The sequence below is a fragment of the Pinus tabuliformis genome, chromosome 8 (genome assembly GCF_031772625.1).
Source record: "Pinus tabuliformis cultivar Carrire ecotype Pingquan chromosome 8, CPIR1, whole genome shotgun sequence".
NCBI lineage: Eukaryota > Viridiplantae > Streptophyta > Pinopsida > Pinales > Pinaceae > Pinus > Pinus tabuliformis.
Window position 1 is genome coordinate 84,150,456 of NC_142294.1, and position 72,089 is coordinate 84,222,544.

Here is a 72,089-nt window from a genome sequence, read left to right on the forward strand (position 1 = left end):
CCATAAGGAGTGAAGTCATCCATATAGATTTCCACTGCATCATGGACCAGCTCCGAGAAGATGCTCAAGACAGCTCTCTGAAAGGTAGCAGGAGCATTGCATAGCCCAAAGGGAAGAACTCGGTAGGCAAAGGTACCCCAAGGGCAAGTGAAGGTGGTCTTATCTTGGTCTTCCGGGCTGATTTGAATCTGGTTGTACCCGCTAAACCCATCCAGGAAAGAGAAGAACTTCTTTCCTTCTAGTCCATCCAACACCTGATCTATGAAAGGTAGAGGGAAATGGTATTTCTTGGTAGCTTTGTTCAGTTCTCGGTAGTCCACACAGATTCTCCACTTCCCATTCTTCTTGGGAACCAACACCAGAGGGGACACCCATTCACTATCTCGGATGGGGTAAATGAATCCAGCATCCAACAGTTTTTGCAGTTCTTCCTTGACAATGTCCTTAAGGGCTGGATTCATTCTCCTCTGAGGTTGCCTAACCGATTTAAAACCCTCTTTGATGTATATGTGATGGGTACAGACCGAGGGATGGACTCCTTTCATCTCCTTATAGCTCCAAGCAAAAGCATCTAGGTGACTGGCCAACAGGTTACACAGCTCCTTTTCTTGGGAAGAAGATAGGGAGGAGCTGATCTTTAACGTTCTCTCAGGGCCGAACTCCACATTCTTGACTCTGGGAATGACAGGGTTGGTCGTACAAAGATCCACTAGGGTGCTGGCTTGGGCATCCTCCACCAATTTCTCTAAGGATAGTGCACTGGAAGGTGGATTCTGGATCAAGGTCTCAATCAAGTCATCCTCGGTTGGGGGGTCTCTTCTGGTGGTATCTAGGGTGCACAAAGGTGTTGAGTACACTTCATCCTCATCTCCTTCCTCTAACCAAAGTGGTAAGTCATGCTCTAAGGAAGGTTGGGCAGGAGGATATAGGACTAGCTGCTTGGACATAGGACCATTTTTGATGGTCATATTTCCTGCACGACAACTTATGTAAGCATCTGCAGTGGCTAACCAAGGCCTTCCCAAAATAAGAGGATATCCAGTAAGCTTTGCCTTGGGTTGCAGAACCAAGAAATCTGCAGGGTATTCCCAAGAGTCGACAGAGACCAAGACATCCTCCACAATCCCTTCGGGAGTCACAGTGGAGCGATTTGCAAGTTGCAGAACTGTCGAGGTCTTCCTCAAGGAACCCTGAAGATTGAGCTTGAGCATGGTGTCCCTGGTCATCACATTAATGGCAGCCCCCAAATCAATCAAAGTGTGAGGTATGATGATGCCATTGATGTGGACATCTACTACAGGACTCCCAGGATCTAGATACTTTGGGCAGATGACTTGTCCTAACATAAGGTCAGACAGTTGTCCTAAGACATTGATGGTTGAAGAATCTCTCTTTCACCTGCCTGGGTGTTTGAAACACTTTTCCTTAACCAGTTTGTTGTATATTGGCACATCCTTGATGGCTTAGAGAAGTGGTATTTTTACACACAACTGCTTGAGCTCACCCAGAAGCTCATCCTCCTCTGGGTTGGGTTGTGTGGTGGTTGTTAGTCTCTCAGGAAAGGGTGGAATAGCCTTTGGTTCATTTTCCTGTTTATCTTCCTCATCCTCTGGGGGAGGAGGTTGGCGATCTGGAAGAGTCTTGCCAGATCGAAGATTGATCTCCTGGATCTCCACAGCATAAGTAGGACATGATGTTTCCCCAGCGTATACCTGCTGGGCCTGTCTATTGTTGGGGTTCGGGTTTGGTTGAGCAGGTATTTGGGGTTGCCTTGGAGGAGCAGGAGGTAATGGTTGAGGTTGAACTGGTGGTGGAGACAAAATGGCAGGAGGAGTGTTGTATTGGGGCCTCCACCCCGACTGAGGTGCATTCCACTGAGGCTATGGCTGGGCCTGTGAGTGATAAGAATGAGTAGTGGGTGGAGTAGGGTACTGAGGTGGATAAGACCATGGAGGAGGCATAGACCGGGAAGGATGAGCAGGGGGACCCCAAGAAGGCATAGGAGTCGATTGGTTGGGGTTGTAATAAGCTTGAGGTGCCCCTTGCATCCCCTGCTGGTAAGTTCTAGGTCCTTGTGGCCTCCTTTGGTTGAGGTAATAGAGAGGTTCAGTGGGAGCTTCTGTCCCTTGGTACATGGCTTTAAATCCAGGTAAGGTTGGACATTGGTTTGTGGGATGGTCCCCCTCACAAACGAAACACACTTCAACCGAATGCAATGGACATTCGTTCTTAGGGTTCCTCCTGGTACATCTAGGGCAAAAGATAGCCAAGGCTCTCTCAGCCTCTTCCTTCTTTTGCTGGATCCTGAATGTGTCCAGCTGCATGGCAATGGTCTGTCTCACCTCACTCTTAAGATCTTCCAATTGATTTGCAAACTCATGTTTGGAGAAAGGGGCACCAGTTGAGAGGAGGTTTCCTCTACCTCGTTTCCGAGCTGCCCTGGACTGGTTTCTAAACATAGCCTTGATGTCCTCATAAGGCAGTTGGTAAATGTCCCCCCCAGCTAACATGTGAAGGGTATCTAAGAGGTCTTCAGGGACTCCTCGGAGCAGGACCAACTTGAGGGATTCAGGGTCAAGTGTGCACCTGGCCCGCTTATAGCTAAGTTGGAACCTCTCCTCATAATCCTCTAAGGACTCATCATTTCCCATGGTCATCCGAAAGATTTCTCCCTTGGTTTCCTTGGACCTACAGTAATCCATGTACTTGGTATTGAAAGCTTGTTGCATCTGAGCCCAAGTGGTGATACTATTCCCAGGTAAACCCATGAACCAGCGTAATGCTGCATCCTTAAGAGTGGAAGGGAAGAGTTTCGGCTTCTGCTCATCTTCAGTATAGTCATAGGTTCTACAAAGGACAGCAAACTCAAACAGGAAGGTATCAGGATCTTCAGTAGTCAGTCCATGGAAGTGAGGTAAGGCGGAGGGGCTAATGTTCTTCATTTTCATCTCTCCATTGGTCTCTCGGATGGGGAAGGCACCTTCTATTCTCTCATCTTCTCTTCTATTGTCAGCCATAGCTTCAGATGGGATGGTCTCTAATTCTTCTTCTACTATAGGATCTTCGTATATCTCAGGAGGTTCACCTATAGGTTCTTTTGGATCACTGTCACCGAAGAAGAGAGAAGGGTGAGAAGGGTAAGAACTTGCCTGTTTTATCTCGATTCCTACGAGGCATGAAATGGAAAGACTTTTTTGATTGCTTTTGTTTTTCTGCGGTACCTGCAAAACTGAAACAGATTGATCTACAACTAACTATAAAGATGCAGAATTAAACTGAAGGCAGGAAAGAACTAATCTACTTTGCTCAAATGAAATTGCAGGAATGGAAATGCTAGTCTACGCTTGCAGAATTGAAACACTAATCTACGCTTGCAGAAATGAAATGCTAATCTATGAAAGCAGGAAATGCTAATCTATGAAAGCAGGAAATGTCTATGCTACTTTTGCAGAATGGAAATGAAATAAACTACTTAGCAGAAGGCAAGAGTAAGAAAATAGAAGAAAAGCAACAATTACTAATACTCTGACGCTTCCCTGACAACGGCGCCAAAAAGATGGTGGGCTCCAGTATTGTAGCAATAATGCTACAACTCCTGGAGCTTCCTATCTCTAATTTTATCAACCCGGTAGTTCGTACAAACTTGGAAGCGACGGTGCTGTATGCACAAGTACTAGCTCTTGTCGCAGCTGTCACTTGGTCAGCTGGCACAAGTCCGCTAGGGCTCAAGCCAACTTCTATATGTTCTCAGAAGAAGCTTTCTAAATGATGGACGAAGGCTATCTCAAAGGAAATTAATCTACTTTGCAAAAATGAACTGAAAGCCAACCAAAACATGGAAACCCTAGTAAACCCTAATCTGACTAGTTTAACCTCTATGATGCAATAGTGAGAGTGCAAATGTCTAAGAATGATGCCATTACTTCTAGTGATGTGAAATGCATGAACTCAAACTACTTCCATTGAAAAGAACATTGTTTTTGTATTTTTTCTTAAGTGGATGGAGTGATTATGATTTTGTTTCTTATTAGGGTTTGGCTGTGCAGAGGTGGTTCGAAGGAAAGAAAGCTTGGGAAAGGTCAGGAGGGCTAGGAGAGGTTCCAGAGGATCCAAAACATCATTCCATAGAAGTCCACAACGTTCAGGTGCTCGGCAACCGAGGTTACAGGTTTCTACAGGATGTCTGCAGGGGATCCTACAGGAAGCTTGGGATTTCTACAGGAAGTCTGCTAACTTCTACAGGATGTGCTGTAGTGGGAGTTTTGGGTGATGGAGGAGTGGAGGAGTGGTATGAGTGGATGGGTAAGGTGAAGGAGGAGTTTGTGGTGGCTCAGGGACAGAGATCTGAGGTGAGGAAAGAGTGAGTACAGTTGGTTGGTGAATAGAAGGGTGGAAGCAAGGAAAAGTTAAAAAGATGGAGCTACGTGAGAAGTAGAAGGGTTGGAAGGCTAACGAGCTGAACAGAGGTCGAGCAGGTGGCTTTAGGCGTGGTTGAGAAGAAGAAGAACACGATAACGTGATGCTATGCAGTGTAAAAGAAACAAATCCTCTATATCTTGCACAAAACCGAGAATTCCATCAACCTATTCTAACTGTGTTATTAAACCAATGAACAGCAATGTAAAGTGTGGAGAAAAATCGTGCATGGTGTTGGAACGAAGCAGTAGTGCTCAAGAGCAAAATGCATGGATGGATCTACAATTGCAATGACTGTGTGGCAGCTTGCATGAAAGCATAAGACTGCGTTTTTGGTGGTTGGTACAGCCCACACCCCCAATCTCTAGACAGAGATGGCAGCGAGTGCACTATCAACCTTTTTTGGAGCTCTAATGAATTACAATCCTCCTACTCTAATCTAAGCAACTGAAAGCACTTGAACTGTAAACTAATCCTACTCAATCACATACAATAAATCAAATCAGCAGACTGTAAATTCTAAATGCATGTCAAAATAGAGGAAATAAAGTGCTGCAAGGAAACAAGTAACAATACAAATAAGAGGAGGTCTATTGCTCTCAGGTTGGGCCCTAACCTGAGAGCTATAGCTCCCTTAGAAACTCAGAATTGGATCAAAAGCTGCCTGTCTTTATTGAATAATCATGAGTCTAATGACATGCCAAAACTGGCTTACAAAGAGCAAAAACCGAGCTGTAGCTCGTGCTTAGAAATTGCAACAGTAGTTCAAAAGTTCAAAAAGCTCCTATCAAAGGCTACGGCCTTAATATTTATACAAGATGAGGATCAAGCTGGCTTCCTCAATTAATGGAGCTCGGCTGTCCAACTAAGAGTTAAACTGCTGTAAACTGTTGTCCCTGTAGAACATGTTGGCTGCCTTTAAGCTCGGTGGGGAGAGTTGTTGGAGCTCGGAGTTAGGGTGGAGATCACGAGGGAGGTTATTTAAGGCTGTAGAAAACCTCCCTATAAACCTGCAATGCCACCTTTGCTGTCTCCCTGTCTCCTTCTGCGTGGTCTTTGCTCCCTTTAATGCCAAAAAACCTGAAATCATCATGTATTAGCCACATAGATATAATGCCTGCCCTTCTTCCTACAAATAACACGAATATACCAAGAAATGAATGCATAAGTGATAAAAGATGAAGGGTTGAGCAAGGTAAGTAGGCCAAATGAGCCCAATTTGTTACCAAAAATTGGGGCTCACCAGGTTGTTCATTCTCACATTCAAAGGGCACATATGAGACTGGTGTAACACATTGCCTAATGACTCCATTCACTCTTTCGAACAAACTTTCATAGAGGTATGAAGTGTTTCGATCTCTATGATCGTAAAGCTATTAATAAGAAAAATTTAAAATTGCGAAAAGCACCTCATGAATCTGTTCAGGATTTTCACGATCATTTCATTCATTACTGCTTTGAATTTCTTGAAGATGAAGTAGAATGGTCTTTCTTGGTAAACACTTTTTTGTACCTTATTCACATTTTTTAAAATCCACACGAGTTATAATCTTTCGAACCTCTCCCAACGTACCTCGGTGTTATAGATTCTAAATCTACGATGGACAAGTTTGTTGTTCCAAGTGACCCTTCATCCCCTTCTCATAAAATAGCTCTAGTTATGCTAGTCGAGGAGGGGGCAGTTGAGAATTCACCTATTGATCTACTCTCTATCTCCTCCTAGCCCACTTACTCAGAATTTCAGTGCATATTTGGATTGTGGCTCTGATGGTTGTGATTAAGTTTTATCTCCTCATCCTCCATCCTTTAGTCCCTCTGATCCTTTGGATTTCGATGTGTTGTGTTCACCTATCTTGAATCTCTCATTTTATGGTCATGAGGATCAATTCTGGATGGAGTTGGTGTTGAACATCCAACCTGTGATATCATTTTTTATGAGTATGTGTGGGAGTCTCAAAAAATTTCCATGGTGAAGGATAACCTCCTTCTATTTGCCCCTCTTCCACATCATCCTAAAATCCTCCACGATTCTGCCATTTCTTTTTTATCTTGTGAAAATTCATTTTCTAATGTTATTACTTTCGATCATTCACAGAACACATGGAATGCCATTTTTTCATTTGAAAGCGAAGAGGACAAATATGTTTTCCCTTATCATCCCAATTTCTCATCTTACCTTTCGAAGAACATAGAGGGTGAAATTTCTCGTTTTCCATCATCCCCACTTTATGTTTCGTCAAATCACAAGGATGCCCCTGTTCATGATATTCAACTTTATAATCATGGATGTCGTGATCCTTTCGTTGATTCATTCCATCACGATTATGATTCTTCCATGATTGATATGTATACGCCATCAGTATTTGATGATCCATCTTCTGATTAATTAGAACCTCCCCAGGATGTCGAGGCACTTCAGCCTAAGCTGATGGTTATGTCAGGTTCTCGTAGTCATGAGGTTAGTCCCACATCTGATAAAAATGTATTGAATATTTATAGGCTCCTCATCACTCTATTTTTCACATTGAAAATAAATATATCTTACAATCTTTGCATCCTTCATTTGTATCACACGATCCTATCGCTCAATAATTGGAGGATTCGTACCTAGCAAGCACTGTTGGAAAATGGAATTTTTCTTCTTTCTTCATGTTTTCTCATTTGACAAGTTCAAAAGCTTGTACCTACGTGCCTTTGACTCGCAATGTATTTGGACAACTTGGTATATCCGTAGAGTGTCTTTCATGCACTTTCTATTTTTACTTTTCTGTGGGTTCATTCAAAATTCGGACGTTCTAGTTTGTATTGTCTTATATTTCTTGTTTTTTGGTTTTCTTCTATATCCTTTGTGACGTACATGATCTCACCTACATAGGCCATCCAATGCGCAAATGACTTCATTCGAAGTATCACTTTACATAAGTTGGCCTCTGTTATGATTAGGTTAGGAGTAGGAGTAGTTGTTTGCTTTTCTTGTTTGTTTTCTTGATTTTCTTTCATTTTCCTTTACCCTACTTTATGGATTCTAGACGAGCTCGATGAAATCCAAGAGAAAGTTGTACTGCTATCAATTATTAGTTATCTCTCTATTACCTCTCTTTATGTGCATCTTGCATTTCTTCTTGTCAATGATACCCTAATGGAAAATATGTTCCTTTCGGAGAGAGTAATGGTGAAATCAGGATGCTTGCACTTTTAACTAGTACCAACTACTTTGATTGGTCTTCTATTTCTATTAACCCTTGTTGACTAAGTCGAATAGAGTACGAAGTGGGGGAAAACGTTAAAAAGTATGTCAGAGGTATATATAAATATCCTTCTCTAAAGGGATAACCTATTCTCCTCTCGATAAGTTGAGATCCCTATTCTGTCTCATGAAATAAATAACTTCCTATGCATAGTTCTTTGAAAAAATAAAATGAAAAATGAAAAAATGAAATAAAGCACGAAAGAAGAGAAAGGCTTCCTATATAGAGAGGTGAGGCAAGTAACTCCATTGAGGTATTATCTAGGTTTGCGGGCAAGAGAGAAATTCTTGTGTTCTTGAAGTCACTCTGTCGGGGTATTGTCCAGGCCTACTGACAGCGGAGAAACACCAGAGATGAAACTAAGACTTTGACAATATATTTAACTTGTGCATCTATATACACCTTGTCCCCAATGGAAACAACTTACTCTAACTTGGCTTGGTATGTTTGTTGCTGATGAAGAGAATGGTAGGGACTACATATTTAACTCAAGCTAAGTGAGGGAGCTATGATTATCAATGAACTTAACAATACTTCTGGAAGAGTTAGACTTGCTTTGCATGAGACAAGGTCCATATAGAGAGTTGGAGTTCTACGAGTGTGTCGCCAATGTTGTAGTGGCTACAAAAACCCTCCAATTTTTTTCCTATGCTTCAATTTTCTAGCCTCCCTTCTTATCCATAGTAGCTCATCTTGCACTGATCCAAGTATTCATGCTTCGATTGAGACTTATCTTTTCTTTTTGCATGTGTTTTCTTACATAGTTGATTCTTCTAGGTCATAAGTTGATCTCCCAACTTGGTCTCACACCAGTTCTGCGCTTGCCTCCAGAAATTGCACAATCCTTGAGGGAAACCAACCTTGATGATCGAAATTGTGTAGTCCTAATTTCCAGTGAGCCTTGAGCTCAGAAAATGCGTAGTCATGGGAGGTAGCCCAGCACTGAGCCAAGAAATTGTGCAATCCTCACTGAGTTGAGAAACTGTGCAATGCACTGAGTCAGAGAGTTGCATAGTTCCCTAGAACTGGGCAGTCTTTCCTGGCAGTGTATAGGAAAAGTTTCCCAGGGAAAAAAAGAAAGCAAAAAAGCAAAAAAGCATCCTTGAAAAATAGAGATGAACTTTTAGTATCCCGAAGGAGGCACTTGCGCTACGTTTAAAAAAATTCGCCAAGTGTTTCTTTTTCCATGGTTTTAGGCATGCTCATCATAAACCCTAATTTGTCAAAATCTATTTAATCGATGCTTCTACATCTCATTTGCACACTCAATATTGGAGCTCTACAATTCCCAAGGAGATCAAGGAACCTTTGGTGCAATCATCGTTGCTTTTCTAAGTGATTTTTGTTTTTGTTTTATTTTGCTGCTTTTTCTATCACTTTTTTTCGTTTGGCTTGTGTGAGTGTTTTTTCACTTGTTTCTCTTCATGGTTGCTGGATATTTGACATTTTTTAAATTGTAGAAGTTTTGTTTCAAGTTTTATATTTCCTTTGTCAAGTGTCGCATTAGTTTTCTTGTTTTGCACCAATAGTCGTCGTTACGGTGACTCTCCTCACTTACTTCATTTTCCTTATGTTTGATTAATTAATGCACTTGATTCACATGCATTTACTTCCATTTAATCATATATACACTCAGCTTCATACTATCTCTCAGAAATTCTTGTTTTCCACACTTCCCTTGGGAAGATCTGGGTTTCCCTTGGCTGGTTTTCACTTTGTACAACTGGCATTGTGCAATCCGGAGGCTCAAGCCACAAGGTTAGCCTCCGGAATTATGTACTGCACAATCCAAGTCATATAAAATTATGCATTGCACAGTTCTAGGATCCAACCTCTCAGCTTGGCCACTCAGAATGCGCAATGTGTAGTCTCTCCCAAGCTTCTGCCCAGGCTGAACTATGCATTGCATAGTTATTTTCAGCTGTTAGGCTTGCACCTAGGGTTCTGGGACTGTGCAATGTGCAATTCCCACAAGTGTCCAATCCCCCCTCATAAGAAAAATTGCACAATATTTTCCATCTAGTGCCCGGTTTGTTGCTTGAACTTGCCTAGTAAGCTATTTTGCTTAAAACTGACATTTTCTTGCCATGAGTGTCCTTTCTGTCCCACAAGTACAAAAATTGTTGCATCTCTCTAGAAATCACTGTTACCATGGCATCTAAGAGAGTTGCATCGAAGGAAACCATTGAGAGCAGCATTAGGGAAGCAGTTGAATAAACGTCAGTTCATTTGCCAGTGTATGCAGATACTGAGTTATTTATAGAGAGGGGATCATCACTGAAATGGAAACATATTAAAGACACTTTTTCAAAGGACTTTGAGGTAGATTTAGAGGACCGATAGGTTTATCTCAGCATCTAGAAGTTAGGAATATATAAGGTTGCATGCAGGTATCCTGCCTTCCCATGAGTATATATCATCAACTAGATTGTCTCACACATGGATGTGAATACCATGAAATTGAGAATTTCCAGTGGTTAGAAGCTTGCCACCTTCTGGGAAGAAGACTTTCAATAGATGTATCACTTTCCTGAGGCAGTAAAGCACATGGACTCACTCTTCTATGCCACCCACAACTATGTGAACACAAGAGACATTGTCAAATGTTCAGTGAAAGAGCTATTGAAGTTTCAATAGACATCCACCCATGTGTACAAGAAAAATTACCTCAGGAAGGCTTATCAGCTCTTGGTCATATTTGCTTGCAGAATCCATTTTCAAGAGAGCACTAAAACCTTTCATGAAGGGTTGGAAGTATTATTGGACTAGCTGGTGAATGATGGGAGGTCGTTCAACTGGTCAAGTCTGTTGGCTCAATAATTGAAGACCCATGTAGCATAGGCTCAGAATCCGACCAAGAGTGAGCGAGCAAGGTTTTATATGTCTACATATGTATTGGATGCAATCTGTGCACAACAGTAGTTCCCTGGAATGAATTGGACATGGACACCCTGAGAGACTACCATGAACATCTATTGCAAGTTTCTTTCAGAATGGAGTTATCAATGATTAATGGAATGCCTAACTGATCACTTTATCATCTCATTATACAAGCTTATCTTTGAAAAAGATCCACCTTGCATGTCATGATAAGCAATGGAGGCGATAACAGACATCGCAGATTGGTATGCCTCACCAGGTGGTACCTTCATTAGAATGTTTGGTGGAGATAATAATTTGCATGTCTTACCAAGGTATGCCACTCACAAACTAATCATGTAAGAAGTATCAAACCATCTCACTACAGGGTTGTTAGCAGCGCTGCATAGGAAGAATAAAGCACCATGGCCCACTCTTCCATTGCATATTGGATTATATAAGATAAAGAACTTGAAAGTTTCAGATGTCAACGCTGAGTAGACAGTGAGATTTGAATTTGACACTAAGGAATTTAATCCGTATGATCTCCGTGGTATTTGCAAGGACCACTATACGAAAGTTTACTTTTTGTGGATTAATGGGGCATTTCATTGGCCAAAGGAGGATCCTTGGAGGTACTACTACAAGGCCTCTAGACTCAATGAGTTGGTCAGTTTAGCAAGGATCTCAAAGGGCGTTCCACATATAGTAGTAGCTCTTGAAGCAGCAATAGCAGAAGGCAACAATCCCATGCAAGACAAGGGAAAGAGGATTATTGCTGATAGTCCAGATGGAGAACAAGGCTGCAAAATGAAGGAATATCCTCTTATCAAGAAAATAGATTTGGCAGTTGAAGAAAAGAGGAAGCAAAGGATGCAAAGAGCAGTGCAGAGGAAGAGAGAAAAGAAGAGGTTCCAAGAAGAATAATTGAAGCTGCAGGGGACATAGAAGAAGATGAAGAAAGAGAAAGAGTTAAGGAGGAGGGAACAAGAAGAGAAGCATAAATAGGAAGAAGAACAAAGGCAAGGCACGATGACAGAGGAAACAACACTGATATAGGTTGAGGAACAAGAATAGGAATAACTTGCAAGTGAGGAGGAAGATGAAAAAATGCAATATTGAGAGTTTGATCAACAGATTAAGAAATTGATCAAAGTAATAGACATGGAGTTGGAACAAGAGATGCAACATGAAGATGTTGACTTGATGTTGAGAACACCACAAATCATCCCTTAGCCTCTACCACCTCTAGCAGCAGATCCAGCCCCGATTGAGAAAGGAGATATTGTCCTCCTTGATGATGATCCCGTGATGGATGTGTACAATCTATCATTTGATGAGTTCCAAAAGAGGTTTGTACAAGTGCGGAGGAAGAAATTATTGGATGATCACGCATCACCTACTTTCATTAAATAAAGGGTGATAGTTCTGGACACTAGGAAGCATCCAAATTCCATTGCAAAAGACAACTTGTCATATGCAGGAGAAACAAGATAAAATGTTAAGTATTTGACAACTGAGAATGAGCAACTAGCACAGAACTTGCACACTACTAGGCAAGATGAAAGACAACACAAAGCAGTAGTGCAGAATGAAGTTTTCACACTAGGATAGATGAGAGTAGCGATACTCGCTGAAGTATCGAAACTTGGAGAAACCATGCGAAAGCTCTATGATAGTTTTGTCACCGTACATAAAGCAGGTGTCTATTTGCATGGATTACAACAGCAGAGAAAAGATTTTGTTAATACTCTCAAAAACGTATAGGCTTCCATTGCTTATGCGCAAGAATGGACAATGCGGTTCAAAGGGGCTCTGCTCGACTTGGTGAAGAAAATGAAGCCATAGGCAGAGTTGGAGAAAGTGAAAGTTCAAATGTTGCTTCAGAACAACAAGTGACTCGCCTCATTCATTGGCAGCATACATGTCTCATATGTGTAGTTGTATAATAGTTTGGATGTCTTTGTGAAAACAAACCATATCCCATCAATCGGTTCCCTCACCAAAGCTAAAATGAAGAACCAAGTTCAGTAGGACTTCGAAGAGTAATTGGAGCATCTAAGACAAAATGCCACTAGGGAAGACTTGGAGTTGAACAAAGAAAACATGCAGAAGTTCAATAGTGGTCCTTTCAAAGTCAAAACAATGTTTCTCGTGCTCCAAAATGAGTTGAACACAATTTCCTACATAATGTACCCGAATGCCATGGAGGCTAGAGTCTGCTTCCAACAAGACAATGTTAAGTAGTTTGGGGACACCATCACATAGTACCAAGCTTGACACCAATATATGATTGAGAAGTAGCAAGTGGAGGTTGCTGAGCTAGACTTCTCCCAAAATCTAGCATCATAGTGTTTTGTCTTGTTAAGTTGTCAAGTTGTCTCTACCCTATTTTGTCTTATATGTGTACAAGTGTAAAATGCAATATTATTTGTAACTATGTTGTAAGTCAACTTCCAAGTGTCAATATTGGAATACAAAAATTCATCATGTAATGTAATGTGTTATTTTTTAAAGAAGTTGAAGAGTCATGAAGGTAGTCCAAAGGTCACAAAGGGGATTTGAAGAGTCGTCCCCTCTTGTTATAAATAGAACCTCATAACTCATGTTACAGGATTTTGGGAGACAAGCTTTTTGCTAGGCTTAGGCTTAGAAATAGCTTCAGAGTATTATGAAGATCCTTGGCTTCTCCATAGCATAGAGTGAGTATACTTCTTTGGAGGAACATGTGTACTTGACTGTAATGTTCCACTATTGGGGCCAGTGGTTGTTTATGGTGTATGTATGGATGGAACTTTTACTTATATTAATAAAATCAGAACCAACACGCTTTCATGCATTGTTGTTAATATAGTAGGACTATTCTTGTTGTATTGGTAATGTATATTATTTAACTTACGCATATGCTTATGAACTATTTTGTTTGCATTTGTATGAATCTTTTTGAATGAGTATTGTTGTATTAACTCATAAAAATTTAACTTGTGGACTATTCTACATCTGAGCTTGTGATTTCATTTCTCTCATGTATTCCTTTCAAGCTACATACTATTGTAGGCTTCTAAGGGGTGCACTTCCTTTTCCCTTCATGTGTTGGAACCTTTATCCATCACACTTGATTCTCCATAGGATCACACACTTTCTCTCACCCAAATTTATCATACTTCCCTCTACGCACTTTCACAGTCAAGGCATAACATTACCACCCACTATTGGGACTCCTACTCCAAATGACGTGAGGTCTAGTTGGGACTTCATATCAGTGAGATCCCCTGAATTTTGGCAGGTTCAACACCGTCAACAGACTCTAACTATACAAGGGAAGAGGAACTCATTTGTAAGGTTTTGATTTTCATGATAAGGGGTCGTAATATTCTACAAGCTTTGTAAATTTTGAGGCTTAATGACATGTATTTTGTTATGAAAGACTATTGAATAATTTTTTGGTGATTCCAAGCACTGATATGTGGAGTATGTGTTTTTTTCTTCATTTATCATTTTCATATATGTTTCTTTCCTATTAGAAATCATGTAATTTTAGCTACTCAAACCCAATCTTGTATGACAGATTTATCTATGTCTTGTTATGGTGGATGGTACGTGTAGATGTAATATTTGATGGGTTGTGTTATATTCTTTCCACAACTAGCCGACGTAGTTTACGAGGGGGTTATAGGGGGGGCACAGCCCCCCTTCGTTGCACCGACTATGCAGCGAGGGGGCCATAGGGGGGGGGGTGGAAGTTAGCCCCCGTCTACGAGGTCCAGGATAGCACCCCAAGGAAAAATATTTTTGGACCCTATATTAGGCTGGGCAAACCTATCTATGGTTTAATTCATGGTTTTGAACATGGTTTTGGACGCGATGATTTTCGATCCATGGTATTGGATGCTTCAACATGTATAAATATGTATTGTAACATTGAAAGGAATATAATAAAAAATCAAGCTGGTAGTCCTGGTTTTGGGATCCAGGGGAAAATCTTTGTGTATATGTGTTTTATGTGTTATGCTCTCTCATTGTTTATTTTTTGTGTTTTAGAATTCATATGCAGGTAATTTATGTATAGGCTTGAAACCTACATTTCGTATCAGAGTTGTTTTGGCTTCAAGGGGATGCCTTTGTCACTGAGGGGTTTCGCTCGGGCCTGTGGTAGACCCTGTTCAGTGGGAGATCTTTGGGATTGATTCTGGTGGTGAAAGAAGATGGCGAGTAGTGGAAAGATAGAGATCGAGAAATTTAATGGTCAAAGTTTTGAGTTGTGGAAACTCAAGATGGAGGATCTGTTGGTGGATAAAGATCAATGGATCGTTGTAGATCCGGGTACTAAACCAACTGGAGTGTCTGATGAAGAATGAAATAAGTTGGATCAGAAGGCAAAGAGCACAATATGATTGTGTGTCTTAGATTCAGTATTGCTGAATGTATTAGGGGAAGCTAAGGCTTTGTGGGACAAATTAGGGATTTTGTACCAATCTAAGTCTCTGGTGAATAAATTGTTCCTACGGAAAAAGCTGTATAACCTAAGGATGAAAGATGGAGACTCGGTGACAAAACATTTGAATTCATTTAATACTATGGTAAGTTAGTTATTATCTATTGATATTAAAATTTTAGATGAAGATAAGTGCAGCAATTTTTTGTGTTATCTACCAGATTCGTGGGATAGTCTGGTTATTGCAATAGGTAGCAATGCAACTGCCTTGCAATTTGATGAAATAGTCTCATCCTTGGTGACAGAGGAGATGAGATGGAAAAATATGGAGAGACAAAATGGTGATGCCTTGTCTGTACGAGGACGGTCCCAGAACAGAAACAAAAATAAGTCATCGAGTGGGAGATCTAAATCTCTAGGAAAACCTGTAAAGGTGGTTTGCTGGAAATGCGGAAAGGAAGGGCACTACAAAAGGGACTGTAAATCTAAAGCTCCTGAAAAAGGAAAGGGATCTGATGATGCTCCTTCTATAGAGGCAAAAACCACCTCTGATGAAGGTGGGGATGGGTACTTGGCTTCTTCAAGTACACATGTAGATCATGAGGCATGGTTGATAGACTCAGGTGCATCCTTTCACTTCAATCCCCATAGAGAGTGGTTTTGTGAGTATGAGAAATACGATGGTGGTGATGTCTTTTTAGGGGATGATAGGAAAGCTAGAATCATTGGTTGTAGAAAAGTAAAGTTGAAGTTGCAAGGTGGAAGGGTTAGAACACTTCCGGGTATTTTGCATATTCCTGCATTGGCTAGAAATCTGTTTTCTGTAAGAAAGTTGGATGTTGCAGGTGTAAAAATAGTGTTCGAGAAGGATACCTGCAAGATGGTTCAGGGAGCACAGGTATTGATGCGGGGAGTTCAGATTGGAACTCTGTACAAGCTACAAGATATTACTGTTCTTGATGGGTGCAACAGTTTTGTGGTTCCTGAAAGTGGAGCAGAAAATATAGTGGTCTCTGGAGAGAAGACCATGTTGTGGCATCAAAGGCTTGGACATATTGGAGAGAAGGGCCTTCGAATACTTCATGGTAAAGGTATGGTAGAAATTATGAGTAATAGCTCTCCGGATTTTGATTTCTATGAAAATTGTGTAAATGGGAAGAAGAATCGAGTGAGTTTCCCCTCTGGTGGTAAGAGGGTGAAACAAATATTAGAGCTTGTGCACAGTGATGTGTTTGGACCTGTGAAGGTTCCGTCACTGTGTAAGTTTGTGTACTATGTATCATTTATAGATGACTTATCAAGGAATACATGTATATATTTCCTTAAGAAGAAATATGAAGTCTTTGACAGGTTTAAAGAATTGAAGGCTCTGGTGGAAAACCAGATAGAGAAGAAGATAAAGGTGTTCACGTCAAATAATGGTGGAGAGTTTTGGAGCAAGGAATTTGAAGAATTTTGTAAGAAGTGTGGTATAGCACGGGAGAAGACTACTCCATCCACACCTGAGAAAAATGGAGTTACAGAAAGAATGAAAAAGACATTGATGGAAAGGGCAAGAAGCATGCTCAGTGGTGCCAGGTTAGGACAGGAATTCTGGGCAGAGGTGGTGGAGACATCATGTTACCTGGTCAACATATCACCTTCATCAACGTTGGAGGATAAGACTCCACAAGAGGTATGGACTGGTAAGAAACCCTCTCTTTCACATTTGAGGGTATTTGGATGTGATGCATATGTACATGTTCCAAAGGAGAATAGAACCAAGTTGGATAGTAAATCTAAAAAGTGCATCTTTATTGGGTATAAGGATGGTTTAAAGGGTTATAAGATTTGGAACCCAGTAACAAGGAAGGTTGCTTATAGCTAAGATGTGGTGTTGAGAGAGGTGAAATATGTTATTAAACATGAAGTCCCATAAAAAAAACCTAAGAATATAGAGTTTGAGCTAAAGGAGGAAGAACAAGACTGTACAGCAGAAGAGGAATCAAAAAATGAAGAGCCACAAACTCCGGTTGTAAGAAGATCAGTTCGAGAAAGAAGGCAGCCAGAAAGGTATATTCCATCTTATTTCTGTTCAAATTTTTCTTTATCTATTACTGATCATGATCCCAGAACTGTGAAGGAAGAAGTAGATTGAGAGGATGGAAAACTTCGGAAAGAGGCCATGGTTGATGAAATGGCATCTTTGCACAAAAATGAGGCTTGGGATCTGGTGGAGTTGCCAGCTGGAAGGAAACCCATTGGCAACAAATGGGTGTTTAAGAAGATAAATGCAGAACGAAAGGTGGAGAAATACAAAGCTCAGTTGGTAGAAAAAGGTTATTCCTAGGTGCCAGGAATTGATTTTGGTGATATTTTTTTCTCCTGTTGCCAAGATAGCTTCTATTAGATTACTTTTATCTGTTGCTACTACTTTTGATTTTGAGGTAGAACAGATGGATGTGAAGAAAACATTTCTTCACATGGATCTGGAAGAAGAGATCTACATGAAGCAACCTGAAGGCTTTGCAGTGAAGGGTAAGAAAGAACTGGTATGCAAGTTAAAAAAGTCTATGTATGGGTTAAAACAGTCACCAAGGATGTGGTATCAGAAATTTGATACATTTCTACAAGGACTTGGCTTCACCAGAAGAAAAGCAGATCACTGTGTGTATTTTAAATTAATTGGTGACTGTGTTATTTTTCTGGTCTTATATGTGGATGATATGTTGCTAGTTGGAAATGACAAAGAAATTATCCAGGATTTGAAGACCCACTTGTCCTCCAAATTCGACATGAAAAATCTTGGTGCTGCAAACTATATTTTGGGCATGGAAATTAAAAGAGATGAGTCAAAGAGGAAGCTACGGTTAAACCAGAGGAAGTATGTCGAGGCAATACTACAGACGTTTAATATGCAGGATAGTAAACCGATGAAGGTTCCTATTCTTGTTGGCATAAAGTTATCTGTTGAACAGTGTCCCAAGACACAAGAAGAGGAAGAGGACATGTCCCATGTTCCATATGCAAGTGTAGTTGGTAACTTGATGTATGAGATGGTCTGTACTAGACCAGACATTGCACATGTAGTGGGAGTATTGAGCAGGTTTATGTCAAAACCAGGAAAGGAGCATTGGGTAGTAGTGAAGCGGGTTTTTAGGTATTTGCGTGGCACTAGTGATTATGGTTTGTGCTACCATGGAAGGCCATGATTGGACAAAGTTTTGGATATCTGTGGCTTTGTTGATGTAGACTGGGCTGGAGATCTAGATCAGAGAAGATCTGCAAGTAGGTATGTGTTTAACCTATTTGGAGGTGCAGTTAGTTGGATGAGTAAGAAACAATCTATAGTGGCATTATCAACTATAGAGGCAAAATACATGGCAGCCACTCATGCAAGCAAGGAAGCAGTTTGGTTGTAGAGATTGTATTCAAGTATGGGGTTAGTACACAAAGCTATAAGGATAGACTATGATAGCCAAAGCGCAATTTTCTTGGCAAAGAACCCTTCTTATCATTCAAAGACAAAGCACATTGATGTTCAGTATCACTTTGTGAGTGATATGATAGAAGAGAAGAAGGTTTTGCTGGTAAAGGTGGACACTTTGAAGAATACTGCAGATGAATTGACAAAATCTGTGAGCTCTGAGAAGTTCTCTTGGTGTAGAGAAACAATGGGCATTTCAGGGTTGGATAAATGACTAAGCTCTCCTATGGGTGCCTGTGGAAAGAAAACAACAATTGGGAGAATGTGTGGGTTGTGTTATATTCTTTCCACGACTAGCCAACGTAGTTTACGGGGGGGTCAGAGTGGGGGAAAAACCCCCCTTCGTTGTGTCGACTGCGCAGTGGGGGGGTCATAGGGGGTTTGAGGGGGGCAGTTAGCCCCCCTCTATGGGGTCCAGGGCAGTGCCTCGAGGAAATTTTTTTTTGGACCCTATATTAGGCTAGGCAAACCTACCTATGGTTTTGTCCATGGTTTTCGCTCATGGTTTTGGACGCGATGGTTTTCGGTCCATGGTATTGGATGCTTTGACATGTATAAATATGTATTGTAACATTGAAAGGAATATAATGAAAAATCAGGATGGTAGTCCTGGTTTTGGGATCCAGGGGAAAATCTCTGTGTATATGTGTTTTATGTGTTATGCTCTTTCATTGTTTATTTTCTGTGTTTTAGAATTCATATGAAGGTAATTTATGTACAAGATTAAAACCTATAATATTGAAAGCCTTAAAATTCACTCCATGGTTTCTAATTTCATTTCCTTTGTCTATACATTATTTTGTTGAATTTTAGCACACGTGATTCTATCTCTAGCCCTTTGCACTAGATTTCCCTTTATTATCTCTTCCCCAACCTATACTAAAACATAAAGAAGCTTCACTATATGTGTGTAGGTCACCATGGTTGAACATTAATTCTTTGGAAGAAAATGGTATAAATGTATGTAATGTGGTTGGTATCTGCGTATGATTATTGAAGCATATTTAAATCATTTTGCATTTAACTCTTGAGAAACAATAATTCATCTTCAAGAGACTTTAAGATGTCCTAGACACTGACCCTTCTTCTCAACTCAGGGGTTGTCTCTAGGAGGGACATCAAGATCCATATCCAATTATGTATGTTCTCTAAATTCAAATATGCTATGCTCCACACCTCAAGGATGTGATAATAATTATGAATCCTCCACCTTTGAGGGAGAATATATTGATGGAGTAATGGTGGTTAGTGGTAAGATAAATATTATTATAGTCTTTAAATCAAATTGGTTAGTGGTAATCCAAAACCACCAAATTTTTGAAATGCAAATAGTTAGAGGTAAACCAAAAACCACCACACTGTTTAATTCAAATTTGTTAGTTCTCATCCAAAACTACCACATTATTGAAGTGAAAATAATTAGTGGTAAATCGTAGAAAATTCGTATTAATGGAAGACGGTAAGTGGTCAACTAGATAAACCACCAAAGGAAGTAAATGTGGTCAATATTCAACCAACAAAACCACCATATATATAATCCAAAGCTCGAGCTTGAATGCGTCAACATACTTCTCTTCTTACACTTAACAGGGGGGAATATCAAATAATTAGGCTTCAATATTCGAAGTATTATCATAATAAAAAACTCAATCAAAATTTGGGAATTCCAACATTACAATTAGTCTCCTCAAGATCAACAATAATAAAAAAGAATGGATATGTTCATACACTTCCAAATGAATGGACAACTTTTCAAGCATATCTTCATCAAAACTTATTTCAACAATTGTTGATTGAATATGATACAAGTTATTTTTATAATTATTTAGAGTTATGATTGAGGGGGGGAATGTTAGGTTGTGAGTCCTTAGACAATCACAAATTTTAAGATTGAAAATTTCATGATTTGTAAACCTTATCTCTGATGATGTGTTTCCATGATCCATGGACGAGTTTTGAGTGAGATCAAGATCTATAATTCTCATGTATTGTAATTTATATCAAGAGATTAATACAATGAGTTGAGAATAGCTTTAAATCCCCTTTCACCAATATTTGTCTTGTTTTAATTGTGCTTCAATTCTTTATCATTAATCTAAGTTCGTTAACTTTAATTTATATTCACTTAAAGTGCATGTCCATATTATTTGTATTTTATAGTTTAGCTATTGTGAAGTGGAATCTCTGATATCATTTATTTTAAAGCCTTATTCATTTCTTGGTTACTTGCATACATATTAAGCATAACTATTTCTATAGGTTGATCACTCATACTAATTGCATATATTTTCTAAGTGATTGATAGTGTATAAAAACTAGGGACACCGACATGTGATTAGATGAGCACAGGCCCAAATGGAGTAATTCGTACTAACCTTATGATAATTACTCATGATTATTTCCTAGGTTCATTGAAGTAGATTTGAGAGATAACACCATTTTATGGAAAATATCCCTTAAAAATGGAACATAGACATTATTCTTCAATTCCATTCCATTCAAGAAATCGAAACACCTTCTCAACCTATTTATCCTAACATACAATTAATCTTGCACAAATATCAATTCATCATTGAACCTTCCTAAGGACTATGCCCTTCTAAGGTGAGCATGATCATTCTTAATCTGGATTGGATAGTTATCTTTATTGTCATCCTTCTTCATGATTAGAGTGGAAAGGTGGAGGAAATAGCTCGCATGACCGTTTTTACTAGCTAGACCCATTTTGGCAAATTGGGGTTTGAAACCTGCCAGTAACATTTTGAGCCATCAAGCATAACTTTTTTGGGTAAAATTTTCCACTTTAGCATGGCACCTTCTTTCCCTAATCTAAACACAAATACCTTTCCAACGATGTCAGAATCACCTCAATTGGAGTCTATATGCAATCGTTATGCCACTCAGAAGTTGACCTTCCTATTTTGTCCACCACAATTCGATAGGGTGCCACATTAACCCCCATTGTTCATGTAAAGGGGCTAGTCACGTGAACATAATGATGAATACCATGGAAAATTTTAGGGGCTAATATTCATAGGTGGGATAATTTTCCATGATTTTTCCAAAAAAAATATTCGCCAATTTCCATTTTTTCTAAAAATGATTCGCCCAAATTTTACAATATAAAATTATTTCACCTTAAAAATTGTCAACATTATATAGAAACTATATATAAAATCATTATAAATTTTAATAATCTTATGAATATATCAATAAACATTTTATAGTTTTCATATTAGGGACTAGTGAGATTCGCCAATGTTTTTAAACTTCAAGATAATTTTCCATCCTTAAAATTTTCCTTGATGAATACTCTAGAAGAATCAATATTGTAACTCTAGTTACGAGTTGAAGGAGCCAAACCTAACCAATAACATGCTATCATTTTATGTTATAACCGAGCCACTAGGAGGAAAAGGGGCTTCATTCTTTCAAGAAAATTTTATTCCATAGATGGGTAGAGTAGTTGAGAGGGATAGGGAGATAGAATAAAAAGAGGATTTGTGCACTATAGTAGTATACGGGCCACAATCATTACTTCTTCGTACTCACACCCACTTTTAATTAAAAGAAAGAGAGTAGAGCGATCTCACCTACCAGTTATGTTTTCTCTTGAAACAAGTTATATCTGATCTCAAATAGTGGTTTATGAGATTTTATTTCATTTTTAACTATTTTCTACGTAATTATAATTTGCATGCATATATGATAAACAATAATGTGCATAACCAAAAATCTAAATAGAAATAAACCCTCATAGTGTAGATTTCATAATTTTAAGAATAATTTCTAAAATTTGTTTTGATGAACTATCCAATAGAATATCCCTAGAATTTTATAGATCAATTCTATTCCACTCATACTAGGTAGCCTCCTAGCCAATATACACCAATATCACTAAGTATTTCCCAAAAACATCAAGTAGAAAATATAGTTGAGGTGTTCCTTGAGACTATTGTCATCCACCCTACTACTAACCTTTATTGTTCACTAGTCATCACGATCCTTAAGAAAGAATGTTATTTCTCCATGTGTCCTAACTTCTAATATATCATCTAATTAACCATGAAGCATAGGTTTCCCAGTTAAGTCATTCATGACATTTTGGGTGAGCTCAAGGGTGGTGATTTATTCACTAATTTGATCTCTACTCTATCTATCGCTAAATTCACATGGAAGAGTTGGATCTTCCTAAAAAAAATTTACTCACTCATGAAGGCCATTACCAAATCTTGTTGATTCCTTTTGGATTTTTCAATGCACCTTCCACCTTCTAGAGTTTCATGGAAAAAAATATTTCAACCTTGTCGATATCATTTTGTCTTTAAATTTTTTATAACATCTTGATCTACAATATATTGGAAAGTCCATGTCACCCATGTGAATCAAGCACTATAACTACTTCATGACCATCAAATCTTTGTTAGGAAGTCCATATGAATTTGGTATCTCTCAATTTGAATATTTGGGCCATATTAGTAGTCATGATGGTGTGTGCATTGATCGGAGGAAAATTTTAATGATGAAATATTAGCCTCTTACCAAGCTCTTAAAATTCTACGAGGTTTTCTTGGCCTCATTGACTTTTATATAAAATTTGTAAGGAACTATGGTAAAATTATATCTCCCTTCATATCCTTACATAAAAGATCTAAAAAAAAATAGTTGGGATAACACTACGTAACAGGCTTTCTAGGACTTCAAGACTTTTATGTGTACATCACTAGTACTCACTCTACCTAACTTTACTAAGACCTTTTTCTTAGAATGTTATTCCTCATGTAAATTAATCTAAGTAGTACTCATGTAAGAGAGATGACCATAGGGTTTTACCACCAAACAACTAAGTGAGAGACACTTGGGAAAATCCACCATGAAAATAAGATGATGGCTACACATGCTATGGAAATCTAGCATCCATACATTACTCAAGTAATTTTCCCATAAAAACATTGGTTGTCATAGCCTAAGATTCTCCTTGGAATAAATGATTTCTTCCATAGGCAACAAAATTTAGAAACCAAAATTTTGGGATATGACTAAGAGATAATTTATAAGAATGGAAATCATAAGTTGTAGTAGATGCTCTCTATTCAAATTATGAAAAAGAAGGATCTCTATTTTCACTCTCATCCATAGTAGTTGGTTAGTTGAATGAAATCCACAATGAATGATAAACATATCTCAAAATTGCTAGCATAATCTAATAACTTCAAATGGAACTCCATACATATCATGACTAGAATTAGAAAAATGTAGATCTTTGTTGTAAACAGTGTTTTTATTTGACAAAGTAGTCAACATTTAAATCATATGTTTTATTTGAACTACATTATTGTCCCGACTAGTCATTCAAGGTTTCATATAACATATGAAATGATCAAAAATTCATTTTTCAGCGAAGGAATGAAGTAGGACATGCAAACCTTCGATGTAGAACATGATATTTTCTAGTGGCACAAGGAAGAGATAAACAACCTCCATATGAATTATAACCTTTTCCATTATGGATAGCATTGTGGAGTTACCAAAATCTAGCAATAAATTTTCCGTTATGGTCATGGTGGATTTTCTATCTCAATATGTTCATTTTTGTGATCTAAAACATTTTCTTAAGGCCTTTATGGTCACTCAAGTGTTCATGGAAAATATCTTAAGCTTCCATGTTATGTGCTAACCTATTATGACATATCTCGATTGCACCTTCTCTAGAGATTTTTGGAAAGATTTATATCATCTCCAGGAGCTCATTTAAACCAAAGAACCACATATCACCGCAAACTTATGGTTATACTAAAGCTATGAGCAACTACTTCGTGCCATATTTGTAGTGCTTTACTTTAGAGTTATTATCTTGACGAATCTTATGGTTACCTCTAATAGAATGTTAGTATAATATGATTTATCATGGAACCAATTAAATGATTATCGTTGGGGCTATTTATAGCCAAAATACCTTATTACTACTATCCTACCTACCATGAGTCTCTATTGTTAAAGATGTAAACAAAACCCTCACAACTTTAACCAACATTCTCTACATTCCCATGTATAATCTATGATGGATATGAATAGGATGAAGGAGTGGTTTAATTAACATCGTTCAAAATGTCATTTTGAAGATGAGGATTAGGGCTTTCCTTCCCCTTTGTCATTGTAAGAAAACCTTCCTTGAATAAAACCACTATCAGAAGCTTGATCCTATGTTTTATGGCCCCTATAAGGTCCTTAAATGTATTTCTCTAATGACTTACAAATTGGACTTTCCTAGCCACTCTTAAATTCATCAATCTTTTATGCCTCTCATTCACAAAAAGTGGTTGTGTCTAATTATTATATTCAAACTATATTTCTAGAACTAGATGGAAAAAATTTCACTTGGTTGTAGCTTAGGTTGTCCTCAACAAAAAAAAAAGTGTCATCTTTGTGAATGCATTATCTAAGAGGTCCTAATACAATAGAGTTGAAAGTAATTATATTATTTTGTATTAATGGAGAAAATGGTTACATAGTTGTAACGTATCTCCCTAGTTTAGGATTAGTTCCTAGAGTTTAGGGGTTTGGTTGCAACTTCCTAATTCCTAGTGTTGTACTTAAATGATGTAATCTTTCATTCATGAATAATAGAGTGTATGAGAGTGATCTCTCTATTCCGAGTGTAGTCTCCAGGTGTAGGCCTCACAGGTGAGCTACATCTCCTTCATTTTCAATTCTATTCACATTTTATCTTGGGATCAGAGCTCAGATTGGGTGAGCCTGATCTTGTATCACCTCTTCTGACTGAAGTGCCTTTGTGGCCAGCTTGCCTTGTGGCAGAATTTCCTGTGTGGTTTGAGGTGCCTATGTGGCCGCTTGTACACAAGAGCTTTGTGCTCAATTGAGCAGGTGGACTGCAGAACACCTGGCTCGGAATCAGATGTTTTTTTTCTTTGAGTAGAAGGGAATTGGCGTGCTCTTCTCTCTGACAGCAGCGCCAGAAGGGCTTTTGGCGCGTCTGATCGTCCATTAGTTGCGCCACAGCGCCAAAATACTAGATTGGCGCAGAATATCCTGGATCTCTCGCGCTAGGAAATTTTACTCTAACCGATTTTATTCGGGCGCAGTTTTTTCACTTGGGAACGCGCCAATCCACCTTCAAGGAAATCTACGGGAAGCCTCATCTTCGTTTGGCAATTTGCAAAGGTGCAGATCGGAGAAGTTGCAAATCTATCCGGGAGAGGTAGATTGAATCAGTTTTGATCAGATCGATTTTTCGGCTGTATTGAAAAACGACGAATTTGCTCATCGGAGCAGGATTGATTTTGCTGAGTTGTCAGATATTGCTGAATCTGAATCAGTGAGTAGATCATGAGATCAGCAGATCGGTGACAGATTGATTTGAAAGGTATCGATTTTTTGTTACTATTGGGTAGATTCATTTTTTAAATCTGATCAGAATGAGTAATACGATGGAATCTTACCTCCACGAGTCTGGAAAACTCGATGGATCTAACTTCACAAACTGGAAGTTTAAGATCCAGACCTTGCTTGAAGGTGTGAATGCTTGGTCCATAGTTATAGGTGATGAGCAGAGGGTGAATGCGGGGACGCAGGAGCAAGACTGGGATAAGCGAGAGAACAAGGCGAAAGTTTTGCTGAAAATGTCTGTGAAGGACAACGTTATTCCGCACATCAGAGATTGTAAAACATCCGCGGAGATCTGGACGACCATTAAAAATCTGTATCAGACCCAGAACACAAGCCGAGTTATGGCACTTAAAAGCAAGCTATTTTTGATGAGGATGAATGAAAATGAGACTGCTGCTGCATTTGTTGCGCGAATCAAAGATGTGAAAGATGCATTGGGGAACATCGGAGAGGCGGTGTCTGACTCTGATCTTGTCTCAATCACACTGAACGGGATGCGAGATGAATTTCAAATGTTCATCACTGGATTGGCGGCAAGGGAGAAAGCGCCCACATTTGATGATCTGACAGGGATCTTGCTGCAAGAGGAGGAGCGACGGCAGAACTTGAACCCCCAGAGTGATGATCTTGCGCTGATGGCGAAACAACGATCATTCAGAGGGAAGCAGCCACAACAGCAATCACAGCAGAAAGAAGGAACATCGCAGAAGAGTCCACATAAAGGTATGATTGCAAATAATTCTGTAAAGAAATGTTATTATTGTGGAAAGAAGGGCCATGTGCAGAATGTATGCTTTAAGAAGCAGGCTGATGATGCAAAGAGGAAGCGGGCAAAGCACAGAGGATACTTTATTGAAGAAGATGTTGAAGAAGATAAAGATTTCAGTCATGAATTTCGACTGTTCATAGTCGACCATGCCCTTTCAGCATCTGATGAGGACGATATATGGTATGTTGATTCCGGAGCATCCTCTCACATGACAGGTAAAAAGGAATTTTTTGATAGTCTTGAAGAAAGTACATATGGATCAAAAATCTATTTAGGAGATGATAGTGGATATGAGATTAAAGGTTATGGGGTTATTCCAGTCAAGTTACCAAATGGAAAAATTAGTCATCTTCAAAATGTTTTATATGTACCTGGAATGAAGAAACATATGATATATGTATCCATGATAACTGATCAAGATATGCAAGTCGAGTTCTTCAAGACTCATTGTGTGATAAAGGATTGCAGGGAATAAATAGTTGCAACAGGCGTGCGTGTTCGAAGCCTATATAGACTAGATGTGAAGAGTATATCAAAGCAAGCCATGGTTGCAGGAGGATCAACAGCCAAACAACTCTGGCATCAGAGATTCGGTCACTTGAATTTGCAGGACCTCATGCTATTGCAGAGAAAAGGTATGGTTGAGGGGCTCCCTATCTTTCGTAATATTTAGTTAAATTGTGATGGATGTGCCTTAGGTAAAATGCATAGAGAATAGTTTCCTGTGCATGATAGGAGGAAGGAAAAAGATATTTTAGAACTAGTACACACTGATATATGCGGACCTATGCAGACAAGGTCGCTAGGTGGAGCGTATTATTTTTTGCTATTTACTAATGACTGCACTAGATACTCATGGGTTTATTTTCTGAGTAAGAAAAGTCAGACTTTCCAGTTCTTTAGAGAATTTAAAACCTTGGTGGGAAAAAAGTCTGGTAAGAGTATAAAAATTCTCTGGTCTGATCAAGGGGGAGAATACAAGCTAGGGGAATTCATGAAATTCTACAAATCTCATTGGATTGTTCAGCAGTTTACAGTGCCACACACACCACAGCAGAATGGAGTTGCAGAACGCAAAAACAGAACCTTAGTGGAGTGCGCAAGGAGCATGTTACAAGGTAAGGATCTATCTAATAGTTTTTGGGCAGAAGCTATTAATATTGTTGTATATTTGAAGAACAAAAGTCATGCCAGGTGTTACACAAAAATAGCGTCACCATGATTATTTGCAGTCAGTATGGGTCTATCATCACTTGTACTGTCCTCCTAAGCAAGTCTCATACCTCAGCTCTTCAAGTCAAGCTTTGAAAATGGGAGAAAGACATTGAAAATCAACAAAGCTCTGGTTTCGCACTTTCTCCCACTGTTGCATGCGGTCCCGCACCTCCTGTTCACAAAAACTGTGGACTTGCCCGCTTTGTCCCTAAAGGAATGGGTGCGGACCCCTGTGAAAGTCAAAAAGGTGCAAGTTTATTCTAAAAAACTCACTTTGGGTTAATTTAGATGATTCTAGAAGGAATTTTGACATGGATTGGTCGCTCTTAGGTGGTTCATGCATCCCAAAAGAGAAGGAGCTAATCCCTTGATGAGAGGAGCTATCCCTTTGAAGGAGGACTTTATCCCTTTGAAGGAGGACCTAGTAACTTCCCTCTATTGCACTATAAATTAAGCCATTGGGCTGGCTGCTAGGGAGGTTAGAAGCTGAACATTTTTTAGGGTAAATGCTGGTGGAATTGAGACTTCCTAGTTAAGCTTGAGAGGAGAGATCACATACCTTTTGGCTTCATTGGGAAGAGAGTGAAACTTGTCAAAGTAGAGGAGACTTCTTGTTGGACCCTGGGAGGAGCTTGTACAGCATCAAGGCACAGGTTGTAAATTTCTTCTTTGATTTGAATTAATACAATTAGATTCATTTTTCTCGACAAATTGTCTCATGTCATTTGTTTCATGAATTCCTTGATCATCATGTTAAGTATGCTTTATGATATTGGCTTTTCAGGTGCTATTTAATTTGTTTGCTTGTTTGTGTTTGCAGATTCGCAACAAGGGAGCTCATTTGGATCAAAGGAGCGAGGCTTCCACAAACTTGCATTGGACCCAAGGTAGGCCTAAACACTTGTTTTCCTTTGTTTATAAATGCATATTTAGAGAAAGATAGTTTTTGATTGGCTTTCTTGTCACTAGATATTGTTAGATTCTAGGAAGGTCTATCTTGTCCGCAAGATCGACTCTTTCCGTGTGACAAAATGGCGACTCTGCTGGGGACTTGGTTTTTTCCTTGTTTTTACTTTGACCTGAGAAACTGTGTTTTTGTTTCTGTTTTTGGCTTGTTGTGTGTGGAATTGGGTAGATTTAGTAGATCTAGGATTATTTTTCATTTTTCATAACTTTGGGAGAGGACCGCACCCTCGCCTTGGGACACAGTGTGGACAAATCCGCACTTTTGCTTTTAGCACAGAGCAGTACCGCACCTGTGTTAACTGTGGGCCTGTGGACCCTGTCAAAATTTTGGAAAACGTAAGATTTTCTCTATTATTCAGCTTAGTTTTTGTTTAGATGTTATTATCCCCTGCATATAACTTGTCAGAAGCGTTTCTTAGGTTAATTCCATTGGTGTTAGGGTTTTAGGTGAAATTCCTAGAAGTTTTGATTGTTGGGTTTGGTTTTCATTTTGGTCTTGTAGTAGCTCTGAGCTTAGAAGCTATAGAAACCTCAGATCACCTTGGTTTTTACTAGCCTTCTTATGAGTCTGACCATTTGCAAAACCTATCTTTGTTGAGGAATCCACCTTGTGTTTTCTCTTTACGAAACTTCGAAAAAGCTTGTGTTAAAAGTTTGGATTTCATTTTTAGAAAAGAAAACAAAAATTGGTTGTTTTTTGACTGATTTGTGATTCTGGACAAATTAGTCCTTAGTTTGCTTGTAGCTAAGTAAAAAATCCTTGAAAAAGACATCTTGTAAGCTTTGACTTCAAATAGGTTTTTATAGTTTATAGATCTCAAGATTAGTCATTTCCATAGTTTTGAGTGTTTTATAAAAAATAAAAAATCTCTTTTGGAAAAAGTTTGTTTTTGTAGTGTTTGAGTGTTTTGAAAGAAAAGGGAAATTTTTGTGAAAATAACTAGTTGTCTCGTTTTGAGTGCATTGGAAAAGACAAAAAGCTCTTCTTTTAATTTGTTTGTTAAGAAAGATTTGTGTTTACAAGTATTTGCATTCTCAAACTCTTTCCTAGCTAGAAGTTCATTGAAGGGAAAAGATTGTTTAATCATCTTAAGTGCATTTTTTAGTGATTTCGAGTCGAGTCTTCACACCACAATTTTCATCTCCGCACCTCTTGACTTAAACAAAAACCAATAAAAATAATGCTTAAAGTAAAATCTATCTAGTAATATTTTTATTTCTAGGGCTCTGATACACCAACATAGCTTAGGCTAGTGTCTTGGAGTAGGGAGTAATTAAATCTCCAAGACAGTAAAACAAACAAGTAGTTGTATCTTGCGGTAGAAGAGAAATCCAATTGTTGCATTTATGCTCTGGGAAAGCTCCTCTTAAAGGAGAAGCACGAGATCGTGTTCGAACCAGTGTGGGAATCAACCCTTCCTCATTGGTAATGACGCCAGATATTCACGTATTAAAAACGGTAAACCTCAGATTAACCATTGTCGAGGAGCCTGGGGTCACTTGTTGATAAACCTTGGATTATGTCAAGGAGCCTTCAAGGGGATTGATCTTGTTACTCTTCCCTTGCGTGTGTATCGGATCGTAGACTGTTCCCCTAGGTATATTTGTTTCCATTGGTAACCTTAGTGACCATATTCTATAGGATTCTTCCTAAGGTGACAGTGGTGGGAAGATCCCACTGTACCTGGTGCAGACGTCGGCTAGACTCACTTGGATTTTCTGGGGGGTTCTCTTAACTCAAGACAGTTTAGTGGAGAAACTTGTGCCAGTCTATTCATTAAGCAGGTTGTCGGGGTAACTGTTCCAACCGCCATTTCTGTATTGAACTCTGCGATGTTGGGCTTCATCACCAACTAGTGTTTTCAGTAGGAAAGTTATTGTTTGTGTGTGGTTTGATCTCCCAGATTCTTTAGGCGTGTGATTCAAATTTGTTTGGTTTTTTAGAGGCTTTAGGTGGTTTTCATTGAGATTTTACTTTGTTTGTGTGTGAAGTAGTTAAATTTTTTTAATCGTGGTTGAATTACCGAGGAAGTCCCATAGACTTCGGGGCCAACCTCCTGAGTTTTCACCGAGCCAGCCTGAAGGGTTAAGAGCCCTCGTAACTCCTAGAGACAGTAGATTTGGGTCACCTGAAGAAGGAGAGTCTTCTTTGGTGGTACATCCTGATTTTCAAGCTTTAGTAGCAGATTATAATCCACAATCGGTGTCTGTTTCCAAAATTACTGGTAGCTTTTCATCTGCTAGTGATATAGGTGAGGAACTCAAAATATCCGAACCTGAAAGTGAATTTTCTGCTACTCCAACATTGCGGTTTACCTCTCCAACTTCTAGTGGTCCTGGTTCACCCAGGGTAGAAAGAATAATTACCCAAAATCTTCCTTCTGGACGTATAGCTATCGAAGAACTTGCTACTCCAGAAGAAGAAGTAGGCATCCCTATCTCTAAAAATCAACCTGTTATTGAACTTAGGGAGTGTGAATTAATTTTTTACAGTCCACCTAGGAGCAGTGCTTGGTATCTTTCATTGACTAATTTTTTGGAAAACCCAGGGCTAAGTTTTTCACCACCTCATATTCCTTATCACTCAACACCTAGAGGTTACTATCCTCCATTAAATATGTCAAGACAGTTGTCCATGTTTACTCACTCACCAGAATCCTTTTTGTACGGTGGTCCTTCTGTTCCCTCTGGGTATCAGTCACTTTCTGGTACTTTTGCGGGAGCATCTCCTCAACCCATTGAACAAGGGTTATTAACTGGAAACAATGGTACTAAGCCGTTGAGTGTAGAAGATATTCTCATGAGGTCAGGTACTATTCCTAATCCTCAACCTCAAGGTGGCCAGTTACCGCCTGGGGGGCAGCCTCAAAATCCTCAATTATCGCCCGGGGGGCAACCTTAAGGTACCCAATTTGCACCTAGGGGGCAACCTCAAGGATAGTACATACCTACAGGACAGTACGTTCCTCAAGGTCAACTCCAGACTCAATATGTACCTCAAGGTCAACCCCAGTATCAATATGTACCTCAAGGTCAACCCCAGTATCAGTACGTGCCTCAAGGGTATCAACCCCAAGGTCAGTACTCGAACCAAGGTTTCCAACCACCCTCCGGTCAATCATATGTTCAAGGAATGGGAAATGTACTTTTGAATTATCAACCCTACCCTCAACCCGGTTATGGTCCTCAATATTCTCAACCTGTTATGGGTCCGTACCCCGGAATGAATTTAGTGTGGGATCCATCGCAAACTCAACAGGTCTTGCAACCGAATGTACAGTTGTCATCTCAAACTGGACAACCCTTAGTTTCTTGTTCACCCTAGCAACCTGTCCAGTCAACTATTCAAACTTTTGTACCTTCGGTAGTTTCTCAGCTTGGGCCTACTACGCCTCGTACTCCGCCTCAAACGGCTGCTGTAGCTGCCACAACATTTGTTCAATCAACCCCACCTACTTCTGGTGTATTGATAGCTCCGGTTTCTACTGTTCCTGTATCTACTCCTCAGACATCTTTACCTCAGTCTGGATCCACAATTCAAACTTCGGTTCAGATGCCTGTAGGACAACCTGGTTCAAGTACGGTTGTCACAAGTCAACCACAATTTACTTATCAACCGTACCAGGGATAGTACCAATTCGGTCCTGCTGTGCAGCAGCCAGTCTATCAATATCAACCGTACCCTAGGTATACATATCAGCAACCTCAACAACCCCAGTACGGTCCGGTTAATCCTGGTTTTTCGGGAGGATACAATATCCAAAATGCAATTCCTATTCCTAGTTATCCTGGATATCCTCCCGCTGGGGCTGGTCTCATGACCCAGAGTTTTAGGGACCCTAATCGTCAGTTACCATTTATCGCAACTTTGGACTTGCCTGACTTGTCGCGCCTAACGAACGATCCCATTAACTATCTTCCATTTTGGCCGCCAATGCCGAATAAGTTGCCTAGTGATATTCCTAAGTTTGAAGGCAAATCAGGAGAGGACCCGTCGAACCATGTGATGACTTATCACCTCTGGTGTGCGTCTAACTCCATTTTAGATGATTCAATCCGTCTAAGGCTTTTCCAGCGCACTCTAATTGGTCTTGCAGCCAAGTGGTACATTGAGTTACCGCGAGCCACTTTTTATAACTTTAGTCAGTTAGCTACCTCGTTTTTAACTCATTTTCAGTTGCCAGTCAGATATGACAATGGCACAGAATTACTAACTTCATTAAAGCAGTCGACGTCCACTTACATTTCAAATCACATTCATGAATGGAGACATCGACAGCGTTTAGTGAAGGTTTTTATTCCGGATCAGATCTTAGCTGAATGGTTTGTAAAATCTTTATTGCCAAAGATCACTGAGGATGTAGCTAAGGCCGGAGTCTTTACTGAGGAGCAAGTAATTTCTCAAGCGCAGTACCTTGACTTGGTTTATACTCAGTCAGGTACGTTACATGAGAAAATCCCCGATCTTCCTAAGCAAAATCAAATTGCTGCAGCTCCTTTAGGGTCTCATGCCGTTGATGGTATGATTGGTACGGTTAACACCAAAAGTAAGAAGAAGTCTTCCAAGAATTCTTCTCCTATCATGACCTTGCCAGATTCCCCGACAGGAGATTCTTCTGCGGAGATTTCTGCCGATATTCATGTTGTAGAGTCATCTACAACCAAATCAAAATCCGGTGGTAAGAAGAAAGGGAAGAAGAAAAATAAAACAGATAAAAATTCAAAAGAGAAACCAGAAAAAGCGGAAACAAATGATGAGAAATGCAAACTTCGTTATCCTTGTCTCATTTGTGACGAAGAGCATTTTACAAGAGACTGCCCTCATCGTGCAAAGGTTGCGAAGATTGTCAAAGGTTCCTAAACACCTGCTGTTTTGAAGGATCCTTTTCCAAGTCAAGACAGTAAGATGATAGGTTCTTCCTCGAATGCCAATGAAGAACCCATACTGATGATGTCCCATGTTAGGATTGCGACTCGATCGCATGATTATGGTAGTAAAAGTCCTGTTGATGGTAAAGAAGTAGAATCTTCTCATTCTAACCCATCAACCTCAGCTCCCGGTTCCGATCCACTACAGATCGAGAAACCTAATCCAGACTTAGTAATCAAACCGCCCGCCAAGGGTATACTTCGAAAGTCAACTTTCAATCCACATGCGAGAGCAGCTTAGAACTATAACATTGTTGAGGATTTAGCTGTTTCACCTTCAGCAATGTCGGCTTTGGAAGTGCTGCAATCATATCCAGCACAGCGTAAATTACTTTTGTCGGCTATAGGAGCTGTTGACGTTCAGGACTCGAACCTAATAATTTTCTATCTAGAAAATAGTACACCGCGCTTACCTCATCAAATGGCTTTCCAGATCCCAGTGATAGTCAAAAACAGGCCTATTCATAGGACTGTGATTGATGAGGGAGCCTCAACGCGTATTATGTCGATACAGTGTTGGAGATCGCTTGGTTCTCCTTCACTAAATCAATCCCCGACGATTCTAAAGGCCTTTTATGGCCGTGGGTTTCATCCTTTTGGCATTCTACAGGATTTACCTATAGGGGTTGAAGGAAAAACTGTTAATCTAGATGTGGAGGTGGTTGATGCCCCTCTAGATTACAACCTTCTCTTGGGTCGTAGTTGGTCTTACACTATGACAGTTGTCGTTTCATCGGTCTTTCGGGTTATAAAGTTTCCTCATAATGGAAAGATCGTAACAATAGACCAACTGGCTTACTTTTCGTCCGACCCAGCCTCTTCTGAAAGCATTCAGCATGTCGATAAAACGACTATCCTGTATAAGGATGTTGGAGTAGGACTAGTTAAAGATGTCGGTTTACTGGGAACTTTTTCTTTTCCTCCGATCAACGCATCGTCTTCTTTTGCAACCATTCATATGATTTCGTCAGACACCATTGTTTATGACGATCCTTGGATCGTACCTTCTGAATCTGAGATAGACTCATTTGGTGATGTTATGCCTTTGAGTCCATATGAAATTGCGTATCAGGCCATGCAGTCATTTTCTGACCCATCTTCAACCAAAATTGACTTAATGAATGTGGTCCATGAGGAATCACTTTTCACATCAAACTCGGATTCAACAACGTTTTCCGAACTTGTTCACTCTGATGAGAAAATTCGTGAAATCCTATGTGTAGATGATTTACCATGGGAAGATCTCCATCACAGATCTTCATTCTTACCCGAGAATGATCGTTTTGAAAATGATTTTTCATCAATTTTTACGACTGAATATGTCAAGGAACCTCAGAATCCAATGAAAAATCCTGATTCAGAGTTAAATTTGGGAAACATTTCTTGAACTATTCCTATTGACATTTCGGTTAAGCCTGGAATTGTTGAAAACATTCATATAGGTGCCTCGTGTATAGAAGATGAAATTCAAATATATAAGGCCCTATTTCAAGAATTCCGCGACGTGTTTTCCTGGTCATATGAGGAAATGCTAGGAATTGACCCCGCAATTGTTGTTCATGAAATCAAGACTTACCCGGACGCTAAACCCGTCCGGCAACGTTTGCGTCAGATTCACCCAAGAAAAGCTGTTGCTATTAAAGCAGAAGTTGAAAAATTACTCAAAGCAGGTTTCATTTATCCGATTCCGTTAACGGATTGGGTATCGAATATTGTTCCGGTTAACAAAAAGCAAGGGACAATAAGAATATGTATCGATTATAGAGACATTAATTGAGCCTATCCAAAGGACAATTACCCAACTCCCTATATCGATCAAGTCATTGATGATTGTGCCGGCAGCGAAATATTCTCCTTCATGGATAGTTTTTCCGGATACAATCAAATCAATATTCTACCTGCCGATCAACCAAAAATGGTTTTCATTTGTCCATGGGGGACATTTGCTTATTGCAAATTACCCTTTGGGCTCAAGAATGCCGGGGCAACTTTTCAAAGGGCCATGTCTTATGCGTTTCATGACATCAAGCACATTGTGCAACCCTATCTCGATGATTTGCCTACTCATTCATTACATCGAGCTGATCATCTCATTCATTTATGAGCAATCTTTATGAGGTGTAGGCATTATCAGATTAGGTTGAATCCACACAAGTGTGTTTTCTGTATAGAAACGAGTCGATTTCTGGGGTTTTTTGTTTCGAAAGTCAGCATTCGCGTCGATCCCTCGAAGGTTGAAGCTATTGTCAAATTGCCTCCTCCTTCGAGTCTTCGCCAACTCCAAAGTTTGCAAGGGAAAGCAAACTTTTTACGATGATTCTTTCCTAACTACGCCGAGGTTACAAAGGGTTTTACCCTGTTGTTGAAACAGAATACTCCATTCTATTGGGATGAGATAGCTCATAAATCTTTTGATGCACTAAAACACGCGTTGACCCATGCACCGTTATTGCATCCGCCCAACTACAACCAGGACTACTTCTTGTATCTCGTCGCCTCTCATTCCACCATTGGAATGGTCTTAGTTCAAGAAGATGAATTCGGTAATGACCATGTGATATATTACCTTAGTCAAACTTTAAATCCAACTGAGCTAAAATACTCACATGTGGAGAAATTGGCATTGGCAGCTGTCCAACGTTTTCGTCACTACATTTTACTACGTAAAACTACAGCAATTTCTGATTGCAACCCTATGATCTACATTTTGACCAAGCAATTGCTAGGGGGCAAGTACTCCAAATGGATTGTGATCCTGTAGGAGTTCGACTTGGAATTTGAAAAATCTAAGTCTAAGAAATCTTTAGTTTTCGCGGAGTTAATGTGTGACTTCCCGTGTGCTGACACGGAAACTGTGGCGGAGGAGCCCATTGCGGACGAATCCTTGTTTCTAATCAGCACTTTAGATCTGTGGTATGGGGATATCATCGTTTATCTCCAGACCCAAACCTTTCAGCCAGAAATTTCAAGGTCAGAACGTCGAAAAATATGATTCCAGTCCCAACAATTCCGAATTATTGGAGATACTCTTTATCGCCGTGGGGTAGACTCTGTTTTTCGACGTTGCTTAACTCACAAGGAAGCTGAAATGGTTCTAAATGACTGTCACTCTAGAGCGTGTGGCGGTCATATGTCTGGTTATGCCACAGCCCAAAAGATATTGCGCGCTGGCTACTTCTAGCCGTCTTTGTTTAAAGATTATATTAACGCAGTCTGAAAATCCCACAACTGCCAAATTTTTGATCGAAAGATGCGCGCTCCACCTACTCCTCTCCACCCTATAATTTCCGTTGCTCCTTTTGCCAAATGGGGTATCGATTTTATTACATGTAACCCTCACTTGGCCGAGGGGCATGCGTATATCATCCTTGCGGTAGATTATTTTACCAAGTGGGCCGAGGCGATGCCTACCTTTGAGGCAGACGGCAAAACAGCTGAAATTTTCGTGTTCAATCATATAATTGCTAGGTTTGGTGTTCCACAAGTGATTATCACTGGTCATGGGCGTCATTTTCGAAACGTTATGATGACCAAACTTACAGGCCAGCTTGGACAAATTTTTAGTCATCATGATCCAACGAATCATTGGGATTCATCGGTCGAATTGGCATAACATGCTTTTTTCAGCGCTTTGGGCGTATCGAACCTCAATAAAAACGTCAACAGGGTTCACTCCTTTCCAACTAGTTTATGGTCTGGAAGCTGTGTTACCCATTGAATGCGAAATCCCGTCATTGCAAATGGCCATCGAGTTACTTCCAGCCACTTCCGAAGAGGAAAAACGTTTGTTATACTTGGCTCAATTAGATGAGAATTGACGTGATGCTGCATTGGCGATCGAAACTCACGCAAAACGTATTAAAGCTCAGTATGATCGAAATGTGACCCCTCAAAATTTTTCGGAAGGAGATCTAGTCTTATTGTACGATCAAGCTAATGATAAATTAGGCGCTGGAAAATTCGTTCCTATGTGGCATGGTCCCTATGTTGTCAAGCGAAAGCTAGCAAAAGGGGCCTATGAATTGGTAGACTTTGACGGGGACTCTTTAGGTAAACCCAGAAATGGTCTTTACCTGAAGAGGTATTATGCTTAAGGAATGGGTATGGAGATTTTTAGTTAGGGTAGTTTTCCTTCTAGCTGGTGTGTTTTAGTTTAAAAAGTGTGCTTAGCTTAGAGAGTGTTTTTCGTCATTATTCCTTCTTATCTTGGTTTTACTCTTAATATTGCAGATGTCGATGCCTCTCCAAACATACATTGGTTTTGCTGATGGTGCTTGTCGTAATACACAGAACATTTCTTCTGCAGCTTGGGTTATCTATTCGCCCTCTGACGAGTTGGTATCTATGCATGGGGTAAACCTCGGTCAAACAACGAACAACATTGCCGAGTATAGTGCAGTGATTGAGTTATTATCTGAATCTATTTCATTTGGGATTCGGAGTTTGATAGTGAGGTTAGATTCTGAACTCGTTGTATTACAGCTTAATAGAGTGTATGCCATTAGAAATCCAGTGTTATTGAGATTATTTTTTAGAGTGCATCTCTTGGAACGTGAATTTGATTATATTGAATATTAGCATATTCCAAGATCTTTAAATACATTAGCAGATGCAATTGCTTCTCGAATGTTAAGTAGACATTTGCAATAAGAATACATGTAAATTTAAAAGCATTCCATAACATGATTTACAAGATAAGCCGGTAATAGTGATATATATAGGAGTGTGTCAAGATATACATCGTCCTCGATCATAGGTTGAAAAACACCTTATGATCAGCAAAAATGATAAGTACAAAAAGCAAAAATGTCATATGTGTCTACAATAGGCGATCATCCTATCACTGGTGATGATCTCGATAAGAAACCACTGTACGGGCCACCTTACAAAGGAACCTCCTAAAAGGTCCTGGGACCCCAATCACATAGCGCTATAGTCGACAAGGAATGTCATCTATGCCGGTCTCTGGAATGTCCCCTGTCAAGCGCTCTAGATGACTCTCCAACTCGGCCAAGGTCTCTGTTGATTCATCCTGTGGGGCTGGCGCCACTGCAGCTGGTTGTTTCCTCTCGTAAGGCCGGAGAGCGGCTGGTCGCTGTGGACCCACATCTGCATTGAAACTTTTACTATCAGTTTTGGGATGACATAAAAACAAAAAAAAAAATTAATAGGAAAATGTTGAAAATGATTTTACCTGAATCATCCCATTGCTCTCCTGGTGGAAGAGCCATGTCTGGGTCACCACGAAAATCTACCCCAGCATAAGGGAAGTCCTGAATAGCAAAAACCTGGTTTTCCAACCAATGGAAATACTCAGGTTTGAATCGAACAACCTCTGTCCCCTCGTCAAGATGACGAGCCATAACTGCAACCCATCGCATCAGTTTGGGCTCTCGAGGAAGCCCAGCTCCAACAGTAAGGTGCTGTGGGACCAACATTGGGACCCTCTCCAGACCAAAGGTCACAACCAAAGCCCCATAACAAAAGGTCTTCAGTTGTCCTTTCTTGGCTCTGGTCAGTTGGCCTTTTACATTAGCCAACACAGCATCGCACCAGTTGAATATGGTGCCTCGAAAGAAGTCAACTACCATCCGCATCTGGGATCCGGTGGAAATATGTAGTGCGGCACTCCCATAAAGTCTGGTAACAGTAAACGCGATCACCATGAGTTCAGGAGAGGATATGGTTTTAATGTCTATCCCTTTGTCTCTAGCCTGGTTGTTGCAGAACTCTAGCCGGAGGCTATCGACAGACTGGCCACCTGGCCTAGTCCCGAATAGAGTCAAGTCTTCGCCTCTCTTAGGCAAACCAGTCAAAAAGTATATTTCTGCCGGCTCAATTTCGAGCTGGTAGACACCAATGAAGAAGCATTGGTCCTGTATGCTCCACCTGTCTATCAGCCACTGCAAGAAGTCCACCTGGGCCCTCATGCCAAGTATGGCCTAGAATTTGTACAAGCCGCATGCCTTCAATGCATCGATTGAAGGTTGGTGATTTAATGCGGCAAGATCTACGTCCTCATGCTCCCGTTCTCGCCAATCAAGCATGATGTACACTCTACATCCAACAAAAAGGTAAATTAGAATGCAAGAAATTAAATTGTTTGGGTCAATTTTGAGAATTTTTGGGTTAAAAACCCTTGCTGCGGGGACCGCACCCTCTCTATTAGAGATAGTGCGTGGGTCCGCACCTTGCCTTCATGGAAGGTGCGGACCCCTGACTTTTTCTCCATTGAGAAAAAGTCGGGGTCCGCAGGCTGCCAGTGTTATGCCTGCAGGCCCCCGTGCGTGGGTTTCTAGCCTAAAAACCCTCTAAAAAATCAAATAAAATCCTAAAACACAAACTGAAACGGTTGAAATTGAAGAGTAGGATGATGTGGATTACCTGGAGAAGACGGCGTTCGATTCCGACGGATGGTTTCTCCGCAATCTTCATGAGAAGTTTATGAACAAAAGCACTATTTTCTCACCCAAATCTTAAACGGTAAAAATGAATTGACGAAATCCCTTTTTATAAGTTTTTTGAATAAATGAATTGTAAATTTGTTTATGTTTCACTTTAGAAAGGTAACTTTTGCAACAATTTTATCCATCTCAAACAGGTATGAGTAATGTTTGTAATTTTTATTCAGGATAATGGATTATTCAGGCGAAATCGATCATTTTCGACGGAAAAAACATTTAGAGTCACCTTTAAGCTCTTTTGTGACTCCTAAAACATGAAAAGATCGTCGAGTTTTTCTTTTTAAACTTGTTAAAATGGAACTAAAATGATGGTCCACTTACAACTCTTTTCTGACCGTAAAAACATGAAAAGATTGCCGGATTTTTGTCGTTTCAAATTCGATATTGGTTATAAAACGACGTGTCGTTGATCGCTTTTTTACTTTTTCAGATCAGGGGCACTAATTACGAAAAGTACTCCTTGGTCGTAAAGATCAAGCGGTTCTCTCAAGTATTATTTTATACTTTTTCGGGCTTGGGAGACACAAATTTTCGAAAAAGGTCAACCCTGGAGTCTTCTTAAGTTTTTTCAGACTCTCTAAAATTGAAAAATGCCGAGTTTCTCCTATACTGGACTCGTTAAAATTTAACAGTAAAGGACCTGTTCAATTACAAACAGGAACGAACCACTCCTTCTTAGGGTTCGAATTTAAACTAAGTTGGACTCATCCGAAGGATGAGCTTATAATCAAGAAAATGTTATCCTCCTCAAGCTTGTCAAAAATAAAGAGGTACTTGCCAAAAATGGTGGGGGAAAAAAGAGAAAAATGAGCATGTTTGTCATACTTTGTAACCACTCTTGAACACGACACTTTTATTCACCTGGGTTGGGAAATCCTTTTCCTAACAGTTGATCAAACCACATTGAAAGTCTTCAACCAGTTTCTGGGTATTAACTTTGGGTCAATTGTCACCAAACCATCTGTTGTGTCGTTATGTGTTCAAGAGGTCAGTGCCAATAAGCCATTCATCTGCAAAATATCTGTCATCCATCTTGACCATCCCTGAGTCAGTCCTTGCAACTAAATTTCTTCAACTTGATCTATGATTTCGTGTTGTGGGCTTGCCTGCGACGGATCGCTTTCTATCGACTTCAACTCATTATCTAGAAAGATGATCTAGAAATCGTCAGTACCTTGGGATCTGCATGCCTTAATGGCAGGTTTCTCGCCTTTGACGACAAGTTGCATCATTGACCTTCGATCAAAGGATTCCGTGACATGTTCGACATCAACACATCTATTCACATCTCATGGATTGTACTGGGTACTTTGAGAGCCATTGACATCACTGGTGGTTTCTCTCACACTTGTTAACAGTTTACATCATTGACTGGTAATCAAGTGGTTTCTACCATGTTCGACTTCAACACATTCATTCGCATGGATAGAATCGTACTGTTTCGGGAAGTAGAAATGAAGACCCTGGATCTAGTTTCCACAATCCAAGCTGCGAGGAATTTTGTATTCATTATATGGTGGACTATTCATAAACAGATGGTTGCGTCCATACTGTGTCCACATGAGTCTATACTTGTGATGTATTACAAGATCATTCCTATATCAGAGCAGTAGTTAGTTTTCTAAGTCAGTTTTGATCTGAGTATGGGAATGCCTACCTCAGCGATGATATGATCTCATATATATATATCTTGCATTGAATGTTTTTACAGGTTCCGACCGGGCTCTCCACAAGATGATCCTCAAAATGATAAAGTACTTCACTCTTCCTAAATGATAAATGAAATCCTCATCTACTATAGACTTCGCACTTTAGGGGGAAATCTGTTACACAAAAATATCGTCGCCATGATTATTTGCAGTCAGTATGGGTCTATCATCACTTGTACTGTCCTCCTAAGCAAGTCTCAGACCTCAGCTCTTTAAGTCAAGCTTTGAAAATGGGAGAAATACATTGAAAATCAAAAAAGCTCTGGTTCCGCACTTTCTCTCACTGTTGCCTGCGGTCCCGCACCTCCTGTTCACAAAAACTACGGACTTGCCTGCTCTGTCCCTAAAGGAATGTGTGCGGACCCCTGTGAAAGTCAAAAAGGCGCAAGTTTGTTCTAAAAAACTCACTTTGGATTAATTCTAGATGATTCTAGAAGGAATTTTGACGTGGATTGGTCGCTCTTAGGTGGTTCATGCATCCCAAAAGAGAAGGAGCTAATCCCTTGATGAGAGGAGCTATCCCTTTGAAGGAGGACTTTATCCCTTTGAAGGAGGACCTAGTAACTTCCCTCTATTGCACTATAAATTAAGGCATTGGGCTGGTTGCTAGGGAGGTTAGAAGCTGAACATTTTTTAGGGTAAATGCTGCTGGAATTGAGACTTCCTAGTTAAGCTTGAGAGGAGAGATCACATACCTTTTGGCTTCATTTGGAAGAGAGTGAAACTTCTCAAAGTAAAGGAGACTTCTTGTTGGACCCTGGGAGGAGATTGTACAGCATCAAGGCACAGGTTGTAAAGTTCTTCTTTGATTTGAATTAATACAATCAGATTCATTTTTCTCAACAAATTGTCTTATGTCATTTGTTTCATGAATTCCTTGATCATCATGTTAAGTATGCTTTATGATATTGGCTTTTCAGGTGCTATTTAATTTGTTTGCTTGTTTGTGTTTGCAGATTCGCAACAAGGGAGCTCATTTGGATCAAAGGAGCGAGGCTTCCACAAACTTGCATTGGACCCAAGGTAGGCCTAAACACTTGTTTGCCTTTGTTTATAAATGCATATTTAAAGAAATATAGTTTTTGATTGGCTTGCTTGTCACTAGATATCGTTAGATTCTAGGAAGGTCTATCTTGTCCACAAGATCGACTCATTCCATGTGACACCAGGTATCTTAGCTTCAAAACTCCTTTTGAAGCTCTATATGGATTCAAACCAGCAGTAAATCATCTAAGAGTATTTGGGTCAAAAGCATTTGCCCATATACCCAAAGCTGATAGGAAGAAATTAGATCCTAAAGCTGTGAAATGCATCTTTGTTGGTTATGGCACAGAATTTAAAGCATATAAATTGTTCAATCCTGAGACTCATAAGATATTTGCAAGTAGGGATGTAGTGTTTCATGAACAGGTACAGGAAGGGAAAGATGACATTGGTGATGATTGGCACATTCCATTGTTGATGGATGAAAATAGCAAGGATGAAAGAGAGCAGGAGCAGAAAGAAGAGCAAAAACAAGAACAGGAAGAAGGTGATAAAGCAAGCCCATTTAGAGTTGAAGAAAACAATTTGAGGTAAGTCCCCTACCAAGGAGATCTGGTAGGAAGACTCAAAAACCATTAAAATTGAGAGACTATGCTTTGATGTCAAATGTTTTGAACATTGTAGAGCCCACTAATTATAAAGAAGCTAGTCAATTTAAGGAGTGGAGAGCTGCAATGAATGAAGAGATGGAATCAATTCTTAGAAATGACACTTGGGATTTAGTTGAACTGCCTAAGAATAAAACACCCATAGGATTTAAATGGTTATTTAAACCAAAAATGAATGCAGATGGAAGTATAGAGAAATTAAAAGCTAGGCTGGTTGCAAAAGGATATTCACAACAGGAAGGTATAGATTTTTGATGATACTTTTGCACCTATAGCAAAGTTAAATACAATCAGAATGCTTATTGCTTTAGCTACTAAATATAATTGGGAGCTACACCAACTTGATGTCAAATCTGCATTTTTAAATGGTGAATTAAAAGAGGAAATTTACTTAGTACAGCCAGAAGGGTTTGTAAAGCAGGGGCAGGAACATCTTGTTTGCATATTGAAAAAGGCTTTATATGGTTTAAAACAAGCACCCAGGTCTTGGTATGAAAAGGTTGATTCTTTCTTTTTAGAGTATGGCTTTCATAGAAGTTTGAATGACCCAAATTTGTATACCAAGTACAATAAGCAGGGGCAGATTATTCTGATTTCTTTGTATGTAGATGACATGATTATAACAGGAGATGCAGATGATTTAATCAGAGGAATCAAAAGGCTTATGGCACAAGTTTTTGAGATGAAAGATCTTGGAAGACTTCATTACTGTCTGGGATTAGAAGTATGCAGAGATACTGGGCAAACTTTTCTTACCCAAGGGAAGTATGCCAGAAATCTGTTAGAAAAGTTTGGTATGGATCAGTGTATATCAGCAGCGACACCTTTGCAGCAAAAGCTGAAGTTGAGCAGTGACGATGGCACTAAAGAGGTTGATGCTACAATGTACAGACAACTGGTTGGCAGCTTTATATATCTTACAACAACCAAACCTGACTTAGCATACTCTGTTAGTGTGTTGAGCCAATTCATGTCAAAACCGCTTGAAAGTCACTGGGTAGCAGCAAAAAGTGTGTTGAGGTATCTTTGTGGTACTGTTAACTATGGCATTTTATACACTGACGCATCTGATGTTATTCTAGCAGGTTTTTCAGATTCAGACTGGGCAGGTAACTTGGATGATCGAAGGTCTATCACAGGTTACACATTCAACATAGGATCCGGGGTCATAACATGGAGCAGCAAGAAGTAGAGTACTGTAGCTTTGTCTTCGTGTGAAGCTGAGTATCAAGCATTGTGTGCAGCGACGTGTGAAGCGATCTGGTTGAGAAGGCTTCTCAATGATGCAGGAAAAGAACAGAAGAATTCCACTTCCATCAAAAGCGACAACAAGAGCACCATTAAATTGGCATACAATCCACTGTTCTACAAAAACACCAAACATATAGACACTCAGTTCTATTTTGTCAGAGAGAAGATATAGTCAAAAGAAATTACTGTTGAATATTGTAAAACTTGTGACAATATGGCTGATATTTTTACAAAGCCTCTTGCACGTGTGAAGTTTGAATTGTTTAGAAGGATGCCAGGAGTCCAGGACAACCCTTTCTCCATTAAGGGGGGGAGTTGAAAATAATTATATTATTTTGTATTAATGGATAAAATGGTTACATAGTTGTAATGTATCTCCCTAGTTTAGGATTAGTTCCTAGAGTTTAGGGGTTTGGTTGCAACTTCCTAATTCCTAGTGTTATACTTAAATGATGTAATCTTTCATTCATGAATAATAAAGTGTATGAGAGTGATCTCTCTGTTCCGAGTGTAATCTCCAGGTGCAGGCCTCACCTGTGAGCTACATCTCCTTCATTTTCAATTCTGTTCACATTTTATCTAATAGAAGGATACGCAACCTAAGGATGCGACATGGGAACTAGCAAAGATCCTTTTGTCATTCAGTCATCTTTAGCCTTAAGGGAAGGTAGATAAAACTATATAAAGTAGAAGCAATGTAATGAGATATCATACGAAGCATATTATAATAAGAACTCTTCCCATCTTCAAGTTGCCTCTTGAAGTGGTGAGTCACTATTACTTTCATGAATAATAATTCTTTCATAAATAATAATAATAATATTATTACTTTCATTTTTTTTTCCCTTGGAAAAAGTCGTAATTCCCATTAATTTTGAAAATTACATTTTGTAGATGCCGAAGCATTGCAAAGACAAGGCTATGAAGCCTGACAAAAAATGGTTGACACAAGTGTCAAGTACAACAAAAAAACTAATACAAAAAACCATGCCTGGAACACTGAGATGCCAGATAAGGGGGAGATCAAGTTTTCCTCCCCTTTTTCTTCTCTACCTTGCGCCACTCTCCATGGGCCGGGTGCATGGGAACGAGTTGAAGTGGGTTTTCCTCACCGGGTCGAGGGTTTTCCTTGTCAGAGTCCGAGGTGTCCAATTTATGCTGCCTTTTGGTTCCATTGAGTTCCATTGTGTCGGAAGCCTTTTCTGGTTGTGATTCCATGGGTACTTGTGGAGATTGTTCCTGTGGTTCTGCTTGGCTGTTCTCATTTGGGTTGGGCGATTCCTCCTCACCTTCTTCCTCCTCAAGGTCTGGTGGGGGGAATGTCCACCCTTTTTTTTATTCCGGATTTCCTCCTCCTTTGGCTGTCTTTTTTGTACTCTGGGCAGGCATTTTGTAGGTGCCCTGTCTGCCGACAAATTCTGCATCGGAATGTTGTATTTTCATAGTCTATTGTTTGCATCCAGCTACGATCTTTATGCTTCAGGACTATGCAGTCCGGTAATCCTTTGTTGAGATAAACTTCCACGCAGATACGTGCGAAAGTGTAGATTCCATCTTCCACTCACTGAGTATCCATTTTAATATATCTGCCAAAGGAGTTTCCGATGCATGCGAGTGTCTTTTGGTCCCAAAAATGTGCAGGGAGGTTATGTAGTCGTACCCATACTGGCATCCTGGTAACGATGAAGGAGTTTACATCAAACTCTGGGGTCCAGGGTGTAATGAAGAGTCCTGAAGATCCCCAAAACCACGGTCCCTCCTGAATTACTAGGGCTCTGACCTCTTCTGAAGGAAGTTTGACTATAAAAAACCTTTCGAGCAGAGCATGACATCACAATTAAGAGACCATTTTGTGAAAATCCAGTGAAAGAGGTCCATGGGTTTTGGCCAGAAACCATTGAAGCGACAGATGAGGGCTTGTTTTTCGTAAATGTTACGTACCTCCTCTACTTCTGTTGTACCTAATGTTAGTTTAGGTGTATAGTTCAGTTGCTCCACGATATATGGGCTGGGTTTTGTTCCGGCCTGCTGTGGAGCTGCAGAAGAGGATTTTCCCCCTTGTAGAATATTCTTGTAAGATGTTCCATTGCTTATGTGCTTCTGGTGTGGGTCTGGGCTATGTTTTGCTTTAGATCCGCTGCCCCCTTCTGTTTGTTTTCGAGGGCCACTGGTTGCTGCACCTCCACGTAGCCTCATGTTGAGAATAATGTTAGATCCTGGCTTGATGTTGTAGTCGTCAATTTCTCTGTGATCCTGTAACGTTCTTCCCTCAGAGAGCAGATGTTGATACCCTTCTGGGAGGCCAATGTGATTGGCAATGTTTTTCTTTAGATTTGAGACACTGTCTGAAGCTTGAACCCAGATTAGGGTTGATTTTCCAGAGGGGGGCTTTATAATGATTTGGAAGTGAGGGTCTGGTGAAGTTTCCACCACAGAGACTGTGGAAACTGTTCTCCACTGTTTTGTATTCAGGCTATCCTCATGCCATATAGCCCCTTCTGAGATCTGGGGATTCAGATTGGTGAAGAGTGTCCGTGCAAGACCCATCACCACTACCGAATAATACTTCTTGAAAGCGCAGTGGATCGGGTGGCTGAGATTTGGCACGTCCCAGTCCTGCTGACCTTTCGCTAACCAGAGTTCCAAAGCTCTTGAATCTTGGCGTTTTCTTTGATTGTTGCCCGGATCGGGTAGATCCAGCCCAGATCTGGGATGTTTATATCTATTCACAGCGGGAGGGAGTAGATCCGCTTCGTGCCGACACACAGCATTGTTAAGCCATTTCTCTGCTTCAGCCATGAAGGAAGGGCTGAGTCTGATCATTAGAACGCAGAATTCATGTTCATTCAGGGCCCCGTCGCCGTCTAAATCCCCTTCGCTCATCGTCGCCCTTTGCTCTGAATCCGTTAGGGAATCCAACCCTAACAGACCCGTATTTCTCTTCAGGCTCTCCAAAGTTATCAAACCCAGCTGGGGATCTACCAAAAGACGGAAGCCGTTGCAGAGCTCCGCCATGAAATCGCGCTCTCCCAATTTCTCTGCCGTCATTTCTTTCCAGTTCCGCCAGGAAGATTGAGCAACTGGTTCGGATTTGGGGGCTTCATTTTCTTCCTCTGCGAAAAAGGAAAAGGAGGGGGCCGAGATCGAGGCCGTCACAAAAACTTTGGGGCTCCTGCGACCCACGTACAACCCAGAGAGCATCGACGCCGCGGGAGCCATGAAGCAGCAGGTTGACTGTTCGAGTCGCAGCCAAGTTCCAGGAGTTTTCTATTACTTTCATTTGTTAAATAAATCTAGATATATTTTATAATTTTTGTTCTATATTACTAAATTTTTTAATAAAAAAATACCATAAAAATGTGGTAAAAAGCAAATTATACAAATAAAAAAAATAAAAATAAAAATTACACGGGATACATTTCCAGAAAAAAGCCCCAAGAACCTAAAGCATAGAAAATTTTAGGGGCAAATGTTCGCCCTTTGGCGAAATTAAGGGGTTTTAAATTTTTAGTGGGCGAATATTTTGTATCATAGTAGATTTTTACAAATCACCTCAAATAGCCCACCTTATTTTAAGGGAGAGGGTAAAAAAGGTAAATTTAGCCCTTGAAATTAGGATTTACAACCTTCCGTTCGCCCATTTTCAAGAATAGGTTTTATTTAAGTGAATCCATTCGCCCATTTTCAAGAATAGGTTTTATTTAAGTGAATCCTATGGGCCAAAGGCCCAAATACCATATTTATAAAAGAGGTATGGTAAATTAATAAAAATATAAATAAATGAGAGGTATGGTAAATAAATAAAACATTTTTTATATTTACTCCATAAGTCACATATACATGCAAGGGTGTAAACAAATAAAAACATATGTAAAGTGGAGGTATGGTAAATAAATAAAAATATAAATAAACTAGACGCATGGTAAATAAATAAAACCTCTTTTTATATTTAGTCCATAACCCTCATTCTATTTATGAAGACTCAAGAAAGGTTGTATTTAAGTGAATCCTATGGGCCAAATACCATATTTGTAAAAGAGGTGTGATAAATTAATAAAAATATAAATAAACGAGAGGTATGGTAAACAAATAAAACATTTTTTTATATTTACTCGATTATTCACCTTATATTTACAAACACTCAAAAAATGCATTATATTTAGGTGAAACCTATGGGCAAAATACTATGGGACAAATACCATGGACTAGATTGTTATTAATACCATGCAAAAAAAACATTATTAACCCTAATATTAGTATTAATAAAAATAAAAATTGCACATGGTATTGACCCATGGTATTCACAAAAATGGCACATGGTATTGACCCATGGTATTCACCTGGAATGTAGCCTATTTAAATGGGGGAATTAAGCCAGCATAGATCCATCTTTACTCTGGATCTACTAACCCCCGAGAGGTATCAAATATCGTGATATGCAAACTAGCATAGAGTGAAAAAATATTTGATCCGATCAAGAGTAAAAATGGATGTTGTAATTTAATGTATGTTAAACATTTTAGCTTGGTTAAAATAAAAATCAACTATTAATTTTATTAATTTTTATAAATTACTAATAGTAATTTTTAAGCTCCATGTTTATGATAACCCATGGTATTGACGCATGGTAATACCATGGTATTCATGTGAGAATAGACTATTTAAAGGGGAAATTCTATCATCTTAGATCCATCTTAATTCTCGGTCTACCAAGTGCTCAGAGGGATAAATAGATTTCATCCCCCTAAGAGTGGTAGATGTAGAGTTAAGATGGATATAGGTTGGTTTTTATGATAATAAAGATATTAAATAGAATTAGGAAATTATATTGTAAAAACATCTTAAGGTGAATAGTTAAAGCATAGACATTGGACAAGTATATTTGTATACTTCTGTTTTAAAATGAAACAAATCTAGGGCTAAAAGGAATGGATTGATTGCACTAGTCATCTTTCTATAACTTTCCAACATATGCTGGAGTAAACAGATTGTAATTTGGGTAATTTTTCTAATTGCAAACAGGAACATACTTGTGTATTGGCAGGGTGGTTACGAGGTCCCTAGAAGTGATGAATTTGAATTTTTCTTGGTTTTATATATAGTATTAGGTTTTTTCTCATGCTTTCTGTGAATGGCACGGGTGAATTTTATCCTACACCCACTAGGTTATCGATATGTAATTTCAGTAATTTTGATTTCAAAAGATATTTTAAAGAAATGCAATGATTTCATTTGTGTATTCAATCAACACAAGATTTTATAATTGAGTAAAATATTCGCCATGCCTGGTGAGAGATTCGCCAAAAAATTATATATACATATCATATTATTGATAAAATCGCATTCCATTTTTCCTATATACCATAGAGATTCGCCCATTTATTATACATGTAAATTTAGGAGGTTCTTAAAATTTTCCCTAACCCAAAACAATATATTAAAAAATATCCAAAGTATCCAATAACAATATAAGGATTTCAACAAAATTTTGATAATGAATTAAAACTCAGACAACAATTCATTTTTCAATCTTACATACGGAAAACTGCGCACAAATAATTGCTTAAATATCATTAATTAATATTCATTACATTACATACTAGTGATTTACCTTTATTCCTTCTTATTCAATATTTATTCTCAACCATTGTTACCCCATCATTACGTAGTAAACTATTATTAAACAACAAAGGCTGTTACGCTATGAATGCGTACTAAACTCTTATTAAACACCAAAGGTGTATGAAGTATATATCTCATTGATCAACTATTAATTTAAATTAAAAACTTAAAAAATTAATGTGTCAAAACTTAACATGGAATGTGACTCTAGAGAAACATAAATTTACAATGAAGACAAAATGAAGATATGTGAGATTTCCCTTGGTGCCGTTCCCCACACATTTCCTCTATCCCTTTTCCTATTTTTATTTTTTTTTAAATTACTTTCATCCGCAACATATATACATCAACGTTTGCCATCCATAAACAAAACTTTCAGGTTTACTGGCCACGAAACCTTGGAAGGATGGGCCAAAAGAACTCGCAATTTTTTTTTTCATGATCAGCTCTTCGATGCCATGAACTTGTCTACCTGTTAGCTTACACGTCTTGAATAACCAAAATTAGAAAGGGAGGAGCTGTATGCTACGTACGTCAATCTCATGACGTTACAGTTCGCGGTGTCCATGGATTTCACGTTGTGTTGCATGCCTCGCTGGCGATCAGTCGGCTTCCGACACGTGGATTTTATGCATCTCCTCTGTCTCTCTGGTATGACATCTGCCCGTATAAAAAGGTCCTTTTTTCCGCTTTATGGCACACGATGTCTCCATTAATGGGAATGATTCTGCCCACAATTCTGGCTATTCTGTTCGATGGGAAATTGAGTTGCTAGAGGTGACACAGTTGGGCGATTGGGAGGATATTGGATAATTCGCTAGATCTGGATTCCTGATGACTCTATAAGGCCGATGAGTGTAAAGGCAAACTTGCGTGGCTGTGATTGTGATTTTAAGTGGAGAAGCTGTAAGATCATGAATAGACAGTGGGCATTGCTGGATAGCAATAAGTCAGTTTTCATATCACTTAGTGGAGCTTGCTTTAAAGTAACAACTAAAGGATTATTCCTGTTTTTGTGGGTGGATCACTTTTTTCCTGGCAAAATACCCTATACCTGTCCTTGTATGGAGAATTATATCAAGAGGAATCTAATACTCTAAACAATGATATCTCAAGAATTAAATCAAGTTGATTGATGAGCAAATTTATTGCCAGGATACTGTGTTGAAGCAATAAATCAGCTTCCCACCACAATCGTTTGCTCTGTATGTGTGTGTGGGTATGTTCATTCCGGTTCTAGTTCTTGGCTTCTCATCAAAAATGGCTCCAGCTACATGTTCTGGTTGAGTAATTTAAGTTCAGGTTTAAAGTATTTCGTTCAATTTTTAGATTTCCTTATGGGTTAATTCAGTGAGTAATTTTGAACGTGAATCCAACTGCAGGTGAGGAAAACATTAAGGACCAGTCTCCAGTCGAGGAAGTTGCATTAACTGTTCCTACTACAGATGATCCAACTTTACCAGTGTTGACATTCAGAGTGTGGCTTCTAGGAGTAATATCTTGCGTTATATTGGCTGTGGCCAATCAGTTCTTCATGTTTAAATCGAACCCGCTGACAATTTCAGGATACTCTGCTCAGATAGCAGTTCTTCCCCTGGGCCATCTCATGGCTGCAACGCTGCCCACCAAAAGAATCCGGTTTCCATGCACCAACTGGGACTTTTCACTGAATCCAGGGCCATTCAATATCAAGGAACATGTTCTAATAACCATTTTTGCCAATGCTGGAGCTGGAGGTGTATATGCAATCAGTATTCTAACCATAATCAAAGCATTTTACAGACGCCAAATCAGTTCTTTAGCTGCATGGTTGCTGTCGGTTACTACTCAGGTGAAAACTCCATACAAATTGCATTAGGACATTAGCCACTATGCATACAAATATGTTTCTGCTCTATTATCTTCTTTAACATGAATGGTCTTGTTGAATAGAATTTGGGAATAAGTTTTACAAAGGATTTTGTAATTCTTCCTGACTTTTAGGTAGAAACTCTGCTCATCATCCAGGAGGGATTATAAAGCAAAGTGATAATACTATCACTCTTTTAATATCACTTTGCTTTCCATCATCATTATCTTGATATCACTTTGCTTTCCTTCCCTGATATATCTTGATATCACTTTGCTTTCCTTCCCTGATAATGGATGGAGTGTCCACCCTAAGGCTGATTACAAAATCCATTACACACATGATTAACAGCTGTGGAAATCCTCATTCTCTTATGAATTTTCTTTTTGTAATAATGATTAATTTTCTTTCTTGTAATAATGATCATTGGATCTGTTTAGGTACTTGGATTTGGGTGGGCTGGTATTTTCAGAAAGATTTTGGTGGAGGCTTCATACATGTGGTGGCCTGGAAACCTTGTGCAAGTTTCCCTCTTCAGGTACTTTCCATTCATATTTTTTCTTTTCAATCATAGTGGGGATACTCATCTAGGGAACTCAGTCAGTCACTTGTTCAGAAAACTAGCAGTATATTATGCAGGGCTTATGTGCTGATGAATTAGGGCTCTGCATGAAGATGAGGAGAGGCCAAAGGGAGGATTAACAAGGATGCAGTTCTTTGTTATAGTTCTGATAGCAAGTTTTTCGTACTATTTGGTACCAAATTTCCTCTTCCCATCAGTGGCATCTTTATCAGTAGCTTGCTGGATTTGGAAGAGTTCTGTTACAACTCAGCAGATTGGGTCAGGGCTAAAGGGCCTCGGAATCGGCTCATTTGCCCTCGATTGGGCTGTTGTATCATCCTACTTACGGAGCCCACTAGCTACGCCCTGGTTTGCTATTGCCAACGTAATGATTGGTTTTCTGATCATCATGTATGTCATTATTCCTATTGCCTACTGGACAAATGTTTACAACGCAAAAGCTTTTCCAATCTTCTCGCCAGACATTTTTACAGACGCTGGTCAGACATATAACTCATCCATGGTACTCACTCCCAACTTTGGCTTCGATGTCGAGGCTTACGAAAAGTACAGCAAACTCCATATGAGCATCTTCTTTGCTTTCACATATGGTTTATCCTTCGCCACCCTTTCAGCAACGATATCTCATGTGCTGCTATTCCATGGAAAGTGAGTACACAAGTAATTATTTTTTGTAACATATTATTTTAAATTGATATAGTTGTAGTAGAGAATGAGTAGGAGTCTATAGCCTACAGATTTTTAGGTTGTTATGTTCATTGAGTCTATCAATCCTATCTATATCTATATAATGAGAATTTTTTATGTATTTAGTGTGTGCCTGAGCTGCCTCTGATCTAATAAAATCTTGTTTTATTATTTCTCTATTACATCTATTTCTTTATGTTGTTATAGAACAAGATTCTAATTAGATCAAGGACACATACATCAGTGTTATAAAGCAATGGGATTCATAAACTCTATTCCATGGAAAGTAAGTACACAAGGAATTATTTTATTTTTATCTAACATTTTATTTTAAGTCGATATAGTTGTAATTTTAGGAGTCTATAGCTTCTTGGTTGTTATGTTTATTGAGTTTATCAATCTCATTGTTATAATCTTATTATTATATAATGAGACATTTTCATATAGTTAGTGTGTGAGTGGGCATATCCCTAATCTAATAAAATCTTGTTTTATCATTTCTCTTTTTTATGATCCACATTTTTTTTCTATTAAAATCTTATTCTATCATTTCTCCATTATATTTATTTCTTTATCTTAATACAGAACAAGATTCTAATATTAGATCAAAATCACCCCACACATGCATCAAATACATGACAGTATCTCCATTATATTTATTTATTTATGTTAATATAAACTTTGATTCTAATATTAGATCAAAGTCACCACACACATACATCAAATACATGACAGTATCTCCACTCATTATATAACAATGGGATCCATAAAATCTATAAGTATAACAATAATTACAAATCACTCACATGAAAAAAGAAATATTACCTTAGAACTCACAGGATCCAAAACAGTGATTTCACTATTATCTCAAGTGATTTAATATAATTCTTGGTATTTACTCTAACTTGAATGAGTTATTCCACAAACAGGTATATATGGCAGAACACTAAGGCAGCTTTGGGAGACGAACATGTTGACGTGCACACTAGATTGATGAGAGAAAACTACAACGCTGTTCCGCAATCATGGTTTATGACAATTCTGGTCTTGACAATAGGGGTAGCTATTGCAACCTGTGCATGGTTTGAGCAGCAGCTACAACTACCATGGTGGGGAGTACTCTTGGCCTGCGCATTGGCGGTGGCTTTCACTCTTCCAATTGGCATAATAACAGCCACTACCAATATGGTGAGCACTCTCTTCCATCATGTCTGAACCATAGATTTATTCTGCGAAATTTTAGGTGTGAATATCTTTCACATTAAAATTTTCTCTCTTTTTTGTTCATATTTTCGTTCTTTGTCTCCCCATATATCGGTTTCAAGATTTTTATGGCAGTTTAGATTCATAGGGTCTATTTTTCTTTGTTGTGTGCAATCTGCGCAGAAATTATACGGACTACCATTAAGGAGTAGCAATTTTTTTTTTTTAAATCAAATTTATAATTTTTTAGTTTGATTAATGAAATTTTAACTTAAATTTTATACTTGAAATAATGTTTCCTGACGCAACATATTACATAATATTTTATAATACAACCTGACTAATTCATCATTTAAATAATTCAATTTCAAAATTTTAAATTTTTTTAAATAATTAATATTAAATTATTTTGAAAATCAATCATTATATTATCTTTATATCAGTTAAGGATGTGAGCCATATTTCTCATGCTATCGGGCCATAAATGAACAGCGGGTGTATATGCCACTATTCGATTTTGTGGGCATATACATCCGTTGTTCATTTATGACCCGATATTTTGTGGGCATATACATTTGTTGTTCATTTATGACCTGATAGCATGAGATTTATTGATCCCCGTATACTTACTTATTGTTCATTCATGACCTGATAACATGGGATTTATTGATCCCCATATATTTATTGTTAGGAGAATTAAATTCACTTACTGTAGAAGTATTGAATTTACTCCATACTCATTGAATGTCTGAGTTTGTAATGCTCATTAACAGAGCAAAGTTGTAATGAACTTATACTGAACTTATACTGAGGGATTTTTAAAAAAAGATATATGTTAAATTTTCATGAACGTTAAATTAATTTACTTTTTATAGAATTTGTTCCACATGTATAAAATTGAATAGCCAACATTTTTCTTTATATTATATTGATGATAAATGATGAATTTTAAATCCATTAAAATATTTTAAAATTTGATACTATCAAATTGTATAATAAAATTGATGGTTTAAAAATTTGGGTCATTTCTCAATTTATCGGTGTGATCGTTTAGCAGGGGCCACACAAATCGGCCATACTAATCTTATCTTATCTGTATCGTTCCAATTTTACATGATATCAAAAAAACATAATAAAAATGTTGATAAAGATTCATAAAAATATGTTTTAGGAATATAAAACTGAAAGGTCACAATTATTGAATATACTAATTATTTAATATACTGGGCATAAAGGAGTTCACTTATTGAAATATAATATTTTAAATTTGTGTTAAATCAAATTCACAAATTGAATAATCAAATCACGGAAAGTTTTTTTCTCACTTATTGAAATATAATAAAACTTTCCTCACTCATTGAAATATAATATTTTAAATTTGTGTTAAATCAAATTCACAAATTGAATAAACAAATCACGGAAAGTTTTTGTGAAAGTTTTCCGTGTGATAGAAATAAATAAATAAATAAATGGAAGGTTTTTAAACTATTACCTTTATATTTTTTATGGAAACTTTATATTTTTTTTATGGAAACTTTAATAAGCTTGAACAGAGATAGATCCCCACATATGTGATGATAGCAAAATAGAAATGTTAACCAATTAATGAGCCGTTATCGTACCCCACATATATATATTCACAAATGAAAATGCAATCCCATCATTAAAATGATTAATTTGAATAAAGTATATATCCACACACGCAGCGATCCCTCTCTGATCTGTATAGCACTTAGCTTCTCTTTAATCGTTTTTGTATATACAATCCGTCCTTATAATAGAGTTGATAAATTTATTTATACTCTTGCGACAGACGCCGGGGATGAAGATATTAAATGAGTATATCATAGGATATCTCTTTCCAGGTAGGCCCGTTGCAAACGTAATATTCAAGACATATGGTTACATAACCATGGTACAAGCAATCACGTTCCTTTCCGATTTCAAACTGGGTCATTACATGAAGATTCCACCACGTTCAATGTTTGTGGTTCAGGTCAGCCTGCACAATTTAATGTAGAATTTCACAATTTTCTTTCAGCATAATGAACTGTTAGTTAGGATTAAATATTTGAATACCTATCTTAAATGGAATACATTTCATGATTTGCAAAATCCCGGTGATGATTTGCAGGTAGCGGGAACACTTGTGGCGGCGTCTGTGTATTTTGGGACAGCGTGGTGGCTATTAGAGAGCGTAGAGAACATATGCATCCCTGAGCTTCTTCCACAGGGAAGCCCCTGGACTTGTCCCTACGACAGGGTATTTTACAATGCTTCGGTCATATGGGGAGTGGTAGGGCCGAAGAGAATATTCGGTTCTCTGGGACTCTATAAGAATCTCAACTGGTTTTTCCTAGTGGGTGTCATCGCACCATTGATGGTATGGATTTTGTGTAAACTTTTTCCAGAGGCCAATTGGATTCGGCGAATAAACATGCCTGTTCTAATTGGGGCAACGAGTATGATGCCTCCTGCCACTGCTGTAAACTTCATATGCTGGGGAACATTTGGCTTCATTTTCAATTATCTCATCTTCAGACGCAACAAAAAGTGGTGGAGTCGCCATAACTACGTATTCTCTGCCGCAATGGATGCTGGAGTTGCATTCATGGGATTGCTGAGTTATTTTGCGTTGCAGATGAATGGGAGGAGTTTGAATTGGTGGGGAGAAGCAGTGGATGACCACTGTCATTTGGCTACGTGCCCAACACAACCTGGGATTGTCGTTCATGGCTGTCCTGTTGTTCAAGTCTAGGCTTCCCGGATCTTGTAATTTAAATTGTGTTGTGCCCGTTTTGGTACTCCAGAATATTTCCATGTGTAAAAGGATAATGGTTACGGGTATCTTTTGAACAAAACAAAAAAAATTCCTGTTTCATATTCTGTGTCTATATATATGTTTCATGGAGGTTTGGAATTACGTTAATTTAGGCAAGTAGCATTCATGGAGCCTGTGCTGCCACTTTTAACATTTATAACGTTTCCGGTACAATCTTGCAGGAGCGTGACAGGTTGTTTGTTTCGTAGATTGTAATGTTTTCGTTTCGCAACTCCACACAATTATTCCGTTGATCCAACAACCTGAAGCTGGTGTGGCCCATCGAGGTGCTAACTCGTAATAATGGTTGAAGAATAACCAAAAAGGAAAGTTTAATATAGGATAAGTATGCTCCAAAAATAACACAGCTTTTGTCGTCGCGATGCGCTTTCATGCGCATTATAGCACTGGTAACCAACCATGTACGAGCACTGCATTTGTCGGTTGATATTTAGATTTATCTATACGATTCTATAAATCCATTCATTATTAATTTTCTGAGATGGTTAGATGGTCTTTAAATTGAAAATATGTTTGAGATTCTTCATTTCTATCTTATAAATGGAAGATATATAAAATTAAAAAATATATTTGAAATTATAAATATTATTTTTTAATATATATATATATATATATAAAAAGAGACCGCTAAACTTTTTATGGAGATGTACCATAAAATTAAATTAATAAAAATAAAATAAACAATAATAAATATATTTGACAATATTTTAATATTTTTTTTTCTCAATATTTAAAAGAATTAATGTTTAACTTTCTTAATGCATTATATTATTAAAATTAGTCTTCGTATAAAATGAATTTTGTTTGGTCAGGCTTTGTTTTCTTTTGTTTTTTTATTACTTACAAAATATTTTTATATAAATTTTAAAAGTGATTATTGAAAATAAAATACTCTTCTTTTTGCAGCCACTTATTAAGAGAGAACTAAAAACTCCCATAATCAAAATACATTCACACCAAGGTTGGAGATGGCATGTCTCTCTCCTTCCCATTTTATACATAGATACCAACTACCTACCCAAAGATGGATGTCTCCTAAACTTATAAACAAACAAAAGCCCACTAGAATTTCAACATAAAAAGCTTTACAAAATAAGTACACAAATAATAAATTGACACAAGTGTCGTGTCCATTCAATTCCATACACCAGAGATTTTCTAAAGAATAACAAGTGCCCTCGGAAACGAGACTGGAACCACCACAGAGATCCAAAAAAAATTGAAGTGTCGCGCCGATACATTTCCCCAACAACAAAGATTTTTTCAAAAGAAACAAATAGTGCCCACCAAAGCGAGCCGAAGTCACCACAAAAATCACAATGTTGCAACCATCCTATGCCGACACAAGCAAAAGACCAAAAAAATTAACAAGTACCCTGCATAAACGAGCGAAGAGTGACCAGGAAACCACCATACTGCACCACTCACCATCCAAACTCATTAATCATTTTTTAAAGACGAAATATTTGCTGGTGTTCTGCCACTTGAATTAGGAGTATCCATCAAGTCTTTACCATCTGAATCGTAGGCAATATGGCTCTTCACATTAACTAGAAGTATTCATCGAGTCTTCACCAGAATTACAGGCAATATGGCTCCTCACATGTGCCATGCAAGAGTTACTCTTATCCAAGTAAAACTTTTAAATCATAAGCATCTTGTTGTTGATGTTTTATAGAGATATAAAGATATTATATTTCTCCACTTCTTTATCCCTCAATACATTCCCAACAAGGTCTTCATTTGCCAATGAAGAGCCACAAAATTTAAGTAATGCTCCCTGGTTCCCTTGGTGTGCCCAATCTAAGGAACCCAAGCATCCTCCAAAAGCTCAGAATCTTAAGAATATTGTTTTTCCTCCCCTATTTAGCACTTAAGCTTGGGAATTTCCTTATGGGCATAAGGTGGAACTGCATTGACTTAGGTCAACTATATTTGATAATTTTATTCACTCTTTATATAATTTCAAAGATTTATCTATGAGGTGTAAATCAATTTGTTTATGGATGGTGTTGTCTTTGTCAAGTTACTAGTTCACATTTAGTTGGAAAATCTCATGGGAAGAGACATACTATATGTCCATATTTTAAGTTGATATAACTGTCTATTTTAGAATAAAATTTAGGAAAATTTTAATTTAATTATCAATAATTATTAAGTAATGATAGAGATCTAATAAAATATTCTAAAATAATTAAAGATGGAAATAATTAAAATTATTAATGATTTTTTAATTAAATTAATTATTTATTTATTTTATTTAAATTAATTAATTCAAATAAAAATTGAAAGTGATGCATTTTTTTTAAATTAAATTAATGATTTTTTTTAAAATGTCACATATTTTAAATTAAATTTTTCTAAAAACAGTGATGCATTTTTTCTTTTTTAATTAAATTAATTAATTTTTAAAAATTTCGCATATTTTAAATTTATATTTTTATGGTAAAATTGGATGATAACCATTCATAGTACGAGTTTTGTGTAAGCTTTTTCCAAGAAGCCAAATGAGTTCGGCTCATAAACATGCGTGTTCTAATTGGGGCAACGAATATGATGCCTCCTGCCACTGCTGTAAACTTCAAACTTCATGATAGGCTGGGGAACATTTGGGTTCATTTTCAATTATCTCGTCTTCAAACGCAACACAAAGTGGTGGAGTCGCCATAACGACGTATTCTCTGCTGCAATGGATGCTGGAGTTGCATTCATGGGATTGTTGTGTTATTTTGCGTTGCTGATGAATGGGAGGAGTTTGAATTTGTCTGGAGATGCAGTGAATGGCCACTTGTCATTTGGCTGTGTACCCAACACAACCTGGGATTGCCGTTCATGGCTGTTCAGTTGTTCAAGCCTAGGCTCCCGGGATCTTGTAATTTAAATTGTGTAGTGCCCGTTTTGGTCAAGGATATTTCCATGTGTAAGAGGTTAATGACTACGGGTATCTTTTGAACAAAACAAAATTCACGTTTCCTCTTTTTTGTATATATATATATATGCATCTATGGAGGTTTGGAATTAATTGAATTTAGGCATGTAGCTTTCATGGGGCCTGTGCTGCGGCATTTAATATTTATGACGTTTAAAGAGGACTCTGGTACAATCTTGCAGGAGCGTGACTGGTTGTTTGTTTCCTCGATTGGAACGTTTTCGTTTTGCAACTCCACACAATTATTCCGTTGTTCCATCAAACTAAAGTTGGTGTGGCCCATGGGGATTGCTGTCAGCCATTGTTCCAGGTACCAACTCGTATTAATGGTTGAAGAATACAGTTTAATATGGGAAAAGTATGCTACCAACCTAACACAGATTTCGTTGTCTCTATACGCTTCCATGGACAGATTTCGTTGTTAAACACGGAAGAGCACTGCATTTGTTCGTTGATATTTAGCTTTATCTATATGATTTGATAAATCTATATAAATATTTAGAGATTATTAATTTTGAGATATAAAAAATAAAAAATATATTTGAAAATATTATTTTATTTTGTAAATTAAAGTTCAAAAATTAAAAACTATATTTTAAATTATTAATTTTATTTATTAAATTAGTAATATATATTTTTAAAAAATACATAGTAAAAGATATATGAAATTAATATATATATATATATATATATATATAAGCATTTTTAATTTTTTTTTTATAATTTAGTATGGAGTGATGTCTCATAAAATTATATTGATAAAAATAAAATAAATAATTATAACCAGAATGAAATTTATTTTAAATCTAAATTTATTCTATATTTAGAGGAATCAAATTTCTTGTTTAAATTTATTTTTATTTTTTTTCTGGGTAAAAGTAACTTCTATATTAAGCAAGAAAAATATTTACATAATTTACAGCAACCAAGGGGGACGAGGCCACCCTCTAACAGAGACAACTGGGACAGACTAGCAGACCTCTGAGACAGCATTACAATGATTGTCCAAATGAGCCCCTTGGACAACATTACAGTTCTGGATGGCCAAAAAAAACAGACTCTATTACCTTGCTGACTCGAACTTTTAACAAGCTGCCACTATAGGGCTGAGAACAGGAACTGAGGGAGATTGAGGATTTGACCAACAAAGACATGAGCAAAAATACAAAAATGCAAAAACCTGGAGAAACGCCTTCGAACATATTCAGGTAGGGTGACTTGGCGAAGTTGGCGATTGCCTTTGCATCGGGCTGGGCGGATCAAGCCATATGACAGACTCCTCACCCACCTGAAGATGCCCCTTCGAACCCGGATGAGCTGAATCCTGTTCCGCATTCCTATTCTGGACACAGTTTATTAATGGCTGAATTTCTTGCACTGATTCATCACAAATTGAGTTCGCCTGGTTCTGAGCCTACTGAGGCTGGTCGACTTGTTCTATGGGTGCCCGCGGACGGGGCATCCTATGCACTCTTCCTTGCATATCCCCCAGAAGAATTTCGCTACTCTGGAGACTGTCGGAAGCAGGGGAGGACCATGAGGGGTTAATTGGAGGCGCTTCTGAAAGATACACAGAGAAATTGACCATAACATCCGACTGAAGGATCCCTCTGGGAATGCGGAGGCGGAAAGACTGATAGGAATCCGGCAATAGCAAAAATTCCTCCTCAGAGCTGGATGATGAGGGGGAAATGACTGCCATAGGTGCTATTGGGTGCGGTTCCTCCCCTTCAATCCCATAACGAACCCCTGAACGACCACCGCGGCGAGGCACGCCCCTTCGACACATAACTGTTTCCAACTTGAGCGCCTTAAGACTCTGCTCAGTTTCCTTGAGACAATATTGCAGAGCAATATTTTGCCCGCCTCCCACTTCAAACAACATTCCCTGATCATTGCAGGTCTGAGCGGTGTTGGTATATAACCAGGACTTCGCCCTCACCAAATGCCGCGTACCAGACTCCATTACACCAGATCTCCTCGAGACCAGAGCAGGCTTGCTCGACTTAAATGCAACCTCGACCGTGCTCTGCCATTCCTTAATGTCGTTTGCCTGAAGCATTGAATAGTTTTTTATCGCCATCGCTGTCTCGTACTTGCTCGCTGCCTCGGCCTTGAGACAGGTATAGAGGCGCGGGAAAGCCTTAATGGCCACCTGCCATTCATGCATGATGGACACCCGCATCCGGGGGAAGGATGTCTTTGTGCACCAAAGAGATGCAGTCCTGCTTGAGTCTATCATCTTCAACCATATCTAGAGAGCCTGAGAAGTAATGTGTCGACTGTGACACTCCTTGATTTGCTAGCCGATCTGCTACCTGGTTAGCTGTTCTTCTTACATGATGGAAGGATAAATTGTGGGGAGCGTGGAGCTTTTCTTCCAGGGATTCCAAACGGCTTAACAATCTCCAGCTCTTCGTTATTTTGACTGTCGTAGCTCCAGCCTCCATTCTTTTAGCTGCCTCTATAAGAATGAGAGAGTCGCCTTCTACCTCCAGAGGGGAGAGGTGGTGCTGTTCAGCTAAACAGATTCCTTTCCAAAGACCCTCTAGCTCCGCTGCATTGTTAGTATCTTTCCCTATTGAGCCATAGAATACTAGCATTTCTTCGCCATTATGTCTACGGATAACTCCTCCGAAGCCTGCTGGGCCAGGATTGCCTTTGGCAGCACCATCGAAGTTCAGCTTGTATGAATTGAGTGCAGGCGGGGACCAAGAGGATGGTGAAGCGGATCTGGTGGAAGGTGTAGTGGTCGTTTTGACTAGGGATTTAAGTTCAAGATTCCATTCCTTCATGATGCGGCGTTCCTGATTATTTTCCGGCATATCATTATCATTCCAAACTCTGATGGCCAGAGTTTCCTGTATGTTCTTTTTGAGCGTGAGCCAACGATCATCTATGGATCTAAATGTGCTATTGAAGGTTCTGTGGTTGCGTTCTTTCCACAGGGTCCAGTACAGAAATCTTGGTATAACGCGCCACAAGGAGTTGAGGATCTTGCACTTGTATGGGTATTTTTCCCAGGTCCTTATGGTTTCTGTTATGTCCTCCAGCCTGGGGTGAGCTCTCATATTGCATTTTTCGACTTTCTCCCAGATTTGTTTTGCTAATGGGTATTCTTCCATTAAATGATTAATGGTTTCACAATTTATGTTGCAATTTGGGCATCTGGATGGCCCTACAATTCCCCTTTTGATCAGATTGTCCCAGGTAAGAATGCGTTTTCTGCTAAGAAGCCATAAAAAGGTTGAGATTTTGGGCCAATGCCCAGCTTGCCATACTTGCTCCCATAGCTGATCTTTAACCGCCCTGAGGTTGGAATAGCGCAGGTGATGAGCTTCCTTGGTGGTGAAAGTACCTTTGGTTGTGTAGCCCCATCTGAGTTTGTCTTGCTGATTTGAGAGGCGAATCTTCTTATTGTTGAGTTCCTGATAAATGTTTGTATAGACTTCTCCCTGCCAATCTATTTGCCAGAGACGCGCCGGTTTCCATGTTTGGAAGTCGTGATTTGGAGATGGCTGCCAGAAATGGTGTACCAAAGGGATGCTTTCTTGGTTAATTTGAGCCTGCCAGAGAGGTTTGTGGAATAGATTGGCTAATTTGGGAAGTTGTTGCCATGAATCTTCCCAGAATCTAGCTGCCTTGCCCGAGTTAATGTCCCAGAAGCTATGATCCTGGATGAAGCTACTTTGGGTTTTTGCGTTGTTCCAAATGAGTGATCCCTGCGCAGTTGGATTGATTCTGATGAGGTCATTCCATTGACTGCCCCTGGCATATTTAGCTTGCCATAGTTGGGCCGAGGGGGTGTTTGGCTTGGAGACCCAATTCCACCAGATTTTAGCTCCCATAGTGTTGTTTCTTTGGAGCGGATCCCGAAGACCTAGCCCTCCTTCTGATTTGGTTTTGCATACCTCTGTCCATTTGACAAGTGCCCATTTCCTGTTCAAGCTTGTGGATCCCCAGAGAAAGTTCCTCTGAAGATTGCGAATTTCTTTTAGAATCCCTTTTGGAGCTGCTAAGATAGAGAATAAATAAAGCGGCATAGCTTGTAAAACTGATTTGATAAGAACGAGTCTGCCTGCCAGATTTAAAGCCCTGAAAGTCCAGGATGAAAGCTTTGATTCTAATTTGTCCAGCAACGATCTCCAAGATACCTGCTTTATTGCTAAGTCGGTAAGGGGGGCGCCCAGGTATTTTGAAGGCAGGTGGGAGATTGTAAATCCCAGAATCCGGGCTATAATCCTTTGCAAGAAGGGGGGAGTGTTAAAGAAAAAAAGTTGTGATTTTGCAGCGTTAATGGATGTGACCGAGGCTTCAGAGAAGAGGGATAGAAGGGATTTGTAAGCAGAGGCTTCTTTTGCAGAAGGATGCCCAAAGAGCATTGTATCATCAACAAATTGCTGATGCGTTTGAGGAGTGCGACCATGAAGGGAAATTCCTTTAAGGGCATGAGAGGATACAACCGATTTGAGGAGCCTGCTTAGGCCTTCAACCATTAAAACAAAGAGAAAAGGTGATAGAGGGTCCCCCTGCCGGATGCCACGAGAGGGGAGAAAAGGAGGTGAGGGGGATCCGTCCAGAATGACAGAGAAACTGGGAGAAGTGATGAGGTTCATGATCCATCTGGTCCAGGTTGCACTAAAGCCAAAAGCTAAGAGCATTTTGTGTATGTATTTCCAGCTAAGCTTGTCGAAGGCTTTAGAAAGATCTAATTTGAGAAGCATACCTGGTTTCTTGAGAAGCTTTAAAGAGTGTATGACTTCATTTGATAGAATAATTCCATCCATGATCTGCCGACCTTCAACGTACCCTGTCTGTTCTGGGGAGATAAGCAAGGGTAGGAGCGGTTTGAGTCGGTTTGCAATAACCTTTGAAATGAGTTTGTAAATTACATTACAGAGTGCTATTGGCTGATACTTCTCAGGTTTGTTTGAGGCTGCTTCTTTGGGTACCAAGGCAATGAAGGTTGAGTTGAGGGCCGGGAGTATCCAATGCATGCTGCGGGATTCTTCCACCAGATCCCAGACTTCAATTTTTATGAGATCCCAAAATTCATGGAAGAAGTTGGCCGTGAATCCGTCAGGCCCTGGCGCCTTTCCGTCTTTAAGCTGAGCTATGGCATCTTCTACTTCCTTTAGTGTGACTTGCTAGAGCAGTTGAGTATTGTGATCCTCATTGATGATTTTAGGAATGTGCTGTGTGATAGCTCGGATTGCCTCGTCTCTGTTACTGTTAGGCTCCTTTAGAATGTCCTTGAAATATCCAGTGAATTCTTTCTCCATGTCTTCATGAGCCTCCACTCTTTCACCCTGCTGATTGTTAACAAAGGTGATTTTGTTGTGCATGCGCCGTTGGATGGTAGTTTTGTGGAAAAATTTAGTATTTCGCTCACCCTCTTTGAGCCAGCTTATTCGCGACTTTTGTCGCCATAAAATTTCTTCTTGTTTTTGACGCTCCTCTATTTGACTCCAGAGGATTTTCTCCTGTTGAATTTGTTCTTCTGTGCGTCCTTCCAGAATGAATCTTTGTTGTAATTCTTTCATCTGCTATTCTAGTTTGTGTCTGCTCTTCTGTATGTTGCCAAAATGATCTCGGTTCCATATTTTAAGAATTTGCTTCAGATGTTTCAGCTTTTGTTGGAACTGATACATTTTAGCTCCTGCTGGCGGGATGAAGGATGTCCAGGCTTGATTGACCACTGCCTTAAAATTAATATCTGTGAGCTAGAAGGCTTCAAATCTAAATGGTCGATTGCTGCAATTGCCAGGTCTGGACCATTGGAGAAGAATGGGCCAACGATCTGAGCCTCCTTGTGGAATGATCTCAGCACTGAAATCTCCTCCTAGGTGGATTGCGTTGTCTGAAACTAAAAATCTGTCTAGTCGTGAGGCAATTTGGTGAACCCCTTTTCTCTTGTTCGACCAGGTGAAGATGCCATTTGAGGTGGAGATGTCCATGAGTCGATTGTCTTGAATGAATTGCTTGAAGCTGCTGCTATCGCTATCTAGCCTGGTTCTGCCCCCTTGTTTCTCTTCCATGGATTTTATGATGTTGAAATCGCCTCCTCCGATCCATAAAGGAAAGTGTCTGTTTGCATTGAGGAGGGAAATCGTGTCCAAGAGATCTAATTTTTGCTGTATTGTCTGCGGGAAGTAAACATTGGTAAGATGCCCATGGATGTTGGTACCGATGAGGTGGAATGTAGCTTGAATGAGATGCAGAGTGGCATGAAAATTATCAAGTGACACAATCTGTGGATTCCATAGAATGGCTAGACCGCCGGAGGCCCCTGAGGCGTCTACTGCTATTGTACGCTGTAGATCTGTTTTTCTGCCCCTTTTCTTTTGTTCTTTGAGGATTTTCCTTCCATCCCAATGACTGCCTCCTTGGATGCCCAAACTTTTATGGTGCTGTACCCTTGTGAGGACTCCTTCAATTTTGTCTAATTGCCAGGGAGGGATTGAGTTGTACTCTTTTTGCTTACATGCTGCCTCCAATTTGGATATGTCAAGCTTGGATATGTCGAATTCCTCTAGATCTACATCTTCTCGATCTTCCTCCATGTCATTTGAGGCAATGAGGGCTTCCTCCATGGATTGTTCATGAAGACTCAGGGCCAGGGCTGCATCTAGATCCATATCCGAAGCTTGTGGAATCTCGTTCAACATGGTTTTCCCCTTGGAAATGATTAGAGACCCGGGCTCTGAAACAGAGATGGGGTTTTCAGTATAGGGAGGATCTGCAGATTTAGATGAGGCCGGTTCAGAGCGGTTGAGGGACGACTGGGTGGGGTGCAGCAGTTCTGGGATATCAGCTTTGGGGCTGATTTGAATGTCTTGTGAAGCTAGAACGGAGAAGCGATTCTGGGGGGGCGCTTTGAAAGCTTGAGCTGGATTAGCTTGGTTTTTTTTTGCATGTCGGCGACGGATGGGGATTTTTGTGAAACCATCAGGGTCCAAGTTGATATCACTGGAGGGGATTTTGGGCTGCACATTTAAGGGACAATCACGGAAGAGGTGACCATGCTCATGGCATTTTCGACAACGAAAAGGGATTTGCTCATAATCTAGAGTCTGTTTCCATTCGTAATCATCGTGAAAAAGACTTACCGTGTCTGCTAAGGTCTTGGTGAGGTGCATCTTGACGCAGATCCTAGCGTAAGAGGTGTATTTGTGCGTCTTGGTTTCAGTAGCCACTTTGATGAAGGTTCCCAACTTGTTGCCTATGTCTGCCAGCGTTTCTTCTCGCCAGTACTCCACAGGAAGGGAATACATTCTGATCCATACAGGGGCTCAACTAAAGTCTTCTTTGTCTGGATTGAATCGGGGCTTCCATTCCGTTAGATATAGACCTGAAGAGTTGAAGAAGTACGGGCCTCCTTCGAATATCCTTGTTTTGTCTTCTAAACAGTTAAAAATTGCTGTAAAGAAGCCCTTTGGGCCAAGCTGTAATGTGACTTGTCCTTTGGGCTTCCATTTAGAGGCTATCCAACCTTGTAAAGCTTTTTCTGTGGGCCAAAATCCCAAGAACTTTCCAATGAGTGCGTAATCTTGCATAAATTGGATTTCCCCATTGATGCGGTGGCTTGGCAGTTCGACCTTGATCGGATCTGCTGCCTTTGGGATACAGGTTGCTGAGGTCACTTTAGTTTGAAAGGAGCCAGTCGTGTTGTGCCGACCATTGCTTGCTTCATCCTCCACATTTCGATCTGAGGACGTCTGTCCTTCTGGCTTCTTTTGCTTGTCTTGTTCCTTTTCTAGGTCTCCGATTGCAGAGTGCCGAATCTCTGCCTTTTGTTGCTTGTCAGTAGAGGGTGTCCCCATTGGAGGGGAGGCAGAGCTCTCCCCTCCTATAGCAGACGCCATAGGACTGTCAGTAGCAGAGCCTGCTGCAGCTAGCATAGGTTCGATCGGCAGTGGCGGCGGCTAGGTTTTTGTTTTTGCTCAATCTCTTCAGCATCAGAGCTCGGTCCAATTTCAAATTCAGTTCTTGTTTAAATTTATTAATGCTTTATATTAAATTATATTTTTTCTCACTTTAAAATGAATTTTGGGTGGTGATCCCCATTTGATGGTTCTATTCACTTTCTATATAATTTAGAGCAATTATTTATGAGGTGTTATGATCTATGGGGTGTAGTCTTTGTAAAATTATTACTTCAAATTTTATGGGCAAATCTCATGGACAAGGATTGAGGATGGAAGCTTAGTGTGGTGAAGAAAGGGTGTCCATATTTTAAGTGGATATATCATTGTATCTATTTTGGAATAGGGTTTCCAAAATTTTAATTTAATTATCAATAATTATTAGGTGAATGTTGGGGATTTAATAAAATTTTCTAGAATATTTTTAGTAGTAATCATAAATTAAAAGTTGAGATTTATCTTAAAAGTAGCCATGCCCAACCTGTCTTTTAATTAAATTTATTAATTCCAAAAAATGTTGAAATTTATATCAAAAGTAGTTATGTCCTTTTTTTTCTTCAATTAAATTGATTAATTTAAAAAATGTCACATTAACATGTGTCATATAAATGGGGTTTGTGGTTTTTTGACCATGTGGTATTAGTAAGGCAAGATATTGTAACAAAACCTATTACAAGTTAAGAATTTTAATGGTAAAATGAGTGGATCTCCATGGTTAGAAATCTTGTTTTATGTTTTTTAAATGTATATATCTTTAGCTCATATATTAATTTATTTTTATAATAAATAATAATATTAATATAAAATAGGTTGCCCAAATCTACGTGAGAGAAGGAGAGAGGTCTCCATGGTTAGAAATCTTGTTTTATGTTTTTTAAATGTATATATCTTTAGCTTATATATTAATTTATTTTTATAACAAATAATAATATTAATATAAAATAGGTTGCCCAAATCTATGTGAGAGAAGGAGAGAGGAGGGGGGGAATTTTCGACTACCCCGCCTAGCCAATATGTAGGGGGACATGGCAACACACCCCCTACAACTGTCAAGCATTAAGGTCACAATGAGGACAACCTTGAAATTGATGATGCAGAGGACTTTGTTAATGTTGTAGGTTTGTAAGAACGAGTGTTGTGAGGTTAATTCAAAATGAATTCATGCCATGTGATGTAGGATGGACACAAAAGATAGGACCATTATATAAGTTAATAATTTCCAATGATGATATATATGTGGTTCAATAGTGTGACAACCTAGAGCAAGGCTTGGGAGGAGATCGATATCAGTCAGGCGGTGCACAAACATCCTAAATAGGCAAACGGTGAGAATTCTAGTCTTAGAATGTTTTCATGCTTTGTGAAGGATGAGAAGCTAAAAGAGCATTTCAAAGTAGATGGGAAGATTGGTAAATCAACCAACGTATATCCTCGAGAAGGAATGCTTGTTGCAGCCCTCTTAGCAAAATTATGTAAAATTTTCATCAGTAGAGTTTGGCATGAAGTAAGTCATTCTCAATGTTCGGGGTGTGGGTGGGTTATGCCTAAGAACTACTTCAGTATTACCTTTCCCTAGGAATCTCTCGCTTGTTTCTCTCGTGTGTTGTTGATGTTATTAAAATATCTAATACCTATAGATTTGCTTAGAATATCCCAAGGTTTTTTTCAATTGATTTTCTAACATTTATAAACTATAGCCTCCAAAACATGGTTTCTACATTTTTGGTTGGTTTTTGTAGCTATTATAGTGCTCTTTTTGCAACTAATGGTGAAGAAGGGCTTGGATAAGGAGGGAAGGGTTCGGTTTGGTGGTAACGAATTATACGTTTGGCTCTAAATCTCCGAGGTTTAATTTAGTAAGAAACATCGTTTCATGGAGGGGAAAAGAAGGTACATGGAGGAGGAGTATAAAGGTAGCAGACAAAGAACCTTTTTGGGGTAGTTGAGGAAGATTGATTCTCTTGGGTTTATCTAGGTTATAAACACCACTGCTCCATGGTGACTTTCCTTTGTTTGGATGGGTAGGTGAGATCCTTATTTATGGTACGATAACATTCATAAAGCATAATTGAACATGTCTTGATTGGACTAGAGGACAAAATTAATTCTCACCATGTTTCATGAGAGAGGAAGACCTAAGAGAGGCTCATCTTATTACGAGGGAGGAGCCTGTCGTGGTAACCCTCAGCTTCAGAATAGAGTTGTTGGGTTTGTAGCTAGATACCATGAACATATGCCATATCATGTGCAAGAGGAGTTATCGAGATCAGAAAGGGAAGAATCCTCTCATAGAAGCTCCCTTTCTGATGTAAAAGTGAGAACATAATTAGAATGTTGGATTCTAGATACAAGAAAGATGAGGAGTAGAGGTAGTGAGTATATGCAGGCAATCAACCTCTATTTGAAAATGGAATATCTGTTAGGACAAACACCCCTTGCCAATCAAGAAGCAAGAAGGGATTATATACAAATGCTGGACCACATAAATGGTCACCTCAAGAATTATGATTATAGGTTGCTTGCAAAGGATCAGAGGTTAGTGTAGATAGAAAAGAACCATGGCATTCAACCAATAACCCTTAGACCCTCGGTTGCACTAGTAATCCATATTCCAGTGGATGGCTCAGACTCTGACCCAGTTCCTTGAATTTATGATGTTTGGTTACTATGGTTTTGATACTATTCCTTTTTTTGCTCATGTAGATAAGAAGGTAGAGCAATAATTTGGTTTTTTAATATGTATGCTAGGTTATGATAAGTACTATTTGTCTCTTATGGCCCTCCATAGGGTTCAATTTTGGGTATGGTCTAGTCTCCATGGGAGAGATCAACAAGATTTACAATTTTGTTGTAAATGTTTTATTTTGCGGTAATACAATTCACCTTAAAAAAATAATTATATAAAATGAATTATAATTTAGTTTATTTTTATGATTTATTTATTTATTTTTTAATAATGTGAGATATATCATAAAATAAGTTTTGATATTTATGAATATTTATCAACCATTTAATATTTATAAGTACTCAAATAACAATAATAATTTGAAAAAATAAAACATTTTATTTTGGCAAGAAACATACAACTTAAACTATAAAACCAATTTTAAAATCCATAATTTTTATTATGAAAAACTATTCATAATAATATCCTTAATAATAAATCATTATACATTTATTATTTACTATCACTTATCTTTTCCATATTTTATTATGAATACGTTGTTGAAATTATATTCATTTTTAGTTTTTAATAATATTTAAATCATTGGTTTATTATGTGTTATAACTTTCTCTAGCATTTAGTTGTAAGAGGACAATATGACGACATGTTGAAGCCTCGAAAATCACTGCACCAGCATGGGGGAAAACCACCATGTCCGTACCTTAAAACAACTCCTTTTTCCGTTTGGGATAGTGGCTCCAACTGGTTCAATAAGGTCTAGTTACCTTCTCCCAACCGCTATCACCTTTAAATATGTCTTTAATTGCTAATAGCTAGGGCCATCAAATCAATTCTTCGAGATGATCACACAAGAAGAATGATCCTTAAGTTATTTTTGCGGAACAACCAAACCAATCTAAAATTTTACCTCTTTAAAAAGAAGACTTCTAAAATGTAAGATCTATGATAACACATGAAAGACAAAACCTACAATGCAA

General features: G+C 38.8%; 1 protein-coding gene and 1 pseudogene across 2 annotated transcripts; one reads left to right on the plus strand and one right to left on the minus strand.

Moving 5' to 3' along the window:
- Positions 1-51,295: 51,295 nt before the first annotated feature.
- LOC149234249 (oligopeptide transporter 1-like) lies at positions 51,296-57,848 on the plus strand. Of its 2 annotated transcripts, none has more exons than XM_089371796.1 (7): positions 51,296-51,690; positions 51,791-52,239; positions 52,698-52,795; positions 52,919-53,488; positions 54,457-54,715; positions 56,544-56,726; positions 56,865-57,848. In XM_089371796.1, the coding sequence occupies exons 1-7, from the start codon at positions 51,630-51,632 to the stop codon at positions 57,486-57,488; spliced, it is 2,244 nt and encodes a 747-aa protein (XP_089227922.1). In that variant the 5' UTR covers positions 51,296-51,629; the 3' UTR covers positions 57,489-57,848. The 2 variants fall into 2 exon arrangements, with proteins under 2 accessions (XP_089227922.1, XP_089227923.1); XM_089371797.1 differs by having other exon boundaries at positions 51,298-51,627; positions 56,865-57,844.
- LOC149234250 (U6 spliceosomal RNA) lies at positions 55,742-55,864 on the minus strand (annotated as a pseudogene).
- Positions 57,849-72,089: the final 14,241 nt, after the last annotated feature.

Bases quoted from the DNA above. Each gene is read 5' to 3' on its own strand.
- LOC149234249 (XM_089371796.1), top strand. From the start codon at position 51,630: ATGTTCATTCCGGTTCTAGTTCTTGGCTTCTCATCAAAAATGGCTCCA. The intron at 52,796-52,918 runs GTACTTTCCATT...CTGATGAATTAG, and splicing joins GTGCAAGTTTCCCTCTTCAG to GGCTCTGCATGAAGATGAGG. The intron at 56,727-56,864 runs GTCAGCCTGCAC...GATGATTTGCAG, and splicing joins GTTCAATGTTTGTGGTTCAG to GTAGCGGGAACACTTGTGGC.